We start from the raw sequence: 72,089 nt of genomic DNA, 5'->3' as shown, positions 1-72,089 counted from the left end.
CAATCTCTATTCTTCTGTTATGGGTTGTAAACTTAAGTGTCTTTAAATAGTACATAAGCCACAAAGCAAGAGGAAATAATTCACAAAGGAAAGAAGTAATTTGTAAAAATTTGATTGTCAGAAAACAGAGTTTTACAAAGACGGAAATTTAACCTTGTATCTAATTCCTGGGATTGGATTTGTTCCTCTTTCTATACACCTTTGGGCCCTAGCCACATGTGGCCATTGAAACGTGAACGATAGTTGACCAAATGAAGATGCGCTAAGTATAAAATACACTCTGGAGTGTAAAGACTTAGTTCACCAAAAAAAAAAAGGATACCAACTATCTCAATAATTTCACACTATTATTTTATATTATGATTATGATTACACATTAAAATACTATTTTGGACTTATTGGATGAAATAAAATTCTTATTTTTTAAAAATTTTATTATACTTTAAGTTCTAGGGTACATGTGCATAACATGTAGGTTTGTTACATATGTATACTTGTGCCATGTTGGTGTGCTGCACCCATCAACTCGTCAGCACCCATCAATTCATCATTTATATCAGGTATAACTCCCAATGCAATCCCTCCTTTTTCCCCCCTCCCCATGATAGGCCCCAGTGTGTGATGTTCCCCTTCCCGAGTCCAAGTTTTAAAAAGAAAATTATGCCATTGAAAATTACAAGGATTGAAATGAGAATTGTATTATATGGACAGCCTCAAGAATTGATGTATAAGCTTTGTGCAGTGACAGTATCAAAGCCAGTGAGGTTTATCCCAGGCATGATTATTGCTAACTAAAACTTTTTCGTATACCCTGCTGTGATGACTTGAAATCGTATTGGCAATTTTTGACAATCTCTAAAATGACTGAATTTAAAAGGAGATGATGTGAACTGACAGAAGTAAGGATATATGAATGATCATAAAATAAATTAATAGAGATTATATAATCTGAATAACAGAGGTTAAAAAAATAAACAGAGCCTTAAAAACAGTGTAGGAAACCATTAAGTGTGCCAATGTACCCATAACGACAGTACTAGAAGAAAGATAAGAGAATAAGGAGCAGGAATATTTGAAAACGTAATGGCTATAAGCTCCCTAAATTTTATAAAACATTAATAACATAGAGCTCAATGAACTTCCACAAAATTAATTTCAAAGAGATCTACACTAAAAACACATAATAATAAATAGGTCAAAATACAATGACATAAAGAAAATTTTGGAAGCACCAAGAGAAAAATTATTTGTCACAAAAAAGAAACTCCTAATGAGATTAACAACTAATGTCAAATCAGAAATAATGGACGTCAGAGGGCAGTAGGATGACATATTTATATTGCTAAAAGGAAAAAAAAAGTCAACTGGGAAAAAACTTGTGTCCAACAAAATTACATTTCAAAATGAGGAAAAGGCCATTTGATAAATATCTGTATATGTAACATACGATATATTCTCATTGTTGGGCGATTTATTCTATATAGACCCTATTGACTATGTTATTCAGATAATCTGGATCTTTGCTTATTTTCTGTATACTAGTTTTATTAGTTTTTGAGGAGCTTTGAAATATCCATGTATAATTGTGGATTTGTCTATTCCTGTTTTTAGTTCTATCAACTTTTCTTCATGTATTTTGAGGCTCTGTTACTTTTGCATGAAAATTAGATTTTTTGCGTTTTCCTGGTTGAGTAATCCATACATTGTGTTATATTTTTTTTTTTTTTTGATTCCTGTAGTTTTCTTTAGTTTGAAGCCTATTGTATCAGGTATTAATATGGCCACTTCTGTCTTATTTTATTAATGATTGCATGGCATACTATTTTTATTATTCTACTTTCAGCCTACTCATGTCAATGAACATTAAATGAGTTTTGTAAACACAATATAAATAGGGTGATGCTGTGTTTTTTTTTAAATCCATTCTGCCAACTCTGTCTTTTGATTGGTGTATTTAAAACATGAGCATTTAATGTTAAGTATTGTTATGTTTGTGTCTAAGTATGTTACTTGTTTTTCTATTTGTTTGCTGTAAGTCTTGTTGCACTGTTTACTTCTCTTGACTTTCTATGCTTTTTTTTGAACATATAGCATCCTAAACGACTTATAATATCATCGAGTGTATACATTTGCACAGTTTTTCTAATGCTTCCTCTGGGTGGTATAATATACACATGCAACTTCTAAGAGTTTACTGGTATCAACACTTACTACTCTCAGTGAAATGTGAAAACTTTATTTCCAATTAGGTCATTTTACAATGTCTACTTTTATGTTACTTTTCTATAAAATAGTGTTATAATTTTCACTCACCATATATTATTTCTCAAACTTATGAGGAGGAGGATAGCCTATTGTATGTAATCATAATCTTATTCTTTAAATTATACCTTCTTGATGTTTCAGGATTTCTTCCTTTAGCATTTTCTTTCTGTTTCAAGAGCTTTTTCTAGACAATCTTTTAGTATATGCCTGCTAATAAAAAATTATTTTAGTTTTTCTGCATCTGATGTTGTTTTAATTGTCCCTTTATTTCTGAAGGATAATTTTGCCAGTGTGAAATATCTCATGGCAATTTTTTTATTTCAGCACTCGAAAAATATTGTGCTATTTCCTTCATCACTGCATAGTTTCAGAGGAGAAATCAGTGGTCATTCAAATTGGTGTTACCCTATAGGTAATGGTAATGTGTTATGTCTCTCTGTCTCTCTTGTTGCTTTGGGTTGTTTTTGTTTTTTGTTTGTTTGTTTTTTGAGACGGGCTCTCGCTCTGTCACCCTGGCTGGAATGCAGTGGCATGATCTCTTCTCACTGCACCTCCACCTCCCAGGTTCAAGAAATTCTCCTGCCCCAACCTCCCAAGTAGCTGAGGCTAGAGGCCTGCACCACCATGCCTGGCTAAATTTTTGTAATTTTACTGGAGATGGGGTCTATCTTACACAGGCTGGTCTCAAACTCGAGGCCTCAAGAGATCCTCCCACCTCCACTTCCCAAAGTGCTGGGATTACAGGTGTGAGCCACCGCACCTGGCCTTTCTTGCTGCTTTCAAGATCTTTTCCATTGTCTTTACTTTTCATGGTTTAGCTATGATATTTTGGGTGTTAATTTTGTTTTGTTTTGTTTTCTTCTTTGACCTGAATTACTTATTGACATGTCCTAAATAGGGGCAGTGAATATTAATCTAGAATTACCAATTATAATATAAATGCCATTAAAATATTAGATTTCAATGATAAACAAACTTATTCAAAGCCCCCAGGAAAACAATTATGCAATTTACAATAGGAAAAGAATTAGACTATTTATCGGAATTTTCAAAAGTGACATTCAAAGAAAGACAAAAAGAAAAGCATTTTAAAGAACCTAATAAAAGAATGCGTTATCCAAGGTCTTTATATCTAACAAAGCTGCCCTCCATGTGTCAATGGATTAGAACAACAGTTTCCTACATTCAAAACAGTAGACATATTTGCATCCACAAGCCCATGTAGAGTAACACCCTAGAGGGTGAGCCTCATCCAATCAAGGGATGAATGAGAAATGTTAAGCAAAGTATTGAATATATATATGAGTACGTATGTGTCTGTGAGTGTGTGGGGTACAAACATACGTGTTTTGGTATGAATATATATGTGTATGTATGTATGTGATGATATGAATTTGGTGTGCTACCAAATATAGGGATTAGATGGGAGGATTAATAATATATAAATAATGTATTTTGTGATGGAAAAGTAGTTATAATCCAACTAAATGACAAAGAGATAATAGAAGAAGAATGGAAGAGGAAAAGAGAACAAGCTAATTGTTGTTTTATAGACAAGAGAGGAAGTTATTTAATATTAATATAAGCTATTATGTCAGATAATAATATGTTAAATTTAAAAGGAGGTAACTAAGAACATTAAAATTGATGTATATACAAAGGTAACCAGACAACCACTAAAATAACTATAAACCATCAAAATACCATTAAATTTTTTTTTATTTTTGTGGGTATTCATTAAAACATAAAGAATAGGACCAAACACACCAGTCATAGCAATACATGTGAATTTAATTAATTAAACATTTTAAATTTGACTGTTGAACTAAGCCTATTTGTTTTATATAAACACCTGAAACAAAATGATTTCGAAATGCAAAATTAAAGCCATGCACAAAGGTGTCTGGGAAAAATGTTCCAGTAAAGAAAATAACAACTCCACTATCAGATAGACAGAAATGAGGGAAAAGGCATTAAAAGTGATAAAGAAGAAAACTTACCAAGCAAGAGACACGCAAATCACAAGGTATCTATTATATTTACGTATATTTATGCACCAAATAACCCTAAGACCCCCTTTATGAAGACACAGATACCAGATACATGCCACTGAGGGACATAAGTAGAATCACACTAATAAGGAACACTCTTGGAACAAGACAGATCAAGTGGAAAAAATAAGCAGAGATAAGATCTAAACAATATATTCAAACAGTAGCTCTCATTTATCCAGATTGACCTTTATATCCTGATGATAATGACCTTTATACCCTGATAATAAATAATATACCTTTTTTCTCTGGTTTTCATAGAACATCCACAAAAAGGTCATACATAATGTCCGGCAGAAAAAAATTCATTTTATAAAACAGAAATGATGGGAAAGGTACTCTCTGATGTCACACAACAATATTAATAACTACTAACAAGAACAAAGAACAGAAAAATTCTTTAACCTGGAAAGTAACAAGCCTCATACTTAAAAAAAAATTCTTGGGTGAAAGAAGGTACACAAATATAATTACAGATTTTCAATAATTAATGTTAGTTTAATCTGTCACAGAGCCTATGAGAAATATTTTTTAAATTGGTTAGGAAAATTCATAGCACTGACACGTTATCAGTAAAATAGAAGAAAATAAATTAATATTATGAAATATTAATTATATTTCATTAATTATATAATATGAATTGTGTTTTAGCTCAAATATTTTCACAAGGGACAATTAAGCAAATGAAAAATCCACAAAGATTAACATAATAAACAGAGAAGGCGATATTAATGAGGTACAAAAAGAAAAAAATACATGTAATGACATGAAAAGCTATTATTTGAAAGATTAACAAAACTTATAAACTACCTGTTAACTTGATCAAGGAAAAAATCGAGCAACCGTATGCAAAATTAAGAGTAAGGGGGAAGTAAACATTTAAACAGAAGACATGTGAAAAACCATGAGACTGGTTTGCAGAGCTCTACGTACATAAATTGCTAATGTCCTGGAGAAGTGAAGATGACCAAAATTAATATCTTTATCTTAGAAATCATAAACAGACTCATTTCCTTAAAATTAATGAGAAAAATTAACAGACCCTCCTCAAAAAAGACATATATGTAGCCAACAATCATATGAAAAAAAGTTCAACGTTACTGTTCATTAGAGAAATGCAAATCAAAACCACAATGAGATACCATCTCACACCAGTCAGAATGGCTATTATTAATATTAAGAAGTCAAAAAATAAAAGATGCTGGCGAGGTTGTGGAGAAAAGGGAATGCTTTTATACTGTTGGTGGGAGTGTAAATTAGTTCAACCATTGTGGAAGACTTCAGTGATTCCCAGAAGACCTAAAGATAGAACTACTATTTGACCCAGCAATCCCATTACTGGGTATATACCCAAATGACTATAAACCATTATATTATGAAGACACATGCATGGATATGTTCATTACAACACTATGCACAATAGCAAAGACATGGAATCAACATGAATGCCCATCAATGACAGACTAGATAAAGAAAATGTGGTACACATACACCATGGAATACTATGCAGCCATAAAAACGAAGGGGATCATGCCCTTTGCAGGGACATGAATAGAGGTGGAGGCCATTATCCTCAGCAAACTAACTCAGGAACAGAAAACCAAACACCACATGTTCTCACTTACAAGTGGGAGCTAAATGATGAGAACACATGGACACATAGAGGGCACACAATGGGACTACCAGAAGGTAGAAGGAGAGACAGCAGCAGGAAAAATAACTAATGGGTACTACACTTATTATATGGGTGATGAAATAATCTGTACAACAAACCCCTGTGACACAAATTTACCTAAGCAGCAAAACTGCATGTGTACCCCGAATCTAAAAAAAAAGTGTTTGTTTTGTTTTGCTTTGTTTTTGTTTTGTTTTGTTTTGTTTTGAGACGGAGTCTCGCTCTTTCCCAAGGCTGGAGTGCAGTGGCGCAATCTCGGTTCACTGCAAGCTCTGACTCCCAGGTTGAAGCGATTCTCCTGCCTCAGCCTCCCGAGTAGCTGGGATTACAGGCACGCACCACCACACCCAGCTAATTTTTGTATTTTTAGTAGAGAAGGGGTTTCACCATCTTGGCCAGGATTATCTCAATCTCCTGACCTCATGATCTGCCTGCCTCGGCCTCCCAAAGCGCTGGGATTACAGGTGTGAGCCACTGCGCCCGGCCAAAGTTTTTTTTAAAAATGACTTTAAGGGACAGAGTTTTAAATGAAAATAAAATTAAAATTAACAACAAAAAAAGCCCAAACCCAGATGATTTCTGAGGAGACTTCTACCAAATATTTAAAGACAAAGCAATCCCAATATTGTATAAATTGTCAAAGAGCACTTAAAATGTAGGACAACTTGCTAATTCCTTTTATGAAGGGTGTATAGTAGTCCCCCCTTATCCGAAAGGATAAGTTCCAAAATGCCCAGTGAAGGCTTGAAACCATGATAGTAACAAAGCCTATATATAGTATGTTTTTTCCATATACATACATACCTGTGATAAAGTTTAACTTACAAAATAGTCACAGTATGAGATTAACAACAACATCTAATAATAAACGGAACACATAACAATTACTGTTAAAAACAAGTTATGTAAATACGGTCTTTCTCTCTCCCCTCCCATCTCTCTCTCTCTCAGAACATTTTAATATTTTCTCACAGTGGTTGATCTTGGGTAACTGAAACTGCAGAAACTGAAATTATGGTTAAGGAAAAACTACTGTATGCATTGAATTTGCAGTGAGAAGAATCAACATACCCCGTGATTCCTGCCTCCAGATGTCAATACTCTTGTGTAAGCCCCTCCCTGTGAGTGAGGGCGAGACCTGTTGCTTTCAGCCAATAGAATATGGTGAATGTTTATGATTATGTGTGCTTATGTGATTATGTTCCATAACACTGTAGTACTCATCCTGCTGGAGTCCCTTGCTGGTTTTGAAAAAACAAGCAATTATGTTTCGAAACCTCTTTGACGAGGAACTGTGAGCATCCTTTTGGAGCTGAGGGTAGCCTCCAAAAGACAGCTTCAAGGCACTGCAACAAATGGCCAGCAAGAAAATGAGCCCTTTAATCCCACAACCGCAAGGAACTGAATTCTGCTAACAAAGGCATGACCTTGGAAATGGGTCCTTCCCCAGCTAAGCCCTGGGTACAACCACAGCCCCATCTAACATCCTGAATTGCAGCCTTGTGAGACTTTGAAGCTTCTCGGTTTATACCTGAAATAGTGTTTTTATTTAATTATTATGGCCCACCATGCAGGCCAAATAGCTTTATAACCTATTACTAGCTTAGAGTATACTAGATTGTAAAACTATTCCTTCAGTTATGTCTCATTAAAAAATAGTTTCTTTAAAATGGAAGATTCAACGTGAAGGATATAGTAATAAGCATTTATTTATTTCAAGAGATATTTACAAGAAGGCTTGGGAAAATTAATTTTTTTCTTTGTTATGTGACAGACAGCAGGCAATGCATAACCCAACATATAAATGATATGTACTTAATTTAGTGTTGAGATTTACCCAGCACAACATATATTCTTCCCCTAGAAGCACAGGAGGAAACTGAAGTTTATTAAAAGGGTTACTTTTCTAAAACAATTGAACTTTGAATTGGTAAAGAAATCTCTCTAGAAATTGTAACAAAAAATATCTCCCAAAAAAACTTAGTTGTTAGCTTTCATGCAAACCAAAACAAAAACTATTGGTAAGAAATTTTAAATATTAAATGATTGACATAAACACCAGGTTTCCCTTCTGGATTAAAAGTGTTTATTAGGTGAATAGAGAAAAAAGTTCCAGCATAAAAGTCATCAAGGCAGGTGCTGTGACACCATCATTCTGATGAAAGGAGAACTGACCGGTAAATTTTACCTTATCCCATTTCATGATGGAAATGCAAGATATTTGTAGGTTAGATGGTAGTTCAACAACAGACCATATTAGACTTCCCTTGCAGGATATCATCACTCAAGGGAAAATCTCAGAACATATGGGCTTCAGAATTAGTGAATCTCAATATCACAGGATACAGGGTGAGAGTTTCCCATGGCATCCTCAATAATAGTAGCCAGAGCCAGAGCCGCATCCATAGCCACAGCCACAGAGGGAACGGGAGCCATAGCCATAGCCCAGTCTGCGGAAGCCACAGCCACAGCAGGAGCCATAGCCACAGCCCAGGCCTCCATAGCCACAGCAGGAGCCATAGCCACAGCCCAGGCCTCCACAGCCACAGCAGGAGCCATAGCCACGGCCCAAGCCTCCATAGCCACAGCACCCATAGCCACTGGTGCCATAGTAGTTTCCGTAGTAGCTGCCACACATGGTGTTGGTTGTGGAAGTTGTCCTTGGGTAGGAGGAAGTGTAGGTGACTTCAGTATGAACACTTTCCCTGCAGAGGGCCTTTTATATGCCTCATTGTGGGTGGGAACCACACACAAGTCATGCCATTGGCTAATTTGAAGGACCAGCGTGAGTAATTTGTTGACTCTTGGTTTTCAGTTGTCGCCTTGTGGCATTTAGGACATTTTCTATTGTTTAGCCACATCTGAAACATTTGTGCATCTTTAATGAGCATCAACTGTCTGATCTTTAAAACTCTACTCACACCAGACATTCAAATTACCATTTTCCAACTAGCCTTTATGGCAAGAAACAGCATTTTAGTAAACAAACTGACCTGTTCTAAACAACCAATAATTTTGCCTTATTTTTGTTGACATTCAATAGGTCATGGTAATCTCCCTTGAGCTTGAGTTTCTCCATCTCTTTCCTGCTGCTCCAAACCCATTGTTTTCCTTTAGGAATTCTTCTCATTTTCACATGAGAGATGGTTTTCTATTAAAAGCCAAAAAGCATCACTCAGCTTCCAGAGACTGTTGACACAAAGCCAATAGTTTGAAATTCTGAAATACCAGGCATGAGAAAACTATACTTTTCTTTCTCACATCAATATTTTCTTTTGTGACTCTGTTTTAAAAGAACAGTTCTTTCCCATAGTTTCAAATTTGTAATCAATGAGATTTCATTTTATTTATAAAATTGTATTTTTGTAAAATTTTCCTGAAATTTGAAGACATTTGTCGTATTTGTGTTCTGGCTCAAACATGAGTATAGGTATTTTCATATTTAAGACAATAACACTGGCAGAAGTATCTTTTCATGCAAACTAGTATATTTCCACCATCGAACAAGAAGTCTTTGGCAAAATATGAGGCTATGAGGAACATGTTACTATAGCCTAATCTTTTTTTCAAAGCAGTGAAAATCTGAGCTAAATTGAATGATTAGGTCAAGCAGCCCTCCAGACTTACATTCTTAGTAAGATGACTTTATAAGAGTGAGTTGAATATAGTAAATAAGAGTAAGATATCTGCAATAAGCTTTCCAGGCTCAAATTTTGCCTCTACTATCCATAGCTGTCTGACCACTGTTAACTACATGCTTCAGCTGTCCCATCTGCAAATGGGATTGTAATAATGATACCAACCCCACAAGGAAATTTTGAGAATCAAATCTTTTGATACGTATCAGACACTTAGAATAGTGTTTGGTTCATAGTAGGAACCAGAATACTAGAATAAATTTTGCTGTCTTTACTTATTTCATCCCATCCCTGTTTTTCTGGATAGAAGCTTCAGTAGAGAGTTGATCAACTGAATAAGAGAACTCAGGCATGCTTAAGTTCTCATTTAAGGGCATTATGTCCTTGAAGCTGAAGGGAAGAGAAGCTCTGCATTGAGGATGTACATCTAAAAATAGAGGAAGTCACATCCTGGTTTTACTGAGAAGGGGCAAGTCCTACCAAGTTCCCCAAAAAACAGCACAAGCAGGCAGAGCTACAATGATTGGTTCTCACCCAGGTGGATCTGAGTGGAGACTCATTGATTTCCTTACTGCAACCAAAGACTGTTCTGGCTGTAGAGCCCCCAAGGATGTAACACTTCATGCCAGGTAATGGATTGAACAGAGTTTTATTTTTATGGCAATGGAAAATGGCAATATGTGTTATCCCATCCACAGGTGTCAGTGCAGAACAGATATGGTACTCCTGAAAACAAGTAGCATACCTCTGCACATCGATGTGCATCTTGGACAGAGAATGAGGAGTGGTAATGTCTTTATTGCAGCTGTATTTTAATACTGACAACCAGAAAGTGATTGAATTTTGTTGAGTTTACCTGGAAGAGACAAGAATAAATGTTTTGCCATTTAGTGGAAATAATGAATCAAGACAGAATTTGGTATAACAGTAAAATAAAGTGTATTTGTACATGTGTAAAGTTGTATCTTGTAAAAATGTTACCCGAATTGTGCATTTAAAGTGAGATAAACTGTTCCATCTCTGAAAAAATATTGGGCAATATAACAGATCTCATACTAGAAAGACTTGCCCCTTAGGCACATCTATCCCCTCAAAGCCATGCAGACAGACATCTTCAACTGCAACTGGTAGATGAATATGAGGGAATTAACAAACCAAAACTAATTTGAATCAGATGAGATTTGCATAGTTTCTACTATTTCATAGAATCTCATCATGAAATTTTAGTATGTGCTCTCAGGATAAAAGGATTTTAAAACCAGGTTAAAAAAAATGTATCATTCAAATCACATTCTTTGATAGTGAAAATCTTGACACAATAGAGGAATCCTAGCTATTAAGGCTTCACTATGCCTAATGAAATAAGAGATTTATGAGTGTTGCCTCGGCAGTGTTAGTGGTCAACCCAAAATAATTCATAATAAGAGCATCATTGCCTGTGATTTGCCACACCTACTACTGAGGAAGTATAAAAGACCTGTGAAGATGGAGATGTTCAAATTCAAGAACATCCTCTTCTACACCTGAACCGTCCATTTCTGACACCATGGTTGACTATACGAACTACTATGGTGGCTATGGGTATGGTGGGCTTGGCTGTGGCTATGGCTGTGGCTATCATGGCTATGGAGGCTACGGAAATGGCTGCTGCCACCCATCTTGTTATGGAAGATACTGGTCATATGGTTTCTACTGAACAATTCTAAAGCTCACCAGATTTGTCTGCTTGTGAAATTTGGATTCTCAGGCTGCTCTTGTTCATCTGATTCCGTGTCTTCAAATTAGCAGAAACTTAAATCTAAGCTATTATCAAAGAACTACAGATGTTATCTTTCTCTGGTTCTGTTGTGCAGGATGATAAAGAACATGTTTTAAAATGCAATTAAATTTTCCCTTTGATTAAGTCCTTTAAATAAATTTAGTCTGTTTGCAAATATAGTGTGTTTTTCACATTTATTATGTGCATTGTCAACTTTGCATGTGGATGATGGTAAGATGGAAACCTATGCATAATTACTATCCCAAGGGGTTGACACTTCATCTCATTTCATTTTCCTATTTTTTGTCCCTCTCTATATATCTCATACTGTTTAAAACTGACCTTCCATAGGGACATAGTTGATTGCTTTCCCTTCAAATTCTACTTCTAGCTTGACAAGCTACATACCTAAGTCTGGTGGCTGCATGCCGCTGACTGTCTGTCCTTGTTTCTCCAGAGCACATAGAAACACACATGCATTTTAAGTTGTGGCTTCCATTAGTTTTCCAAGTTGTCTGCCTTCTGGTGGTAGCTTCATTACTATGAAGTCTCTCAGTTGCCTGATGTTGTTGATATGGATCTTATATCCAGCGTGGAACGGTATACAGGAAGTGCTGTGCCATGTCTGGGAACCTGGATGTCTTTATAGGAAATCCGTTTATGATAGGAGATTTTGATAATGAAGTTCATTTCATATTTCATTGCATTCATGCAACAGCTCCTAAAGTATTCAAGGCATGCTGCTATATCGGGAGAGAGCATTTTTTCATGAATATTCAAGATTGTTTCTGTTGTAACATTACTAAATTTTATCTAGTCGTATACTTTATAAAACTCTGGTATTTGTGTACTATTTGTACCTGGTAACAGAATATTCTAATTGGGTTTTACATTTTTCCAAATGAAAGAGTTTCAGTGAGTTTTGACCACATTGTATGAAAATCAAACTTCTCAGTTAATCTGTAAAAATAAACTATTGACATTAAGGAAACTATATTTATTAGGGAAATTTAAAAAACAAATTACACAACTAGATAATGGGATTAAAAGTTTGTATCATGATTTAATGAATACAGCAAACAATATATCTTTTCCAGTAATTAGAATAAAATGAATTTGAAACCAGAACTCCAAATCTATGCATTGCCAGGTCTTAAACTAAAATTTTCTAAAATATCAAAACATATCAAAAATAATATATTTACCATTATAAATATTGTATATGTGTTATTGTTAATGATTGTGAGTAATTAACACAGGCATAAAATGTATAAATAAATGGTTGAATTGAAATTGGAAATGCAGGTTTAAAATATTTACAGTATGGTTTTCTCATCTCACAGTTTGAAGATCACTGCTCTCGACCAAAGTTTCTCAAGGTGTGGTCTAGGGACACGTGTGGGAACCAAAGACCCTTTTGAGGTCTCAATAAGGGCAAAATTATTTTCATAACACATTTTTCATTTTTACTGCCATACATTCATGAACAGTGGAATTTTCCAGCTATATGCATGTTATCACAACAGACTAAATGCAAAATCAGATATAAGACGCTGTCTTCCATTAAGCCAGATGTTAAAGAGATTGACAAAACATGGAAAACATTCTACCACTCCTAAGTTCTGGTTTAAAAAATGTTTCTAAAAATATGAAATTATTACTTATTTTGAAATGAATTAACTCATATTTTAAAATCATCAATTTTAATTTTAAAAGAAGGTGAATATCAGTAAACATAACATATATGATCGAAGAGTTCGAAAATCATTACTCCAAAGAAACTAATCCTATCCACCATTATTTCTTGGAGGTAGGTTACTTGAGGCAGTAGCATGCCTGAAATATTTTGGTTTAAATCCTCAAATATGGGAGTTATTTAATTAGGAAATAACACTATGCTCTGACTCTCTGTGTATTGGTTTTAAAAAGTATGATCAAGTAATAGATACATATTCTAACCAGGATTTTAAAAGAAAGGTGACGAAGTCATCAATACCTCAAATATAAGAACTCAAGTGACTAATCCCACTTGAAATTCACTTTCTAGAGGCAATTAATATGTGTAGAATAAATGAGGTTCTTTTCAAAGAGAATAATATAGCCCATGGCTTTCTTTTCTTATATTTGCTGCCATCGTTCCCAGGGATATATTTAATTTTTAAGGGGAAACACTGTCTAAAGTTTGGTTCCTAGTAGAATTTTCCCATTCCTTTTTCTATATTGTTGTATTGGTTAGGAGTAGAATTTATTGCAAGTGATAGATATAGTATACATTTTAAGAATGTGTTTCTCTCTCACATGATCAGAGTCTGGATCTAAGTCATCTCTAGCTGGTTTCTAGTCCTCAGTGACCCAGACTCATTCTAAATCATTGCTTCATCATACGTAAGATGTGACCTTCATCTTCATAGTCAAAGATGGTGGCATTTATGTCCTAAGGAAGAAGACCAAGAAGTACACAAAGAAGATGGTAGACTCCATGCAACTTGAATCTTAAGGAAGGATCCATAAAGCCATCATATAATATCTCAAATTTTATGCATTGTTCAGAACTTCATCACATGACTAGAGTGGGTTTCAAAGAAGCTTGGGAAATTTAGAGGATTTTTTTCCTAAGTTGATCATTCCCAGCATAAAAAAAAAATCTATTATATTCAAAGAAGGGGAGAATAGTGATAACAAAGCAACTATTCATCTTTATTACCGCTAGAGTCCATCAAGTTTGGCAAACAATATTGGTAACCAGCATAGTACTATAATGAGCATCTCAGGTCAGTTATATCAAAACATCATAATAAATTTTTTTTTTTATTTTTTTTTTATTTTTTTTGAGACAGAGTCTTGCTCTGTCGCCCAGGCTGGAGTGCAGTGGCCAGATCTCAGCTCACTGCAAGCTCCGCCTCCCAGGTTTACGCCATTCTCCTGCCTCAGCCTCCCGAGTAGCTGGGACTACAGGCGCCCGCCACCTCGCCCGGCTAGTTTTTTGTATTTTTTAGTAGAGACGGGGTTTCACCATGTTAGCCAGGATGGTCTCGATCTCCCGACCTCGTGATCCACCCGTCTCGGCCTCCCAAAGTGCTGGGATTACAGGCTTGAGCCACAGCGCCCGGCCAAAATTCTTTTTAATATGTAAGCATCTTTTAAAATGTGCATATATATTTATGCATGTCCACTTGCTTGTTACTGTGTTTTAGTGCGTGATCTTGTTTAGGCAATAAGAGATGCACTCCATGTTTTATTTTTTTTAAATAACAACATCTATTGGTTTTAAGTTTGTCAGAAAAAGCACCAAACTATTAAATTTAAATGTTTAAGCTAAAAGTTGGAGCAGGAAGTCCTCTAGGTCAAGCTTAGTACTTAGATGTGTGTTTACTTAGATGTGTGTACTTAGCACTCATCTTAGTCCTTAGATGTGTGTCCTTATTTGTTTACAACAAATATTCTTTATTCCCCCAGGTGGCTGCTGTGTGAATCCACTACCCTATTTCACATATTTATTTTCCACTGTCTCAGAAACACTTTCCTGGAGAAGTTCAAAGACAACATCAAAACAAATGTGAAAATATGGGAACCCGAGAGGTGAGATGTGGGAGATCTCATACCATTACTTCGATTCCTAAATAAATGTTTACAACGATCTCACATAGAAACAAAGTCATGCTAACAAATAAATAAAACTCTCCAGATAAAAAACAAATACATATGTGACTTTTTATTAGCATTTTATTGTAAATGTGGTCAGTTCACTGTTAATAATCAATAGAAAATATTATTTGGGATGAAAAGTTGTTTACCTGAAGGAAATAAATTGTGTAATTTACAAGTTATTTTACTTCAGATAACTTTCCACTTGTATCACTTCCTCACTCAAATAAATATGCTTCCAGTTTCTGATTGCATATTTGACTAGCCAGTAGAAATCATTACAAGTAAATAAAAAAAAATTGGATCAAAGGGCTTGCATATTGTTAACATTTTAAGGAACGTGAGTTTAGACTTTAATGACAAAAAAAGAGTGAGAAGATCACCAAGACACAGGAAGCATCTTCTAATTAAGGGCATGTAATACTATTATTGAGTTCAGACAAAATAGTTACATTTTTTATAAATATATCTGTACTTATTGAAAGAAATTTTGTCAAGTTTTATTATGCAGCTTTCTCTGAAATATGAAACCAAACTGCCTCATACACTATTGAAGGTGTATAAAATTTCATTTGCAGATGGTGACATTCATATTGAGAAAAATAATTCCCTGATCCACAGCTGAAACATCCACTTCTGAACACCATGTCCTATTACAGCCATCTTTCTGGTGACCTGGGCTGCGGCTGTGGCTGTGGCTATGGGAAGCACCGTGTCTGTGGCTGAGTAAGGCAGGTGCAGACATGGCTGCCACCCATCTTACTCTGCCAGGTAATGACACCATGGATTCCACTGAGGAACACCCAGAGTAGTTCAGTCTACTGCACTCCTCCACCTTGATTTCCTGATTCTGTTTCTATAATTTTTCACGTGAGTAATTATATTTGCTATACAAACTCTGAGAGCTCATCTCGGTGAACCTGAACAACACAAGGTTTAAATCTGTCATGCTTCTGAATTCATGAAAAAAGCCAACAATGTGTCAAAAATTATAGATAAGTTTTATCTTTAATATTGTGCTACAGATAAATTTCTTTTATATTTTCAATCAGTATCTTTCATATGAAAAAAGTTTAAATTCTATTTTAATGGATTGTTTTCTCATGTTCAGGATGGTTCTACTTTATTCACATTAATTTGTGTAGAACTGTGAGAAACTGCTTTTGGGCACTGCCTTTCATGCTATTCTGAGATGACACTGTTTCAAAAGAGATAAGAATATAACCACCAGTCCATTATAATAACGTGGGTATAAAAGCTACTTTCAAATGTACCTACAGGCAGCATTATTACTATACATAAGCAAGCTAAATGTCATTTCACACAATAATAGTCCCATTTCCTGTTAACATATACTAGGGTTATCTTTCTAAAATCCCACAGCTAGGTTATATCATTCAGATCTGTGCCTTCAGGTGGATAGAAATTGTCCATTCTACTTTCCACGCTTCTTGCTGCTCCTCTCAGTTCTATAGCAAAAGAGGACAACACATATCTCAGGTCTGCCTTTCACTTACATTGGGATATATTAACCTTGTTCATCCAATTTCTAATTTAAAGAAAACAAAACTGCTTTTCTGAATTATTCTAGCTTTTTTTTTTTCCCCCGAGACAGAGTTTCGCTCTTGTTGTCCAGGCTGGAGTGCAGTGGTGAGATATCGGCTCACTGCAATCTTCACCTCCTAGGTTCAAGCGATCTTCCTGCCTCAGCCTCCCAAGTAGCCGGCTAATTTTTTGTATTTTTAGTAGAGACTGGGTTTCACCATGTTGGCCAGGCTAGTCTTGAACTCCTGATCTCAGGTGATCCTCCTACCTTGGCCTCCCAAAGTGCTGGGATTACAGGCATGAGCCACAGCACCTGGCCTTAATTATTCTAGCTTTCTTCTCCAAGCCAACATAATAAGGAATAGGAATCTCCAATTCATAAAACATCAGTGACGAGCAATGTTTCTCAACATCCTATGTATGAGTCACACAATATTCTTAAATATCAACACACGTGATGCAAGCACTTCAGATAGTTCAAAGAAAAGTATTCATTATTTTTAAAACTTTTAATGGCATGATGTGGGAAATGTATTTTTTCCCACATTTTAAGAAGCCCTATTTTACCACATCAACAACTGATTAAAAATATCCTCCTCCAGTGTTTTATCTGATACAGTGGATTTTTCTCAAAGTCTCTTGCCTAACTGACACATTATCAAATGATGAATAATAAAAAACACATTATTCCACACACCCTCATTGACAAAGGATCATAGCCCTGCAGCTAGAATAGTTACCGCCTAATAAATATTTTGAATAAATAATGACAATGAATCGTGTTGAAAATTTCATGTCTTGCTAGAATTTCTTATTTTTTATAGCAGAATGTGGAAGTAGGAATGAACTATCATGAGTCTTGAGATACAAGTAACGTTAGTTTGCTCAGAGAATATTGGCAGTCTGTATGCTCTGTGTGGAGTACTCAGGATAGAGTATAGCTTTTGCATAAGAGAAAATATGGACATTCCCAGTGTCTCACTCATCTATAGTATGACTATGAATTAGATGCACAAATTATATGCATCCCTGTTTGACCATTCTGTTAAGCAGATCAAAACCATTTCTTCCAAATGGAATACAATAACTGCTTAATATATGATGTATATATGTATTACTTCAGCCATATTTAGCTATGCTATCCTTCAAGCAATTCCATGTGAATATCATTGTGTAGCTATGTTTCAGTCAACTAGATGCATCACTGTGTCCCCTTCTATTCGCTTTTTTCAAATCCACCTCTTTTGCTTCTTACGTCTGCTATCCAGCCTGTCAGTGAGAAGTACTTCAAATGCTGTTCATCATAAAGCCTAATCTGATTCATAGTTTCTTCTCAGACAGAATCTAAGCTCTTTCATTAGAGAGATGTTCTATGGGCTGGGAGTAGTGGCTGATGCCTGTAATCCCAGCACTTTGGGAGGCTGAGTCAGGCAGATCACCTGAGGTCAGGAGTTGGAGACCAGCCTGGCCAACACGGTGCAACCCCATCTCTACTAAAAATACAAAACTTAGCAGGGCGTGGTGGTCCACACCTGTAATCCCACGTACTCTGGGAGGCTAAGGCAGGAGAATTGCTTGAATCTGAGAGGCGGAGGTTGCAGTGAGCCGACATCGTGCCACTGCACTCCAACCTGGGCAACAGAGTGAGACTGTGTCTGGAAAAAAAAGGAAAAAAGAGAGAAGTGTTCACTCTCTGCATTAGGCACCTGCTTTATCCAGTTGCCTTCTGAACAGAATTCGAAACTCTGTAATTATGTGTTCCTTGTGTCCATTTTCAACTGCTTTATGCAAATACCTCACTCCATGGTATGTACAACACTGTGTCAGGTTCCCAATACCAGGGGAGGGCTCCCACTACCTCGAGGACAGCAAAGCTCATCACAATGCCAGTACTAGCAATAAAAGTCCAAACACTTCTACCCACCGCATCTTGGCATCAGAGTTGCCAAGGGAACCACAACAGCATCAAGCACAGGATGGAGCAACGCTTTTACTCACATCAGAAGAGACAAGGTGAGATCAGCTCCAACAGCATGTGCCCATCCCTCAGGGCTAGCGGGTCCCCAGGTTGCCACACAAGACAATGAGATTATGCACACCCTTCTGGAGCCATGGTAAAAGGACCCCTCCTCATCACCCATGGATCCCGGGATACTGAAAGCTAGAGCATGTCTTGCCTGAGAGCCATTGACTTACTATCTTAGGCACACACTGAGCTTGAAACAGGGAATATATCCCCACACAAGATTATAAACCTGGCACTAATTACATAGGTTTGTTTTTTTTTTTTTTTTTAGTTGGAGTCTCTCTCTGTTTCCCAGGCTGGAGTGCAGTGGTGCAATATCGGCTCAGACCCATTTTTACAGGGTTAAGTGGGAATCAAAAGACTGCATGCAAGTGACCAGCTTTCCCCACACACCAGATCACCAGGAAAACTGTAGACATTGGGAACTGTGTTAGGCCATTTTTGCATTGCTACAAAGAAATATCTAAGACTGCATAACTTGTAAGAAAAGGGGTTTCATCATCTCATGGTTCTGCAGGCTGTACAGGAAGCACAGTGGCATCTGTTTCTGGGGGGTGCCTCAGGAAGCTTCCAATCTTGGCAAAAGGTGAAGGGGGAGCAGGCACATCATGTGTCAAAAGCAGGAGCAAATGCAGAGCAGAGAGGTGCCAGATACTTTCAAATGACCAGCTCTCATGAGCACTCACTATCATACTATCACAAGGACAGCACCAAACCATAAGGAATCTGCCTCCGTGATCCAGACACCTCCTACCAGGCCCCACCTCCAGCAATGGGTATTATAATTCAATATGAGATTTGGGTGGGAACACATAGCCAAACCACATCATTCCATCCCTGGCCTCCCCCAAATCTCATATCCTTCTCACATTGCAAAATATAATTACGTCTTCCCAACAGACCCTCTAAGTCTTAACTACAAAGTCTCATCTGAGACAAGGCAAATCCCTTGCACTTACGAGCATGTAAAATTTTTAAAAAGTTATCTGCTTCTTGTATTTTTAGTAGAGACAGGGTTTCACCATGTTAGCCAGACTGGTCTTGAACTTCTGACCTCGTGATCTGCCTGCCTCGGCTTCCCAAAGTGCTGGCGTGAGCCACCGTGCCCGGCCAAGCTATGGATTCTACTAAGAAACTTCTAGAGAAACCCCAGGACTCCTTTCCCTGTGTTACCCAACTCCATATTCTGTGTCTTCTCTTTTTAGAATACTGATTATCTCATCTTAGGCTACTTTGGGAAGAGATAATAGTTTTAATTCTACATGCATCATCTAAATTGAACATAATAATCTGGAATAACTTACTTTATAAAAGAAATGTTTTCTCTTCATACTGTATTACAATTATTGCTCCACATACATTTTAGTTTAACATCCTTCATGTGAGAAAAATTTTTGTGTTAGTTTTCAATAAAATCTTCTGCATTTACAACATTGCTTTTTAAACACTACTTTGTTAGATCTGTTACATGCACATGTGTGTGTGAGAGAGTATTATTGTGACAAAAATATTGCTTACATGCTGAGAAACTAAAAATTCAAAGGCTTAAAATTAGTTATTTCTAAATGAAACTTGCTTTCAATGAACCTGCAATTACTGCAGCCTTGCCTATCTGATCATAAAATATCAGCCTATATGCTAAGTTTTTACCTAATGAATAGACCCCCACAACAGCACCCCTATTTCTAATCACTGTATTCTATGTACCTTGGTCTTTGGCTGCTTTCTTGTACACCACATTTGAATATTTAGGACTGTGACTGTATTTGGAATTTTCATTTCACATTATTCTAAATGATCCTCTTCTATTTCCTAGCATATATATTTAAGCCACATCCCATATCTAATCATCACACACAAAGTGGGTCTGAACATCATTTTTGTCTTTGAGAATCTCTGGAAAGTATCACCCTTTACCATATCAGCACATCAACCATACAAAATTAGATCACTGCTTTCTGGGAACAGTGGTTTTGAGTTTTATGTTTCCAATTTCTGTTTTGAAGATATACATACAAACTTACTTTTATATTGAATACAGCTTTCCCTCAGACTCTACTTAAAGAAAAAATATCAGAGTTATATTATTTCTACATCATTCCCTTTAGGATTCCTTTTGATTTAACATTATATGTTATTGTGACCTTTATTTGAAATTATAAGCTTTTGCCCAAATGATTGATAGAGGTACAGCAACTTTGAAATATCAATATATCTCATGTTGCAGACATTATTCTTTAAAAACAATATGTGTGTCCAAGCAACTCTTTCAAAGTTGCAAATTTATATGAATTTCTTAAACAAGGTTATGGTATTAAGGACATTTGTGATTTGCCCTAAAGTATTAGAAATCATGCGCCTTTTTCTCAGCTTATAAATTATTTTAATCTATCTTTCCTTCTGGGATAAAGCAATTTTCTCAAATGGCATTCTACACATATCCTAGGCTATCTTATAAGAGAGAAATTAAACAGTAGTCAGGGCACAATACCATTGACAGAATTCACACGGTTCAGTACTGAGGACAGCCCTCAGCCACAGTAAAGATTTCAGGCTTTTTTTTTTTTTTTTAAATAAATGAATGAAAATAAATTAATTAATTGAAAAGTTTATAAACTTGTGTTAAGGTTTTATATGATTTCCATACTTTTAAAGTTAAAAACACGTGCGAAAACATGACTATTAAGATGTTCACACATTTATCTCGTTCCAGAGCCCCAGTGCCCAAATTATTTCATTCTGTCCAAATGGTACTATTCAAATCTTTCCCAGGGTAAGCTCAGAGGGAAAGATAAATTCACTAGAAGTGGAAAGTGAGGAGGAGTTTGTACCCCATCGTCCTTCACCCTATATTACTAGGGCCATGAATACGTGGAAAACAAATACTCTATACCAAACCCTCTGATGTTTCTGATGAAAAAATTGGATTGTACACTTAAGATTGCCTAACAAAATAAAACAAATTACTTTTAATGTGTGGTTTTTCATCCAACTGCTCACATGTTTCTGTACAATTTGCCTTTAAAGAATTGCTTCAGTAGGTTTCATGAAAATGCAATTTTGTAAATAAAATGAAATCTCATCATTTCCATTTTCTGGTAATAGTTTCAGAAGATAAATTTGAAACCATGAAGAAAATATTTGGTGTTTTAAAAGTAGTCAGAAAAAGGAACATTAAAACTATTGGAATGATAGTTTTAATGGAAGGATAGTTTTAAAGGAAATTTTATTGGAAGGAAAAGTCCAGTGAATCTGATAATATCCAATTTTAAGTATTGGCTTTCTGTTGAGAGTCTCATGAAGCCACGTGATATCTTTTGCCTTTTAGTAGTAAATAATTAATCATGTAAAAATGAGGATAATCTCTCAAGGGAAAATAAAAGGTGGAAGGGGTTGATGTAGCAGGGAAGAGATGAAGAAGGTCAAGCTCAAAGAAGATTATCATGACTTGCTGAATATCAGCACAGACAATAAACTAATGTCAACTCTACTGCTTGTCATGAGTCTACTCGTCAGCTGGGAAGTTTTCTGTTCATGGACGACTCCACTCATATCTCTCCTGTTAGCCACAGGTTAAGTAGCCAGTGCTCTAAGATAGGAGAATCCCTCATATGTTTGAGGTTTTCCTGGCTGGAGGCTTAGGTGTCTGTTTCCTATCATGTGGTCTGTTATTCTCTAGGAGGTTTAGCAAGAGTTGTTCTCATGGAATCTGTGGAAGGATTCCAAAATAGTGAGGAGAAAAGCTTAAGATCTCCCGAGGTCTATTCTAGAAGCTGGCACTTCCAATGTATTTTATTGGCCAAAACAAATCTCAAGACCAGCAGGGATTTAAGCAGTGGAAACAGGCTGCAGTCCTTGTTAGGAGAAGCTGTTAAATCATATGGCAAGGTGCCTAGATACAAGGAAGAATGAAGAATTTACATTATTTTAGTAAGTAACCTACAACATGACAGAGTATCATTAATCTCTTTATATAATTTGTTAGATGGGCAGAGTAGATTAAGAGACATATGGTTCAGCAGCATGGTAAAATAATGTGCTCTGAGAAACCTCCTATGACTAAGAATAAGGAGAAAACAAAAAATAACAAATTTATTTTTATGTCTACTTTGATTAAAAAATCATTAGGTACAACAAACATATAACTAACACTGAATAAAAAAGCATTTGTTTATTTACACATTACTTATAAACATACCTACATTGAAAAATATGGTGTGTGTATATATATATACACAATATATATATTTTGTATATAGTATATGTTAAACAACAGTTTAACCAGAAAAACTAAATGAATTCGACATATTGCAAGCAGAAAATAATACTTCACAGTCATTGGAAGTGTAGGAGAAGCAAAGACGAGAGAAGACCCCTATTATATCGCGCATTCTTTGCTAGGCTTCAAATCAAGAAATTGCAGGAACCAGGGGAAAGCATAATTTTTTTTTTTTTTCCTTTTAAGATGGAGTCTCTTTCTGTCACCCAGGCTGGAGTTTAGTGGCATGATATTGGCTCACTGCAACCTCCGCTCCTGGGCTCAAGCGATTCTCCTCCCTCAGCCTCCCAAGTAGCTGAGATTACAGGCACACACCACCATGTCTGGCTAATTTTTTGTATTTTTAGTAGAGAAGGGGCTTCTCTGTGTTGGCTAGACTGCTCTCAAACTCCTGACTTCAGATGATCTGCCAGCCTTAGCCTCCCAAAGTATTGGAATTACAGGTGTGAGCCACTGCGCCCAGTCAGAAAGCATAATTTTCAGTAGGTGGACTTCTCTCTTTCCAAGGCTAGTGATTCATAAGGAAATGTTCAGAGGATGCTGCAAAACCTTACATCCATGAAAAGCCATGAATATCATTTGTATCCACCACAGCAATGATGTAGCTTTGGTTTCTCATATCTTTCAAATCTCTTAAAGCTACTCTCATTGACTGAGAGTAAACACAATTCTTGTTCTGAGTAATCAAGTTCCTGAGAGAGTATGGAAGGGTGCTAAGCTGCCTAAATATGATCCCACTAGGATTTATAAAATTTTTAATTTTTACAGATAGATAATAGTTGTACATATTTATGGGATACATGTGTTATTTTGATTCAAGCACACAATGTGTAATGATCACATCAGGGTAACTGAGATATCTCACCTTAAACATTTATAGTTTATGTTAGTAATATTTCAATTTCACTCTTCTCATTACTTTGAAGTATACAATAAGTTGCTGTTTCCTATGATTGCCCTATTGTGCTATCAAATACCATACATTATTCCTTCTATCTAACTGTATTTTTGTACCCATTAACCAACCCCTTGTTTATCCTCCCTGCTGTCTCCCATTCTCCTTCCAAGCCTATGGTAACTATCACTCTATTCTCTATCTCCATATACACCATTGTATTAATCACTTTCTCCATGAATATCCCTGCTTCCAACACCTGCGTTTGGATGGTGCTAGTAAGGAACATCTCAAATGTTAAATTTATTCATCTGAAATACACCACACATTATAGTTTTCTAAGACAGCCTAGAGTTTTCATGAGTGGGACACTGTTTTCTGTCTTCGTAAGGTACTTCTGACTCCCACAGGCAGGTGACTGCCGAGTAGGACTAGGACCCATCCCCTGGAACTTTTGGCTACTTTGCCTTGGATCAGGACCATGCGGGAAATACCTTTCTTCAGAACTGGTAGAACAACTGTGAGGCCAAAGGAGGGTCCTAGATTCCAGTCAAGGTAGGGTTAGAAAGTCCTTCCACACATATACCACCTCAAGTGGAGGACCCAAGGAGCAGATCTGAGAATACCAGCCAAAACAGGTCGTAGGCTAGTGCGACGAGATGAAGGGAGTTCAGAAGGAACTATGAGAGCCAAGCCTCTCTGGATCTTAAGAAGACACAATGAATGGGAGGTTGAGGCTGGAGAATTGCTTGAACCAGGGAGGCAGAGGATGCAGTGAGCCAAGATCACACCACTGCACTTCAGCCTGGGCGACAGAGCAAGACTCTGTCTCAAAAAAAACAAAAAACAAAACACACACACACACACACACATACACAATGAAAAGATGAAGACTCATAAGGAACAATTCTGAGTACAGAAAGCACACAAATTAATCATGGCAGGAGCAAGAAGCGAGAGGTTTCAGATCTTTTGGGAGGGAATTCAAACAGACAACAGTGAGTACTGGCAAAACAGTATCTGGGTTTTTTTTTTCCTGTAAGAGCGAGGGTTAATGCAAGGGTAATTTATCAAGCAAAAATTAGCTGGGTGTGGTGGCACACATCTGTAATCCCAGCCACTTGGGAGGCTGAGGCATGAGGACACTTGAACGTGGGAGGTGGAGGTTGCAGTGAGCCCACATCGCATCACTGCGGTGCATGCACTCCAGCCTGGGTGAGAGACAGACTCTGTCTAAAAAAAAAAAAAAAAAAGTCTATGAGTGCATAAGAATGCTTAAGCATATTATTTTCACAACTGCTAAATTATACACTCATTCTGGAAATTGATAAATGAAAAAAAATCAACTATTTTCCTCTCCTGAATAAACTTATTGATGAGAATGTTTTTCCTCTTTATAGGTTTCTATCTTCTATATGTAGAAGTAATGATAGAATTGTAAAATCAGCATTTTGAACTTCTGGCAATTAATGGGTCTAGATAACTGTTACTGAAAGTAAAAAACTGCAGCTAAAAAGTTTATGAGGGAGATTGTAAAATGAACCCAATTCATAATCCCAGCATTACTAAATGTGAAGCAATGGGCCACCCAGACACCATGTACATCCTAATATGATGTAATAAAATGTACATAGAGCAACTATAAAATATCACTCTTGTCAACAAATAGTAAAAATACCCAGAATCACATCAACCTTTGTCATCTACCTGCCGATGGTATGAGGGACAGAGGAAGATATGAAAAGGAAAAAACAAGAAAGAAATCGGCCACATCTAAAATGCAAGAATTCTATAGGACAATAATAAAGTTTCCTCAAAACAATAAAATGCATTAAAAAGGAATAAAAAAGAACCATCACATCTCTAAAAAGAGTTAAAGACATGCCTACATGTAATGAATGTGTGTCTTAATGTAAAAAAAAAAATGACTATGAAAATATGTTTGGGAAGCAATCAAGGAAAACTGATCACGAATTAACTATTAGAGGATGCCAAATAATTCTGTAATGTCATTGGTGTGATAATGGTATTGTGGCTGTCTCTGCATATTTTTTTAGACTTCTGTTGTGATAGAGATGTACACTGAAGTACCTATAAGAAAAATGTTGTCTTGCCTGGGATTTGTTTTAAAATATTCAGCAGAACTAACGGTAACTATGAAAAATGTACAGGGAGAGAAGGAACTGATGACAGAATAGTGATGGTTATTAAAATCCAGGGATGTGTTTATAAAGCTTCAAATTACAATTCTATATACTTCTACATCTGAATAAAATTTACTTATGAAAGTAAATAATGAACAAGAAAAAACTTAGCTGACTCTGCTAAATAAACTCTATTGTTAATGGAAGTTATTTTTCTTTGGAGAAGATTCCCACATAATATATGCACAAGTAATGAGAGAATTTTAAAAATCAACCTTTTACAACCCACTCAATGATTAAATTTGACACAAAGTTGTCAAACATTTTAAGCTAAACAAAGTGTGAGTAAGGGCTTTAAAATAAGAATAAGAAAAACACATTAAAGGCATATGATTTGATCAGGAGAAGGCTGACACAATAGCAAAGTCATCTTGTTTACAAAGGCCTCACATTGTTTAATAAAACAAATATTCAGGAAGTATACTAATACAAATTAATAGAAAATATGCAATCTACAGGTCCTGTGATGGGTCCCACCCACCACTGAGGGTATATATAAAAGGACTGACCTGGGCATATAGGGATATTCAAACTAAAGAAACTGATTCCTTGCTCCTCAACCAAATCCTCCACTCCGGAAACCATGTGCTACTACGTCAGCTACTATGGCGGTCTGGGCTATGGCTATGGAGGCCTGGGCTGTAGCTATGACTGTGGCTATGGTTATGGCCGTGGCTACAGAGGCCTGGGCTGTGGCTATGGCCATGGCTATGGTGGCTATGGATATGGCTGCAGCCGCCCATCTTGCTATGGAAGATACAGGTCCTGTGGCTTCTACTGAGAAATATCTGGCAACTCAACCTAGTGGTCTCTTCCACATGGACTTCCTAAATCTGCCTTTATAATTCTTCATATGAGTAATTCATTTTTCTATTGTAAAATGTCAACAGCATCCTTAAGTATCTGGAAGAAAAAATAGGTCAGATTCTGCAAGCCTCATCTAGAGTTATTGAAATCATTTGACATGTTTCACAGATTTTTTTAAACGCTTTGTTTTGCTATTGTACCATCATTAATGGTTGATTTTTGATCAACTTATGTGAGAATATATAAAATTTCTTTTAATAAACATCTCATTGAAAATATATTGATTTGTTGCATTTTAATTATGTTTACTGTGCATGTGAGTGTTTGCATCTTGGTGTGTTGGCAAATGGAATGGGAAAGAAGAAAATATGAGGAAAAGAAAGAACACCATCTTCGGAGCATCCCAAGATGACAACGATGTTTAGACTAGTCCAACATCATGCATATTTCTGTTTCTCTATAAAAATACCTTGTGTTTTATTCTCACTCTTTTTGGTTTTAGTGTCAGTGTTTGAATAGGTCTGAGTGAATTTACTATATTGTGTGCAATTTATCTTTTATTTGTGAACCTATTATCTTAGTATTTGTTGACTCAAATACCTTAGATGAAATGACTACTTTATTGGCAGATTCCAACCATGTGTTATACTTTCATTTGTTATGGGGATTTAGAGCCCTATTGTCCTGATGTAATTGTTTCAGAGGTATCTGTTCATCATTCCAACTTTGGATATATTCAATTAAAATAATTCAATTGAATATACCTCTTTTGGGATACTTCAATATTTTCAAGTGAAAATTTGCAACATTGCTACATCTTATAGCACATGATGCTATCAATGAGAAAACATCCTACTGGGACACGTTATCACAATAATAGAAGTAATATATTCCATTGTCTTAAAAGGGATTGGCACATAGTAGGCCCTCAATAAATATCACTTAAATGATGAAATGTCATTTGCTTAGATGATGGAACATAAAAAACTATGTTATTTTAATGAATTACATTAACTCAATTGGGAGCATAAGATAAATGGAAACTGTGTGCACATATACCGATATCCATGTCCAGAGTCTCATTGTCCAAATGATGACATTGTATATAAAGGCACTACCTTACCAAATCTGCTTGCAGGGGACATGGAGAATTCGGGCTTGGGCAGCTCTTTTCCATCAACCAACTCTTACAACTTTTCCATCAACAACTTCTATGTTATGTAGATAATGGTAACTTTTTTGGTGGAAAAAGATAATTTTTTTGGGCTAATACAATACCAATAAGATTGGGCTATACTAAAATACCCTTAAAAAGAATAAGTTGTAATTACTTGTTAACACAAGTGAAAAATACATTAATACATTACCTACAAGGATACTTAAGTTCAAATGTAAGTTAGCTGCTAGCATTTTATTTGAGTGATTAGTCTGAATTATAAGGTCAGCACCATTCATGGCTTGCGCAACCAACAACAGATGATTGAAAAGTCCCTGAACTGCGTGATTGGTGACATTCAGTCTGAAGAAACAGAGTCCCTTCTCTTTACTGAACTTTCCATTTCGGACACCATGAGCTGAAATGGCAACTCTCTGATGCCTTGTCCCTGGTTCGGGGCTGGTTCTAGCAGTATGATATTCTGGCCGTACAGACTCTGTCAGGGTTTCCCTTGAGCAACTCAACCTGCTGGACTCTTCCTTTTGTGCTTCCTGACTCCTCCTCCATACCCACATTGGAAATACTAATTTCATCTCTAACTACAAAAAAAAAAATGTAATTCAAATTCAGCATACTATATTTTGATGAACTGAAATCAATGGGATGTCTTATAATTTACAGAAAAGTTATACTCTTTATTTTGGATTGACATTATTCCTCTTCATATATATTCTTTTCTTTTTCTTTTTCTTTTTTCTTTTTTTTAGACAGAGTGTCTCTCTTGTCTTGTCACCCAGGCTGGAGTGCAGTGGCACGATCTAGGCTCACTGTAACCTCTGCCTCCTGGATTCAAACAATTCTCCTGCCTCATCCTCCTGAGTAGCTGAGATTACAGGCGCCTGCCACCACCACGCCTGGCTAATTTCTTTGTATTTTCAGTAGAAATGGGGTTTTACCATGTTGGTTTGGCTGGTCTTAAACTCCTGACCTCAGGTGATCTGCCGGCCTCAGCCTCCCAAAGTGCTGGGATTACAGGTATGAGCCACTGTGCCTGGCCTATATGTTCTTTTCATATATTTCATATGAGAAAATAAAGTTTATGTTAAAATGTATGCTAGATATGATTTGGCTCTTTGTCTCCACCCAGATCTCATCTTGAACTGTAATCCCATAATCCCCACGTATCAAGGGAGGGACCTGATGGGAGGTGATTGGATTATGGGAGCAGTTTTTTCCCCATGTTATTCTCATGTGAGTGAGTGAGTTCTCAGAAGATCTGATGGTTTTATAAGTGTTTGACAGTTCCTCCTTTACACTGTCTCAATCTCTCTTTCTTGTCACCTTGTTAAGAAGGAATTCCCTTCTCCTCTGCCTTCTGCCATGATTGTAAGTTTCCTGAGGCTTCCCCAGCCATGCGGAGCTATGAGTCAATTAAACTTCCTTTGTAAATTACACAGTCTCTGGTAGTATCTTCATAGCAGTATGAAAATAAATTTGCTATGCTCCTGTAAATTTTGTTTATTATACTTATATTAATTTCTCTCTATTATTTTTGCTTTTTCTGTTTGTGTGCATGTGTGTATGCATTTATCAGAGTGAAGCAGTGAGAGACAGAGAGAGAGAGGAATAGAGAGATTTTGATATCTCCTGCAGTTTTAATGGCTCTGAAAATTTAAGGATCTAAACATCAGTTCCTTTTACCTAAGGTCATGTGTAATCCAGTTTTTATGTGATTCAGCAGCCAGTGCTACATTTGGTCAGACTTCCAATTTACATCCATTTAAGAACATTTTTAATGATATTTTTGCCCAGCAAAATAGTCTTTTTCCTATCACTATATATAACAACCCCTGGGTTTGTCTATTTCTCAACACCCTAAGATTTGGCTGAATTACTTAGCACTGTGCCTCAAAAGAGAGGTAATTCACTCTTCACACCTCACGTCATCTGGTTGACCTGTAGAGTATAGCTAGAATTCCCTGTCAAGTGACTGCTGACTGCCTGATATTTGATGTTAAAATTCTCTGGAAAGGATCTGTTGCTCACCAGCTCACCAGGACAGTGTTGAATGCACTGAGTCACTGTCTCCCTCTTATTCCACTGTTCTTCACATCTGACAGCTCCTTTATTTTTATTTTGAAATCCCCAAACAGTAAATGTGTCCATTTATTACACTTGTTCTTAAGAATCCCCATACATTGGGAAATGGCAATGAGACAACAGAATCTTATGCAATAAGATATTACTTAGGCAAAAGATGCTTCAAAATTTTCTATTTGATTTTAATAAATTACAATGTTTTCCCAATAGTGGTTTAGCCATCATTGGATTTAAAAACTCAATACTATTAGTGAAATTCTGAGTGATCAACATAGGTGCTAAGCATCATTTGGCTACCTGAACATCTAGCTTAATTATTTGAAGAAATATGCAATACATATAACACTAGATATATATGTGACCTGATGAAGAAAAATGCTCATTTATTTCCAAATTTCAAAAGAAAAAGCATCTCATGCTATAGATGAGAAAGCAAGTGACAAGAGGAGACACAAGAACAATACTAGATGTCACATAACATATTGTCTTAAAATGATTGGCACATGGTTCGTAACAAATAAGTAACACCAGATGAGTGAAAGAGGCTGGCAAAGCTATGTGAATTTCTCTCTGAAGTCTCAAATGATCTTAATTGGAAGCATGGGGGAAAAGCAAGATTTTTCATCATACCTATGCACCCATCACTAGTTTCGATGTTCAGTGATAATTATGTCCAGTGTTCACTGCCTCAAAATGTTTAGTGTATAACTGGCAGTATTTGGGGGATCAGAGGAAACCTGAGTTCAGCAACTATAAAATCAGAGGAGAAGTTTCTTCCCTCTTATGAAAGCTCCCAATAGCTATATTTGGAGTGATGATACATAATTTATATTGATCTCTCTCTTCGACCGTCAAACTTATTGACCTGTACTCTGAAAATAGGTCTAATTTGTTGTATATGAATTACAATTTAGTGAATTTCATTAACTATTTTAAACCAAACAACAACAACACAAAAGTCTTTCCACGACCGTAGGATTTCCATTTCCACCAATACTTCAGGTAACAGCTAAAATCTGAGGAAACAAAAAAGGAATGTGTCACCTTTTGGTCCCTCTGATGCTACCCATATACTTTTAAGAGACATGTCACTGCTGTAGCCAGGGCATCTGTGAGCACAAACATGACCCCCGGAAAGAAGACACAAGAGTTGAGGATGGAGCACCCACTTAACCATGGTGTGTTTTACAGTTACATCTCGGGCACATTCATAAGGGATGACAAAAGGAAGCATGGAGTGTACACAGTTTCTGTCCGTAAAATGCTCATTTATTTTGAGAAAAGATTGAAGTAATACATATAAAAGGAAAAGGCACACACATAAGTGAAAAAAGCAAACAAAAACTTATTCCTATGGAGGAATGGAAATAAAACAGAACAAAACAAATGGGATACCGATTTTCATTATTTGCATCACACCATGTCATCAAATCACATGTACTCAACAGGCTACAGAGTGATTCAGAACCTTGAAAATAGAATAAAAATTTCATTTTAAAGGTCCATAAATTGATCATGGAATTCTGATGTAGGAACCAAATTATCTCAGTTATGAGGGCCTTGTTGTGCCAATAATTAAGGGAATCATGATGTCGTCTGAAGTGAATGAATAAGATCCGTGACACTGCACCGCATGTGATTTTCTCCACCCACCGAGGGCGTAGAAAAAGCAACTTGGCAGATGGGGACATCCACACAAAAGACACCTACTTCCTGATCCTCAACTGAACACTCCATTCCTAATATAATGTGCTACTGTGACAACTGCTACTGTGGCCTGGGCTATCGCTACAGTGGCCTGGGCTGTGGTTATGGCCGTGGCTACTGTTGTGGTTATGGTGGCCATGGTTACAGCTGCTGCCCCTCACTGTGCTGTAGAAGATGCTGGTCCTATAGCTTCTACTAAGGAATCCGGGGCTGCTTAGCTTATTGGCATAACCGTCTCTTTTACTGGCACTATCTCCAAGTGTCTTCACATGATAAATTTTTAAATGTTTTCAAAAATACCAACTATACATTAAACTGTCTGAGAAAAATAAATGAAATTCAACATGGCCAATTTTATTCAGCATTACCAATTGGATTGTGTGATAGTTTATAGAAAAGTTTTTCTTTTGTTATTGTATTATCTTTATAACACCATGTAAAATTTGATTAAATTTGCTACAGTTCTACTAAATTATCACCATTAGTTTGGCACACAGGTTTGTATTTGTGTGCAATTAGTCACGTGTGTGTGGCTGTTTGCAGGAGGGGGAGGGAGAGAGAGAGAGAGAAGCAGCTCTTTTCTAACACTGCTCATGTAACATATGAATATATATACACATGTCCTGTAATCTCTTGTATCATTTCTGTTGGCTTATGCTGTCAGTCTAAAAAATGGCTACTTTCTCCAACAATAGTTGTATTTCACATCAGAGAATTTAAAATTCTACATAATTGTACGGCTTGTGTCTTTTGCAACACCAGTGATTGGAATATATCAACTAGGGCTCTACCTCAGTGAAATGTTTCTCAATTTATATATTTATATATATGAACACATTTAATGATGAAAAAATGTGATAACATTTTAAGGATGGATTACAAATGTCAATGTAGAATCTTATAATATCAAAGCATGCTTTTAATATATGTGTGTGTAGAGACAAACATTCTAAATATTCATATTTTCATATATATGTGTATAAGAATATATATATAAAGAATGACGAGGCATTATGTTGAACATGTCAGCACTAATAATGACATTCTGGCTTATCAACATGGCAGCCAAATAGTGCTTTAAATTATACCAAATTTTGCCGGGAGCGGTGGCTTATGCCTGTAATCCCAGCACTTTGGGAGGCCAAGGTGAGTGGATCATGAGGTCAGGAGATCGAGACCATCCTGGATAACACAGTGAAACCCCATCTCTACTAAAAACACAAAAAAATTAGTGGGGCGTGGTGGCGGGCGCCTGTAGTCCCAGCTACTTAGGAGGCTGAGGCAGGAGAATGGCGTGAACCCGGGAGGCGGAGCTTGCAGTGAACCGAGATCGCACCATTGCACTCCAGCCTGGGCGACAGAGCGAGACTCCGTCTCAAAAAACAACGTACTGAGAGAATACTGAGCTTAACAGTGAGCCAAGTTTCTCCTTGAGATATTTTCCAGATTTTGAAGTTGCAAGGTTCAGTTTCCTAAGAGAATAAGAAACATTTGAAAAGAAGACACAAGTCCATATCAAAGTGATAAGGAGGAAATAGTCACGAGTTCAGGACCTGTCAAGAAGAAGTACCCTTAACTAAAAGACACAAAGGAATATCCTCTACAGGCGGAGGCAGGATTGCTTGAGGTCAGGAGTTCAAGACCAGCCTTGGCAACATAGTGAGACCCCATCTCTATAAGAAATTTAGAAAATTAGCCAGGCATGGTGGCATGTGGCTGTAGTCCTGGCTATTCAGGAGGTGAGGCAGAAGGATCTCTTGAACTCAGGAGCCTGTGTGACAGACAGAGTGAGACCCTGTCTTTAAATAAATAAATAACAAAATAGAAAAAAATCGCCAAGTAATCAAATTTAAATTCTAGTTAGTAATGTGATTAAAAACTCAATAGATTTAGTTACAGAAAATCTAAATTATTAAGCTTTAACTTAGGTTGATAAAAACTGCGTGACTGAAGCAAAGATAAAAAACAGAATGTAAAATATTGAAGACAGTTTAAAGATGTCAGGCCTCATGAATAGTAAACATACATGTAATTGGAGTTCAGCAGGAAAGTGTGACAGAAGCCATTTTTGGAAAAGAAAATAAAACATACTTTTTCAAAACTGTTTAAAGACATCACCCTATGTATTATAAAAGCTCTGCACTTCCAAGAATGAAAATAATTCAAGTCACATCTAGGAGTAACTCAATAGCTAAAAATTAAATGCAAAACCAAAATACTTACTTAGCCAGAGAAAGCAAACACATTGCCTACAAAGAGTAACAAAAAGGCCGACAGCAGACTCCTTAAAAGAAACAAAGGAAGTTTAAGAAAAATGTAATGACATTTTAAGGATGTATTACAAATAAGCACCAATCTAGAATTTCATGCAATCAAAAGCATACAGATAATAAAACAAAATAAATAATATATTAATAAATATACAAATAACATTTTAAAATAAATTAAAATGAAAATCTTCAGATAAAACCATAGTGAGAAAATCTATTTTACAAGTATAAATTATAAGAAACAAAGGAGTTGTTTAGGAAGAAGAAAAGTTACACAGAAAAAATGTAGACATTCACAAAAGAGTAAAATTAGTTGAAAATATAAATTAATATCAATTGTGTACAAATAATAATCATAATTTATTTTAAGGTTTATATATGGAAAATGAGATACAACAACAAGTATAGCATGAAAGACCGGAGTACAGAAATAGCCAGCTCTAAGGTTCTAGGCCTATTTAAGAAAATGAAAGTAATACATATGGCCATATTGCAACAGACTGTAACAAGTCACTGATGCTGAAAGAGACAGAAAACACAAAAGTATAGTGAATAGTGGAACAAGAGGTAAATAATTGAATTTTAGAAAACTGTTTAGTCATATCTTCTATAATCCAGCACTTCTGGTTCTGTCTGTATCTAACCAATATGTCTGGTTTGATAGATCAACCAGGGGAAGGCAAACTTGCTCTGAAAAGAGCTAGACAACAAATAGTTTAGATTTTTTGCAGGCCATGTGGTCTGTGTCTTAACTACTCAACTCTGCCATTGTAGTGGGAAAGTAGTTACAGATGATACATAAATGAATGCATGTGGATGTTTTCCAATATGAAATACAAATTAATCTGAAATATGAAGCCAAACTTTCTCTAGTTTAAGATCCCCACCTTCTACTGGTGATGCATAAAAACCTATTTGCAGATGGCAACTGTTGAACTCAGGAAATGGATTCTTAGTTTCTCAACCAAACCTTAACTCTTGCCACAATCCCCTATATGGAAAATACTACGGTGGCTGGTGCTGTGGCTGTGGCTCTGACCACGGCTGTGGGTATTACCACAAATAGGGATCCAACACGTTTCAATTTAATTATCCAAAAGCTCATAGAATGTCTCACAATTGATAGTAAGTGTATTTCTTCATATCACATTATCATTACATTTCTTAATTATTTTACTATGTCTTTATTTTTTAACAAATTGTTTCATTGCACAGAATGCTGTTTTGCATTTATCCTCATTTATTTTCATTATATGTGTGTATATCATGTATTTAATTGAAAGTATGAAGGAGAAAGAAGAAAAGAGAAAGATCAATTATTACACAGCTTTTCTCCTGCAGAAATGATGTGTGCATAAAAGTGGACCATATGCCCTTTCTTTCTGCACTCATATAAATCTGTGCACTTAGGTGGCCTGCAGCCATTAATAACATCCACATCCTAGCCGGTGGAAGTCTAAGACTCATTTTTTGTGTTATTTTTTCCCCATTGCAATTAACAACTTGATTCCCATAGACATATTCTGTGAGCCTATCTTTTGGCTGTCTCTGACCTGTACCACATGGGCTGCATCTCTGGGCTGATGTCACTGGTCTCTAAATATACTTTTTCATTTCTCTTCTCTGGGTCATCAACAGAAGTAGCTAGATCACATCTCATTTGGCTTCTCTCTGTCCAGATGCAATGTACTAACCAGGAGCCACTTTTATCATAAGCAATGGTTCTTATAATGTCCTTGATACATATCAGTTTATCAGGTTACCAGGAGAACAAAACTAGACATTTTAACATAAGGTCGAATTCTGATGTAGAAGAGTAAAGAGTTTTGTTATCTTATACTAGTATTAGTTATCTTATACAACTCAATAATAAAACAAAGAGTTGAACCATTACTTCACCAAGAGACAATACCTTCAAATGACCTCTGATATATAAAAAGGTGTTCAACTACATTGGACATCAGAAAAATGCAAACTGAAATTACTACACATCTACCACCATGGCTAAAGGGAAAAAAAATGGGTAGCATAACTTTTGTTGTTGAGATTGAAGAGCATTAATTAGTAAAACCAATTCGGGAAACTGTTTTGTAGAGTATCTGCAAAACCTGAAAATTTTATACTCTGTAAATCTGCAATATTCTAGTTACACCTCCATAAAATTGTATCTGTGGCAGAATAAATTGCTCTTCCTCAAATATTCACTCTTTCCTCCCTGACTTCCATGAAAGGCTATTTCCTTTCTCAATTATCATTGGCTTAGCTGTGGAACTTGCATGACCTCATAAGTGATGGAGTGTACATGGACAAAATGTATTTCCCTATCCCCTGACTTGCTTCCCACAGGGAGACTAATCGGCATATCTCCCACTACTGGCTGGACCACTTGCACTTCTGTTTTCCATATTGAAAGAAAATGAATTGAGCAGATACTGATCCAAGTCAGAGGAGGGTAATATAGATCAAACCCACCACTTTTGCCAAACTCAGCCTTGTTCACCCAAATTACAGACAGCCCATAAACATGTGAGAGTGAAGAAAATGTTTACTGTTACATAAACTTTGATAAAGTCACTTATTAATTTAAACAGCTTATTTATAGATTATTTTACATTTTTATCTTCAAATAATAATAATTTTATTTCTTCATGTGCACAAATGATACCTTATACTTCTTTTTCTTGCCTGGTTGACTAGACTCTCTCTTCAGAACAATACTGGTGAGAGACTGTTTTATTGGTTATTTTCATTTTATTTGTCATCTCAAGAAGAACAATTCAAAATATTTCATCATTATGAATATTTGCTGCCAGTAGTTTATAAGTATACTTTACTGGAACAAGAATTTAATATATTTATAGCTTACTAAGAGTTGTTAAATTGTTCTTAGGGTTTTAATAAACACTTTTTTTTTATTGAGACAGAGTCTCGCTCTGTTGCCCAGGCTGGAGTGCAGTGGCGCAGTCTTGGCTCACTGCAAGCTCTGCCTCCCGGGTTCATGCCATCCTCCACGTGTAGCTTGGACTACAGGTGCCCGCCACCGCACCCGGCTATTTTTTTGTATTTTTAGTAGAGACGGGGTTTCACCATGTTAGCCAGGATGGTCTCGATCTCCTGACCTCGTGATCCGCCCGCCTCGGCCTCCCAAAGTGCTGGGATTACAGGCGTGAGCCACCACGCCTGGCCAATAAACACTTTTTCTCCATCTGTTGATACAGACTTTTACACATTCTTTTCTATCCTGTCATTTTGTTCAATAATACTGACTTTTTTTGCACTTTCCTATTTGTTTTAAAATAAAATAAAACTTATAGAAAAGTTGAAAAAAATTCAAAAAGATATTTTATTCCCCAATTTGATTAATTTGCAGCCATGATGCCCCATCACCCTGGAACACTTTTAAGTGTGTATCTCCTACAAAGGTGGACATCCTTCTCTATAACCACAAGACAACCATCACAACAGGAACAGAAATAGGTTACTACCACCAACTCATCAGACCACATTCTAGTTTCTCAGACTGTCTTAATAATATTATTCACACTAAAAGTACATACTTTAGGATCACAGGCTACATTTAGTTAATTGTGTCTCATTCGTCTTCTTTAATCTAGAATAGTTCCTCAGTCTTTCTTTGATTTTCACCACCCTGATACCTTTGAGGATCACAGATCAGCTATTTTTAAGAGTATTTCTTGATTTGGGTTTGTCTTCTGCTTACTAATAACTAGCTTTAGGTTTTATATTTGGGGCAGGAATATCACAGCAATGATGGCTGTGTTCTGCCCATTACATATCATCAAATAGTATATGATTTTGATTTGTTTGATTTCTAAAAAATGTTAACTTTAGTTATTTGATTATAGTGCTGGCTTCTACCTTTATTCACTGTAAAGACACTCTGCTGCTTTATGATTAATAAATATTTTCCAAGGAATTATTTTGAAACTATATAAATATCTTACTTCTCATCAAGCTTTCACCAACAAGTTTTAACATCTATTAATGTTTCTTGACTGAACTGATTATTATTATGATGGTTGCCAAATGGTGATTTGTATAAATCTATTGTCCCCTCTACTTTCAGTAACTGGCTGTTCACTATAAGAAAAGGCTTCTTTCTCTTCCCGTGTGGTTATCCTAAATGCGTCTATGTCTGTAAATACTCATGGATTTATATTCATTAAATGAGTCATAAGATAATTCAATAAAATACTGTAAGTGTTTTATTTAATGCTCAAATGATGGAAGATTTGGCCAGTAGGAAATTTTTCATGCTTGCTCCTGTGTCATTTTTGACACATCCTGTATGTTCTCATAATTGCTTAGAACTTCTTTTGGAACAACGATATAGTCCAATATTATCATTTAGCTTTTCTGCTCACATAACTAGTATCAATCAACAATTCAAAGAGATTTAGTTACTTTTAATGAAGAGGAGTGTTTAAATATTAAGATCTGGGCTGTAGATGCATTGCTTTGGGGGGCTGCTATTCCTAGGATTTCTTAGTAGCTAAGCTAAGCAGCATATGCATGTATAATGCATATATATTCTTACAGACAGACATTCATAATTATATTTATTCCATGTCTATCTAAATACTCTTATTAAATGGTAAGTCAGTGCCATAGAGTTAGCACACCTGCCTACCTCCAGAACAGATGCCTCTTCAAGTCCATGGACCCATTATACACCCTATTAAGCCACAGCCATTATGCCCACCTACAGATAAAGGCTTTTTGTACAGAAGCTAACCCATACATTTTGAAACAAGTGACTTCTTCTTCAAATGTGTACTCGCCAATGCAAGAAACAGAACACAAATCAAGGAGACATGACATCATAAAAGGAAGACAAAAATGTCCAGTAACTGACTCCAAAGACACAGAGATCTACAAATTGCCTAATAAAACAAAATAATTGTTTTAAAGAAGCTTGGCAAGCTCTAAGAGAACACAAATAGACAACTCAAATAAATCAGGAAAACAATACATGAATAAACTGAGAAGTTCAACACATCAATATAAATAAAAAAAGAACCAAACAGAACTTCTAGAGCTGGAGAATATGATGAATTAAGTAAAAAACACAATAGAGAATTTCAGCAACAGACAGAACAAGTAGAATAAAGCATCAAGAAACTCAAAGACAAGTCATTCAATTATCCCAACAGAAGATAAATAAAGAACAAAAAAAGAGTAGAATGAGCCTATGGAGTTTATAGAAAACAATAAAATGAACCAATAGGCACAATATGGGAGTTTTAAAAAGGAAATGATAGACAGAAAAGAGCAGAAAGCTTATTTAGAGAAATAATGCCTGAAAAATTCCCAAATCTGGAGAAGTAAACTGACTTCCAGATTCAGGAAAAACAAAAAACCACAAGTAGTTTGAACTCCACGAGGTCTACACTAAGATGCAGTATAATTAAATTGTTAGAAGTTACAAACAGATTTTAGAAAACAACAAGAAAAAAGTGACGTCTCATGTAAGTGAACCTCTATGAGACTATAAACAAATTTCTCAGCAGAAACCTTGCAAGCCAGGAGATAGTGAGATGATATATTTAAAGTACTGAAAGAGAAAAGCCTGCTCAGCAAGATTACTAACTTGACAAAACTATTATTTAAAGATGAAGGAATATTATAGTTTTCCAGAGTAAACAAAAATTGAGGAAGTTCATCACCTCTAGACCTGCCTTACAAGAAATGTTTAAAGAATTTCAAATTCTTCAAACTGAAATGAAAACATATAAAACAGCCACATGAAAGTATATGAAATCATAAATCTCACTAGTAAAGGTAAATGTATGCACAATTACAGAATGATGTAACACTGTAATGTTGACGTGTATGTTACTTTTTTGACCATTTTCTTCTAAAGGTTGGAAGACAAAAATATTAAAAATAACTATACACACAACTGTTTGTTAATAGGAACACAATATAAAAAGAAGTAAATTCTGACAAGAACACAAAGAGTGTGGAGGAGATAGCGAAAGTGTAGGAATTTTACATGTGATTGAAGTTGTTATCTACTTAAAATAGATGGATATGGACAGGCGCAGTGGCTCACAAATGTAATCCCAGTACTTTGGGGACCGAGGCAGGTGGATCACAAGATCAGGAGATCGAAATCATCCTGGCCAACGTGGTGAAATCCCATCTCTACTAAAACTACAAAAATTAGCTGTTCGTGGTGGCACATGCCTGTAATCTCAACTACTGGGGAGGCTGAGGCAGGAGAATCACTTGAATCAGGGAGTCGAAGTTTGCAGTGAGTCGAGATTGTGCCACTGCACTCCAGCCTGGGAGACAGAGCGAGATTCTCCCTCAAAAAAAAAAAAAATGTATATAACTACAACCTACTTTATGCAAATTTCAAGGTAACTACAAAGATAAAAGCTTGTAATACACAGGTAAAACATAAAAAGAAAAGGATCCAAACAGATCACTAAAGAAAATCATTGAATAATAAAGGAAAACGTCAAGAGAAGATAACTAGCATAATACAACTGCAAAGAGAAAGAAAAGAATGAATAAAATGTTGAGTAAGCTTTCACCTATCAATAATTACATTAAATGTAAATGGTTGAATTCTTCAATCAAAAGGCATAAAATGACTGTACGAATAAACAAACAAAAATACACCAAGAGCCAGCAATATGCTGTCAACAATTGATTCACTTCGTGTTTAAGGACACACATAAGCTATAAGAAAAGGAAAGAAAAAAGATACTCCATGCAAATATAACCAAAAGAAAGCAGGAGTGACTCTACTTATACAGAATAGACTAAGTCAGAACTATCTCTATGGCAAAAGAAGGTCATTATATAATAATAAAAGGGTCAACTCAACAGGAAGATATTACGATTATAAATACATATGTACCCAACATAAGAGCACCTAAATATATAAGGTAAATAATAGATCTAAAGAGTGAATTGATAGCAATACAATAACTATAGGAGATTCCAATATCCCACTTCCAATAATATACGTAACCCAGACAGAGTATCAAAAAAGAAATAGTTCCCTTGAACAACACTATAAACCAAGTAGCCCTAACAGACATGGGTAGAACTTTTTACCTAACAGCAGAAGGCGGCAAATTTTTCTCAAGTGCACATAGAATGTTCTCTAGGATATTTACATTTTAGGTCATATACAAAGCCTTAACAAATTGAAGAAGATCAAATTGATTTCAAGTACTTTGGTTTGAAACTGATATCAGCAAATGGAAAAAGTCACAGATATATACAAACTAAACAACACACCCTTGAACAACCACTGGGTCAAAGAGAAAGTCAAAAGGAAATTTTAAAAGTATCTAGAAACAAATGAAAATAAAAACACGGCATACCCAAATTTATGCAATGCAACAAAAGGAATACTAAGAGAGAGGATTACAGCAATAAGTGCCTGTATTAAAAAAGAAGAAAGATCTCAGATAAACAATCTAAATTTACACCTAAAAGCCTATGAATAAAAAGACTAAGCTCAAAGCTAGCAGAAAAAAATAATAATGATTAGAGAAGAAACATATCATATAGAGAAGAGCAAAAAAGTTGGAAAAAAAACTGAGTTGGTGTTTTAAAAAGACAAACAAAAGTGACCAAATCTTTAACTAGACTAATTAAGAAAAAAGAGAGAAGATTCAAATAAAGAATATTATAAATAAAAGAGGAGACATTGCAATGGATGCCTCAAAAAGGCATAACGGATTATTATGAACACTTAGAACACAAGAAACTGAAAAATCTGGAAGAAATGAATAAATTTCTAGAAACATGCAACCTACTAACACTGAATCTAGAAAAAATAAAATGCCTGAACAGAACAATACCGAATAAAAAAATTGAAGCAGTACTTAAAACAATCCCAACAAAGAAAGGCTCAGGATCAGATGGAGAAAAATCTCTAAAATATTCAAAGAAGAATTAATACAAATACTTCTTAAGTTCTTCCAAAAATAGACAAAGCACCTCTTCCAATCTTATTTTATGAGATTATAACTACCATAATACCAAACCAGAAAAACACAACATAAGAAAATAAAACTATAGGTCAGTATAATCCAGGAACACAGTTGCCAAATTCCTGAATAAAATACTATCAAACCATATTCAACAGCACACTAAAAAGATCAATTGGAATTTATCCCTGGGATGCAAGGATTATTTGATTATTCAATATAAGCAAATCAATCACTGTGATATGCATTATCAATAGAATGAAATATAACCATCACATGATCATCTTAATAGATGCTAAAAAGCCATTTGATAATATTCAAGAGCCATTTATGATAAAGAACCAACAAAAAAGGTATAGAAGAAGCTTAACACAATAAGGGTCATGTATAAAGAGCTCACAGCTAACATCATATAACCACCGCAGAAAAACTGAAAGCTTTTCCTCTAAGATCTGGCACAATGCAAGAGTGCCCACTCTTAGTACTTCTATTCAACATCGTACTGGAAGTTCTGGTCAGAGCAGCTCACAAGAAAAAGGAAATAAAGCCTTTCAAATCAGAAATAAATAAGTGAAATTATCTGTTTGCAGGTAACATATGATTATAAATGTAGAAAACCCTGAAGAGAGAGAGGATAAAAAACTCTTAGAACTGATAAACTTAGTGAAGTTGCCAGGATACAAAATCAGCCTACAAAAATCAATGGCATTTCTATATACAGACAGCAAATTATCTGAAAAGGATTTTTTAAAAACTATTTTATTTACAATAGCAACAAAAAAAGAAAATACTTGGGAATAAACAAAACTAGGGAGGTGAAAAGTCCATATAGTAAAAGCTATAAAACATTGATAAAATAAATTCGAGAGGACACAAATGGAAAGATATTTTGTGTTCATGAATTGGGAGAACTAATATTATTAAAATGATCCTACTACCTAAAAAGATCTACACATTTAATGCAATCCCCAACTAAATATGCATTGCATTCTTCCCCCACCCCCAAAAAATCTTAAAATTCATATGGAACCAAAAAAGACTCTCAATAGCCAAAATAACCATTAGCAAAAAGAAAAATGCTAGAGGCACCACATTACTTAACTTTGAAACATATTACAAAGATACAATAACTAAAACAGCACAAAACTGGCATAAAAACAGACATGTAGACCAATGGAACAATCATTGCTCCACTGAATCAATTCTGTGTTCTGTTACGTAGTACAGTGTCTATGGTTAGCAGTAATGCATTGTGTATTACAAAATAGCTAGAAGAATGGCTTTTGTATGCTCTTGCCACAAAGAAATGATAATTGCAAGAGGTGATGAATATACTAAGTATTCTGATTCTATCATTATACAACATATACATGTGTTGAAATATCAAATTGTACTCTATAAATATGTCCAAGTATAATGTGTCAATTAGAAAAGAAAAAGAAGAAAATAAAAAGAATAGAGAGACTGGGTGCGGTGGCTCATGCCTGTAATCCTGACACTTTGGGAGGCCAAGGCAGGTGGATCACTTGAGGTCAAGAGTTCAAAAGCAGCCTGGCCAACAAGGTGAAGCCCCGTCTCTACTAAAAATAAAAAATAAATAAATAAATAAATAAAAATTTAAAAAAATTAGCCAGTCATGGTGGCAGGTGCCTGTAATCCCAGCTACTCGGGAGGCTGAGCCAGGAGAAACACTTGAACCTGGGAGGCGGAGGTTGCAGTGAGCCACAGTCGCACCACTGCTACAGCCTGGATGACAGAGCAAGATTCTGCCTCAAAAAAAAAAAAAAACAAAAAAAAAAAATAGATTGACTCAATCAACAGTGAAGAGACAATCTACAAAATGGGAGAAAATGTTTGCAAACCATATATATAAGAGGCTAATATACAAAATGTATATGGAACACCTACAACCCAATAGCAAAGAAACAACCTGACTGAAAAATAATCAAAGGTTCTACATACACATTTCTTAACAGACGGCATATAAATGGCCAAAAGGTATAAAGTGATGCTATGTTTCTGGAATATGAAAATCAACCTCAGTGAACTATCACTTCACACCTGTTAGAATGGCTACTACTAAAAAAAAAAAAAAAAAAAGAAGATAAGGAGTAAAAGGAATCCTTGTATACTTTTGGGGTATATAAAAATTAGTTAGGCCATTATGGAAAACAATGTAGCTGTTCCTCAAAAAATTAAAAACAGAGTTACCTTATTATCCAGTAATTTCACTCCTGGGCCTTTATTCAGGGAAATAATATCTGGATGTTAAAGAGATACCTGCATTCCCATATTTATTGCAGCATTATTCATAATAACCAAGATACGGAAATAACCTAAGTGTCCATCAATCAATGAGTGGATAAGAAATGGTTTACACACACACACACACACACAAATATTTTTCAGCTTTATGAAAGACAAAATTCTGCCATCCTGTCATTTTCAATAACATGGACAAGCCTGGAGGATAGTATGCTAAGTAAAATAAATCAAAAAAAGACAAATACTTCATGATTTAATTTACATGTGGAATCTAAAATAGTCAAACTCATAGAAACAGAGAGTATTAATAGAAAGATGGTTGTCAGGGGCTGAAGGGAGAGGGAGATGGGAAGGAGTTGGTGAAAGTGTACAGTTTCCGTTATAAAAAAAATAAATTCTGCAGATTAAATGGGCAGCATAGTGACTACAGTTAATGATACTCTATTGCATACTTGAAATATGCTAAGATTTTAGATCTTAGCTGTACTCATCACAAAAAGAAGAAAAAGGAATTGTGCTATGTGAAGTGATAACTCTGTTAATTAGCTTGACTGTGATGATCATTCACAATGTATACATATAACAAAACATCAAGTTGTACACCTTAAGTACATACAGTTTTTGTTTATAAATAAATAAATTGAAAATCATGTGTTCACACTGTGATTCTAACCTAAAATCACAAAATCATTCTAGTTTTCTCCCTGTATGCCATAAGGTTGATCAAGGCAGCTACTCCCATGATCCTTGATAGAATTACTTATTTAATCATTCTTCCAATACATAGCCAATTCCCATTGTCCATGCAGTCCCAACCACTATGCCTGTGAAGACTACCCTGCTCGTCCTGTATGCCCTCCAACAACCCACATCAAATGATTACCACGGGCTCCAGTCCTCATGGTTATCCAGTTTGTCCTGCTCAGTCTCCGACACCTATGCGAGCAGTGGTGAACTCAGTCTCTTAATACGCTACATCCCAAATTTGGCCTCCCCACTGTACTTCTGTAATATAAGGATGCCCTCCTAACCCAACTAATGCTCCAATGCCCTGCTATGTACGGCTACCACTTTCATTGTTCCGTACCTGTGCTCACCCTCCTCAAGTACTGTCATTCTACAATGGGCTGCCCCACCCCGCTTATCTCCATAGACAGCCTCTGTGGTACCCTTAGGTTCTGTTCTGCCACATCAGAACATATGAGTGACCTCCATCCTCCTCAGCTCTTCAACCCATTCCAGGGCACTGTTACATCCATCCCAGCTTGTAGACATCCTCCTCATATCACTCAATTTCCCCAGCCATTTACATTGAGCTATGTATTTCACCTTTTCTTGGCCTTTTCATTCCTTCCTAAGTCTTTCTGTTTAATTTGGGATCATTTTGCTACTACATAGAGAAAGCTCTTCAATATTTATAGTGCAATCTGCTGGGCCACTTTTCTCTGGTGAAAAAAAATGGTTTACCTTAAATTTGGAAGGATATTGTTACTGGGTATAGAATTATAAGCTGGCAAATTTTTCCCCCATGATTGTCATGAAAGAAGTTTGTTTAGAAAAAAAAAGAAAAGGACTTTTTGACCCAATAAAACTGCACGTTACATTAATTCACATTTATATTGTATGTTACTCTCCTGAGTGATGTCTTTCAATGTTTTGTTGAAGAAATAGAAAGTATTCTGTATACTTAAGCAGAAAATGATTTAACCCTGAGAAATAAATGGATATAAAACCACAGGAAAGAGCATAGGAGAAAAAGTCAAGAAAGGCTTCTACCATCACTCAAATTCACTGCCACCATTTAGTTTAGTTAGGAAGTTACAGGAACCATAATAAATTCACACTGAAGGTCACAGCTGCCTATAATATTAAGGTCAGTGTTTCTAAGGGAAACAGACTTAAAAAACCCCACATTTCCCAAACATCGTGCATCTTCTTGCTAATGCAGGTGAAATAATACAGCTTCTGCCTCCCTTCCACGTCACATCTTGCTCAAGAGCCTGCCACTGGCAGAATTTATGGCATATCTCTAAGGAACTAACTCAGGAGATGTAGGTGCTGTCAACGAGATACACAAAGGAAAATAATAAGAGGCAAGAATGGTGCATAGTTGTCCACAGGAAATTCAGTACTCTAGATTTCACTCAAACACATTGTGTTCCTATATTCTTTCACAACATAATCTTTTTTCTAATACCTGGATTAATAAAGTGTTGGCAGAAAACCTATTAACTATTAAATTCAGAATATTCATTTTAAAAAAGAATAGAGTATAATTTTGCTCAGAAAAGAGTCTAGACCTTACATAAATGCAAAGTTACGTCTCTACTAAGCATCACTGAAAAAGGAACGCTTTTACATTGTTAGTGGGAGTGTAAATTAGTTCAGCCATTGTGGAAGACAGTGTGGCAATTCCTGATAACCTAACCACAGACAAAATATTTAAAATAATTATGACTGAGAACTTTTGAAAATTAGTAGCAGGTACCAAACCATAAATTCAGAAAACCCTAAGCAGAATGAATATTTTAAAAACTACACCTAGGTATCTCTTATGTATTTATTCATTTTCTGTTTTCTGGTTTTTGTTTTGTTTCGTTTTGTTTGACAACATCTTTCTCTGTCGCCCAGGCTGGAGTGCAGTGGCACCATCATGGCTCACTTCAGCCTCAGCCTTCCCCGGCTCAGGTGATACTCCCACCTTAGCCTCATGAGTAGCTGGGACTATAGGTGCACACCATCACACCCAGTTAATTTTTGTATTTTTAGTACAGACAGGGTTTCACCATGTTGCCCAGGCTAGGTATATTATATTTAAGCCTCAAAACCAAAGACAAAAGAAGCAGGAGGAAAATGTTTTACCTAGAATAGAACAGTAAGAATTCCAGTGGAATTCTCATCTGCAATCATGCACACAAGAATATAACTTTAGGTCATTATCCTAAATGAATTAACACAGGAACATAAAACCAAATACCACATTTTCATTTATAAGTAGGAGCTCAACATTGAGTACACATGGACATAAACATGAAAACAATTGACCTTGGGGACTACTAGAGGGCAGAGGAAGGAGAGGGGGGGGAATGGACTGAAAAAATACCCATTGGGTACTGTGCTCACTACTTGGGTGACCATATCATCATTTCTAATCTTATCATCACACAATATACCTATGTAACAAACGTGTACTCCCTGAATCTAAAACAAAAGTTAAAATTATTTAAAAACAAAGAATAAAGTAGAGTGAAATACTGAAACTCTTCAAAGAAAAAAAAACACTAATCTAGAATTTTATGTCCAGCAGAATTATCCTTCAAAAGTGAACAAGTAATAAATATTTCTTCAGACAAAACTAAGGAAATTCATTATTGGCCCTGCAAGAAATGTTAAAAGCAGTTCTTCAGGGAAAAGAAAATATAAAGGTCAGATACTCACATCTACATAAGGAAAAGAAAAGCATTAAAATAAATACTTAAAGGTAAAATAAACATTTTCTTTTTCTTATATTTATCTTAAAATATGAGCATCTACTTAAAACAATAATAGCAACAATGTGTTCGGTGGTTATAGCATATGGATAAGGGAAATGAATAACTGCAGATGAGAGAGAACAATTAAGAATACTCTGTTATGTTACCCTCACTACACACGAAGTGGCATAGTGGCATTTGAAGGTGAATTTAGAATAATAAAAAATACATAGTTGACTCTCTAGAACAACCATAATTTTTTTAAAAAATTGTCTGATATGCTAAGGGAGAAAATAACATTGAATTATATAAAATGCTCATTTAAAACAAGAGAAGGTAAAAAAGGAGAAAAAACAGAAACGAAAGCAAATGGAACACACAGAAAATAGTTATACTAACATTCATCCAATTATATCAATAGGCACTTTAAATATGAATGGTTTAAATTCACAAAGTGTCAGAGATTATCAAGACATATAAATATACAAGATCTAACTACATGTTGTCTATAAGAAATTCATCTTATAAAAAATTATCCATAATAAATGGATGGAAAAATATACTCTGCTAACAATAATCACAAAAAAGCTGTAGTAGCTATATTAATTCTAGACAGAGAAAATTTCAGAGCAAGTAAGATTATTGAGAATAAAGAGACATTACATAAAATAAAGAAAATGTTCAAGAAGACCTAACATTTTTAATCATGTATACATCTAACAATAAGCATCAAAATATGTGAAGCAAAATCTGATAGAACTAAAAGAAGAAATAGACAAATCCACTATTCCAGGTAAAGATATCAATACCCCACTTTACTACTTGGCAGAGGAAGCAAAAAGCAAAACAATAAGGTGTATGTAGTTTACCTGAAATGTATAGTGAACTGGAAATATAATCAACATCATCTACTTAACTTTTATAGAATATTCTACCCAAAAACAGCATAATACACATTTTTCTCAAGGTCACATAGAACATTAACCGTGATAGATAACATTCTGAACCATAAAAAACCTTAATACATTTAAACAAAGGATAATATTTGGCAATCAATACACTGCTAAATAATACACGAATAAAAGAAGTCCAAAAAATTTAAAAATACATTGATCTAAATAAAAATGAGAATACAACTTAGTAAAATAGGTAGATTCACCAAAAACAGTACATGAACTTATTTCTTAGAGGAAAATTCATAGCGCTGTGTGTATAAATTTGAAGAAAAGAAAGATCTAAAAACTCCCACCTTAGGAAACCAGGAAAAGAAGAACATGCAAGCCTAAAGCAAGCATAAGAAATATATAATAAAATTAGAAAAAAAATAAATAAATTGAAAATAGAAAACAGTGAATAAAATAAAATTAAAACTAGTATTTTAAAATATTCACTAATGATCAGTGATGTTTATCATTTTCTCATGTTTATTGGCTGCATGTATTAGTCCATTTTCACACTTTTGATAAAGACATACCTGAGACTGAGCAATTTATGAAAGAAAGAGGTTTATTGGACTTACAGTTCCATGTGGCTGGGGAAACATTACAATCATGATGGAAGGTGAAAGGCATGTCTCACATGGCAGTGGCAAGAGAGAGAATGAGAGCCAAGAGAAATATGTTTCCCATATCAAGCCATTAGATCTCATTAGACTTATTCACTACCCTGGAAACAGTGCAGGAAAGAACCGCCCCGATAATACAATCACCTCCCACTGAACCCCCCTACAATATGTGAAAATTCAAGATGAGATTTGGGTGGGGACACAGCCAAACCATATTGCTGCATGAATGCCTTCTTTTGAGAAGTGTCTGTTCATGTTCTTTGCCTACTTTTTAATGGGGTTGTTTGTTTCTTTCTTGTAAATTTGTTTAAGTTCCTTGTAGATTTTGGATATGAAGTCTTTGTTGGACAGATAGATTGAAAACATTTTCTCCCACTCTGTAGGTTGCCTGCTTACTCTGATGATAGTTACTTTTGCCATGTAGAAGCTCTTTAGTTAGATCCCATTTGTCAATTTTTACTTTTTTTGCAATTGCTTCTGGCGATTTCATCATGAACTCTTTTCCCATGCCTGTATCTTGAATGGTATTGACTAGATTTTCTAGGGTTTTTATAATTTTGGGTTTTACATTTAAGTCTTTAATCCATCTTGAGTTAATTTCTATAAGGTGTAAGAAAGGGGTCCAGTTTCAATTCTCTGCATATGGATAGCCAGTTCTCCCAGCACCATTTATTAAACAGGGAATCCTTTCTCCTTTGCTTGTTTTTGTCAGGTTTGTCAAAGGTTCTAAATGTGTGATCTTATTTCTGAGTTCTCCATTCTGTTCCATTGGTCTTTGTGTCTGTTCTTGTGCCAGTACCATGTTGTTTTGGTTACTGTAGTTTCATAGTATAGTTTGAAGTTAGGTAGCATGATGTCTTCAGCTTTGTTCTTTTTGCTTAGGGTTGTCTTGGTTATGTGGATTTTGGTTCCATATGAATTTTAAAATGTTTTCTTTCTAATTCTGTGAAGAATGTCAATGGTAGTTTAATGGGAATAGCATTGAATCTATAAATTACTTTGGGCAATATGGCCATTTTCACAATATTGAGTCTTCCTGTCCATTAGCATAGAATATTTTCCCATTTGTTTGTGTCTTCTCTGGTTTCCTTGAGTCACAATTTGTAGTTCTCCTTAAAGATGTCCTTTACTTCCCTTGTTAACTTTATTCCTAGGTATTTTATTCTCTTTATAAAAATTGGGATTAAAACACCAAATTAGTGAAATGGCCATGTACTGTATGATTACAATTATAGTATATTCTGGAAAAGGCAATAGAGATAGTAAAAAGATGAGTCGTTTCTAAAGGTTGAGGAAAGGAAGATTAAATGGGCAAATCACAGGGGATTTTTTTAGGGCAGTAAAACCATTTTGTGTGATATTTTATTGGTGGAAATGTGACACTATCCATTTCTCAAAACTCATAGAACTTTACAGCACAAAGAGTGAACCTTATGCTGATTTTTTCTCATCTTTGTAGTGGACACATAGAGGGAAACCACATACAATGGGGCCTATCAGTGGGTGGAGGGAGAGGATCAGGAAAAATAACTAATGGGTACTAGGCTTAAAACCTGGGTGATAAAATAATCTGTACAACAAATCCCTATAACACAAGTTTACTTATGTAACAAACCTGCATATGCCCCCTGAACTTAAAATAAAAGTTAAAAATAAATAAAAAAGAGTGAACTTTAATTTACACAAATTATGAAAAATTACTTAGAAGAACAAAGGATCCCAGAATGAAATAGAGAATATTACGAAATCACCTAGTTGTATTACAAATATATACAACAAACTCACTGAAAGGGATAAAAAAATGCTGCTGATCTAAATAAATTTGGAAATGAATGGAATCTGTAAGATTAAAGACAAGAGAAACTATACATTCACCAATTAACCAACTCCATCTAAGCCAATTTACAGGCCCACAAATTTTTGAATGAATGCGAGGCAGGTCTGTTGAGGAAGATCCATGTATCATTGCCAAAAAGACGATACTGTAAATCATCCTTTCAGTCATCTTCAAAATAATCTGCACCAATTTACTAGTATGACAGTGCTTTGGACAAGGGTAAAACATCAGAATTTTTAGAGATTATCAGACATCGGCTCTAAACAGAGACTAAATTTTTAAAGACTCCATACCCTGTTGTGGTCAAGTAAAATAATAAATGAAGTTTGAACTTTCATCTGTTTCATAATGGACACAGTGAATCCACCACTCCCCCCATGAAATAGATTAGATATGTTACAACTGGCAGAATCTGCACACTGGGTCTCTGGAGTGAGGTCTATTGAGGTAGGAAAGAATAAACAGAAATTAGTAGAGATACCTCTTTCTACCAAATAGTAAATTAAAAACAATCTTTTATTTCCAGAAAGATTATAGAGATTAATGCTATCTACAGTAATTTCCTAGGACTAGTATAGCAACATATCATACATTTGGTGGCTTAAAACAATAGAAACTTATTCTCTCATAGTTCTGAAGGCTAGAAATTAAAAATCAAGGTGTGAATGGTCCATGCTCTCTCTGAAGAGTCTGGAGAAAAATCCTTCCTTGCCTTTTCCTACCTCCTGATGGCTGCAGGCAATCTTCGGTTTTTCTTGGCATATACACATACGACTTTAACTTCTGTTTTCTTGGTCACATGGCATTCTCTCTGTGTGTGTCTTCAACTCTGTTTTGTCACAAAGCCCTCTTATAAAAAAATCAGTGACTGGATTTGTAATCTACCATAATTCAGTATGACCTCAACTTGATTACAACTGCAAAGATTCTATTTCCAAATAAGGTAACATTCACGGGCACCAGGGGTTAGGACTTCAACATATGCTTTTTGAAGACACAATTTAAACCACAACACTACCATTAAAGTCTTGAAAGTTTCAAGAGAGATGACTGTACCACATCTGTATTCAATTTGCTTATTTGTCCCCTACAAAATATAAATAGGTTTAGAAGAGTAAGAGGGAATTATCATAAACTTAATCTAGTAATGACTCCAGATATAGCTGTTTTTTCAGATGTGCTATTTCTCTACCAGAGCAAATAAACACATCCCTTTGAACCTAATATTCACTTTTTATCTGGCAGTCTTTTTACCTTACAAATAAAGAACACCAGAGTCAGCTGGCAAGACCAATCAGCTGGCAAGACCAATCATATTCCTTCACTGCCCTATCTCAAAAGCATGCTAACTCTTCAGTGTCCAGGCATAAATTCATCTGCAGAGACCTTGACTGCCTCTCTATTCCAGAGGATACCGCGTTAATGGAATATATTGATGGTATTATGGTGATCAGACCCAGAGAGCAATAATTAACAACTACCATGGACCTCTTTAAATGACCCATAAGAGACCAAAGATAGAAAATAAATTATATAAAAATTCAGGGATCTGCCACTCAGTGAAAGTTTTATGGGTCTAGTGATCTGAACGAAGGATAAGTTGCTCCCTTTGGCCCCTCTTACCACTCAGCAAGAGGCATAATACTTAGTCACTTTGTTACATTTTCATGGCAACATAATCTTTATTTGTGTATGGTATGGGTTACCATTTAGAAAGGAATATAATGGCTTTCAGTCTTGAGTTACTTAAGAGCAAGAGAAGGCTCTGGAATGGTCATAGCTGTGAATATTGCTCTGTTGTTCAAACTGTATAGAGGGGCAGATTCAATGGTGCATGAAGCATCTATGACCGATAAGAATGCTGTCTGGAGGCATTTACAGGCCTGTATTAGGTGAATCAGGCACATACTTTTAAGATTTTGGAGCAAATTTATACTCTGTTCTGCAGATATATATTTTCCTTTGGAAAAATGGCTTTTAGTTCATCATATGATTTGAACTGCCCATTATGAACGATGTATTTTCTAGCCCTCTTACTCAGAAAGTTGAGCATACACATCAGCTGTCCGTCATCAGGTGAAGGTGGAGAACATAAGGTTGGGCTTAAGGGAGTTCTGAAAGCACAAACAACTTACAGAAGCAATTGGCTTGGATTCTCATGATTTCCACTCTGCTGAGTTTTCTCTTCTTTCTCAACATACACCTACAAATTTATGCTGATTTTCCAGTTGAAGAAGGAAAAATTAGTCCCGGATTATAGATGGTTCAGCCAACATGCTAGCACTGCCTAAAAGTGGATGACCGAAGTATAACAGATCAAAGCAGGGATTACCCTAAAGGTCAGTGGTGAAGGAAATTTTCAATTATTTTAATCATCTTAAGAAATGATAGTATCTAGATTCACTAGATACTAGATACTAGATAGTCTGCGTTTTAGAACTTAAGTCTACCTATGAGTACTTGATATAGACAGAGTCAACATCCCTAAAGAAAAATTAATAGTCATACCTTCTGTTAAATTTGGGTCTACTCTACATTCCTATGACATTGAAATCCGATAAGATTCTCAATGCTTTTCTTTTCTCTGAAGAAACATGTCTACATTACAGTGCACGTACAAGATAATCAACTAAACAACTTTTTAAAGAATGCTTAAGGTGTGGAGAGGAAGGAACTAAACAAGCAAGAAAATGGCACTACTTTTGAGAGAGTGTAGCAATAGGAAAACTACAGAGTAATATGTGATTGGTGGGAGTTTGTACAGAATAAATCACAGTTGACACTCGAACAATGCAGGGGTTGGGGGTGCCAACCTCCACGCAGTTGGAAATCAGAGTATAACTTTTGACTCCCCAAAAAGTTAACTACTAATAGCCTACTGTTGACCAGAAGCCTTACCAATAACATAAACAGTTGATTAATAGATGCTTATGTTACCTGTATGATAGATTACATTCTTATAATAAAGTAGGCTAAAGAAAAGAAAATGTTATTAAGAAAATAAGGAAAAAAGAGGAAATGTATTTACTATTCACTAAGTGGAAGTGCATCGTCATAAAGGTCCTCATCCTTATTGTCTTCATGTTGAGTAGGTTGAGGACGAGGAGGAGGAGGAGGGGTTGGTCTTGCTGCCGGAGTGACAGAGGTGAAGAAAATCTGTTTAATACAAGCGTATCTGTGCAGTTCAAACCCGTGGTATTCGAGAGTCCACTGTATTTGCTACTAAGATGTATATAGATAACATCACAGCTGTGTTGATTAGGATTTAAATATGCATATAAGAAGAAGGGTATTATTAGCAAAATGATGGGAAGAGGATGGCATTTGCCTCCTCCACGTGATGTCATCCAACATAGTTACAAAGGTTAAATTCGGCATCAGTGTGAGCAAGGTCATTGAACTCAGCATTTATTTTTTTTTCCCTTTAAAGCCTATCAACTGTTTGGCAGGATCATAACATACTGAGAAGAAAATCTCAATTTTATCAGGATATGGAGTCTTTTCTTTAATCCAAAGATATAAGATTAATGAGATTTTTAAATACAGGTTGATCTATATAAGAATGTCAGGAGTGCCTGTGGTTTGTCACACCTACACTGAGACTGATAAAAGACTCTTAGTGTTTTATGCACTAAAACTTACTCTTGCCTTTTAGGCTAAAGACTTAAATCCTGACACAATAAGCTACTATGGCAACTACTACGGAGGACTAGGCTATGGCTATGGCTGCAAATATGGTTATACCTCTGGCTTTGGTGCCTTTAGAATCCTGGACTGTGGCTACAGATGTGGCTGTGGTGGGTTATGAATTTGACTGCTGCCACCAGTATGATTATAGTACATTGTTATTACCAGGCATTGACTGAATAATATCTACAATTGGGTCCATTTTGCTGTTCTACTATACCTCTTTTATTTGTTTAACCCAATTAGAATTGTTAATGATTCCCTGTAATCCCAGCACTTTGGGAGGCTGAGGCAGGTGGATCACCTAGGTTTAGGAGTTCGAGACCATCCTGGCCAACATGGCAAAACCCCATCTTTACTACAACTACAAAACTTAGCCAGGTGTGGTGGTGGGTGCCTGTAGCCCCAGCTACTGGGGAGGCTGAGACAGGAGGATCACTTGAACCCAAGAGGCTGAGGTTGCAGTGAGCTGAGATTGCACCACTGCACTCCAGCCTGGGTGACTGAGCAAGATNAAAGATATAAGATTAATGAGATTTTTAAATACAGGTTGATCTATATAAGAATGTCAGGAGTGCCTGTGGTTTGTCACACCTACACTGAGACTGATAAAAGACTCTTAGTGTTTTTATGCACTAAAACTTACTCTTGCCTTTTAGGCTAAAGACTTAAATCCTGACACAATAAGCTACTATGGCAACTACTACGGAGGACTAGGCTATGGCTATGGCTGCAAATATGGTTATACCTCTGGCTTTGGTGCCTTTAGAATCCTGGACTGTGGCTACAGATGTGGCTGTGGTGGGTTATGAATTTGACTGCTGCCACCAGTATGATTATAGTACATTGTTATTACCAGGCATTGACTGAATAATATCTACAATTGGGTCCATTTTTGCTGTTCTACTATACCTCTTTTATTTGTTTAACCCAATTAGAATTGTTAATGATTCCCTGTAATCCCAGCACTTTGGGAGGCTGAGGCAGGTGGATCACCTAGGTTTAGGAGTTCGAGACCATCCTGGCCAACATGGCAAAACCCCATCTTTACTACAACTACAAAACTTAGCCAGGTGTGGTGGTGGGTGCCTGTAGCCCCAGCTACTGGGGAGGCTGAGACAGGAGGATCACTTGAACCCAAGAGGCTGAGGTTGCAGTGAGCTGAGATTGCACCACTGCACTCCAGCCTGGGTGACTGAGCAAGATTTCATCTCAAAAAAAAAAAAAAAAAAAAAAGAATGCTTAATTATTCAATCTAATTCTAGGCAAGTAAGACACATTATTAAATTCACACTAAATCCACATCAGTGCCCTAGATTAACTACATTTTCCTTTTCCAAACTGATGTGTTTTCATAATTTACCAGGCAAAGTACCTTTTGGTATGTTTCAGGAGTAGGGAGCTCTAGGTTTATTTTGAATTAAACTACTTTGGCCAGGCCATGTTATTTATTCTTTAAATTTATTAATATTCACCTGTTTAATAAATATTTATTAAGTAATTTCTAGATAGGACTTCCAGTTAAGTCTTAGTGTTACTTATGGGAAGAGAGTTTTTAAGCAGAAAAACAAATCTGTAAATAAACATGTATGCTACAACATGATAGGTGATGTAATGGCCAAGTAGGAATACAGAGGAGAAGCTCATGTTTGGATGCAAAAGAGGGAGATTGTAGAGCAAAGAGTTCAAAAATATTCTCATTGAAGGTTACATTTGGATAAATTTTAACCAAGGAAAAATACATTAGGGGTAAAGTATATGCCAGGCAGGGGGAACAAAAATGCAAAGCATGAAAAAAGTATTGGACTGCAAAGTCATAAATTGATGTTACTTATTGAGAGAAAAGTGAGCAAAGTCGCTGGCAAGAAATGAAGCCCTGGGCAGTGAAGAGAAACTAGGATACCAAGTCCATATATATTTTGTAATGGGTGCACTGGCTAATGTTTTAGAAAGTTGTAATATTTTCCTTTACCTGGATGAGATTGGAGACTATTATTCTAAGTGAAGTAACTCAGGAATGGAAAACCAATCATCGTATGTTCTCACTGATACGTGGGAGCTGAGCTATGAGGATGCAAAAGCATAAGAATGGACTTTGGGAATTTAGGGGGAAGAATTGGGGGGTGAGGGATAAAAGACTACAAATATGGTGCAGTGTATACTGCTTGGGTGACGGGTACACCAAAATTTCACAAATCACCACTAAAGAACTTACTCATGTAACCAAATACCACCTGTACTCCAATAACTCATGGAAAAATAAAATAAAAATAAGAAGTGCATATTTTATACAAATAATTATGGCATCCAATTGAAGGAAAGGTGGCCAGAGAGTATGACCACAGACCAAAACACCATTCCCTAGGCTGTGTAACCAGTCAATGCAAGGTCTTAATGTAAAAAGCAGCAACTAAGATCCCTATGAAGGCCTAGATCAAATAGATAATTAAGGGATAGAAGTTAAAGAACATGCCCACGTGGTGTGAGAATGAAGGGGGCTAAGGAATAAAACAGAGCATAAAATAAACAATGAATTGGACAGTCAATGACTAATTGTGAAAATAATGGCACATGTGATGTGGGAATCGGAACATTTGGGGGACTATCAAAGTGGAGCTGCAAAAGTTTACTTAATTACACATACATGTCATCTGTGGGAGGGCCAAATAAAGATTTTTACTGGCAGGTTCTTGCAAAAATCTGCAACTCAGGAGAAAACTGAGCTTCAAATATAGAAAATAATTGGATAAAGTTTGTCGTAACTTCAGAAATACAGTGTATTAGTCCGTTCTCACTCTGCTATGAAGAAATATCCAAGACTGGGTAATTTATAAAGGAAAAAGGTTTAATTAACTCACAGTTCTACATACCTCGGGAGGCCTCAGGAAACTTACAATCATGGCAGAAGGGGAAGCAAGCACATCCTTCTTCACATGGTGGCAAGAAGGAGAAGAATGAGCACAAGTGGAAATATCCACTTATAAAACAATCAGAACTCATGAGAACATACTTGCTCTCAGGAGAACAGCAGCATGAGGGTAAGGGCCCCATGATTCAATTACCTCTCTCTGGGTCCTTCCCATGCCACCTGAGGATTATGGGAACTACAATTCAAGACGAGATTTGGGGAGGGGGAGCAAGGCCAAACCACATCATACAGTATTCCAATAATTGTAAGTTAATTTTTTAAAAAGGTGTTTGCAAATCAGGGAAGGAGCAGATAAAAGTTAAAAAGGAAATGAAAAGGGAGTCATGGCAGGAAAATCAAGGGCCCACCAACTTTCTGGAAAGAGAAACTTCTTAACAATCTTCCTCTCTTCAAATATGGATTCTTTCAGAAAGGATTTCTAGAGTAATAACATAAATTCTGACGCTGAGCTGGATGCCGACAGTTATACAGTCAATAATATTGGCATGTTCCCTGCCATCACAGAGGTTAACGTCAAGAGGGGTTGACAAAATATCATAAATGCAATCACAAGAAAGCAACAGAGGCCCAGCGGTTAGGTATAGGAAGTCTCTCCAGTTCCCCATGTGTTGGGATGGACCCTAAACCCCATCCACGTGATTACCATGGGAGCAGCCATTTGGAGTATGATCTTCATGCCCTGACAGGAGGTGATGGCTCCAGATAAAGCCATTTGAACAAAATGAAGCAGAAAATTCCCAGAATTTGCAAAAAAAAAAAAAAAAAATCCAATATGTTTTCTACCTATTGAAGCTCTAAGGTCTAACCCCTGTGATCTATTAGAATAGTAACTATGTGCTTCTCCTTGTAGAATGACCATTTGCAGTTTATTACAAGGTACCTGTTTATGTTTTCTGCTGAAGAATTCTGTGTATGTTCTACTCAGAGACGGATCACAGAAAATCTTTTTTACCTTTTGTAGACTGGCCATGTCAGAGATTTTCCATCAAGTCTAATATGTTCAGCATCCTAAAAAATAAACAGAAGAGTGAGCTTGAAAACCATCACTGCACTGTAGACCTACACATTGATCACAAATGCTATGCTCTGTTCATTTGTTATGTACTTGTTTACCTCAGAGTTACCAACTTTCACGCTGGTTTGCTTTGTATGGAAGTGGATAGAACATCTTTATAATTGACTTATTATGCAATATCCAGAAACCATACTTAGTAAATTGTGGCAGGAAGCTTAAAATTTTCTGATAGTTTAGAAATATAGCACCATGAGATATCAGAGGGGTCACTTTTGCTAAAGTTGTGATAGTGATAACAGGTTGAGAAAAGTCTGTGAAGGAAATTACTGTAATATATGACAGTCTGGAGCAAAATTTCTGGTTTGGTAGCAAAAGGCAATTGCAAAAGTTACACCATAACAAGGTTGAAAGGAAAAATATTGATAGGGAAAACCCAGAACACTGAGTTCTTCCAGTCCCTTTTAAGAGCCTTAAAACCCTAAACACCTGTGGGATTGAATCATGTTTGGCTTCTAAACAGAGAGATTTTACTCCAATTCCCTGTATGGACCAAAGAGGTCAGTAGATCTATAACTCTAAAAAGAACAACAGCTCAAAACTTAAAACATTAAATAAAATATTTATTTATATCTGTCTATATCTGTTTATGAAATAATATACATACATATGTATATATTGGGAGAGAGAAATATACTAGATAAGTATCCAGTCATCTGGATGGGATAGGGGTAGGAAGATGACGTGTAGTGTTGGGTGGGTGGATGGAGATGAGAGAGGGTAAATTGGTAAGAGAAAAGGAAATAAATTTAAAAAGACAGAAACTTCACTGAAAAAATTTCCAGAACAATGAATATATCATGTATATGTTTAGATTTATGTATGTGATATATGATATGCATAGAGACTGCATCTATTTACTTACAGCATATCCAAAATACACACCAGGATAAAAAAGGCAAGGGCCTCATATGTGTTATGCAATTCTTTTTCATCTGAAACAACAAACTGCAAACCCCCATATGTGTATATGCATGGGTGGAGATAAACTTGCATCTGTATGTACGAGGAAGTAGAAAGTAACGGAAGGTCACTTGAAGGGAACGCCTGTGGGCAGCAGCATGAGACATAACTAACACCATCTTTATGCATATTTGTATTGCTTTACTTATTATTACAGATATGTATTCTTTTCTGAACAAAGAAAACATCAAATGAATGAAAAATCTGAAAACTAAAGGGATGCTTTAGATAATGGAAAACTGAATCAGGAACCTATGGAATTGGAGAAAGCTCTAGAGGACATAACTTTATTTAAGTTTTACTTGATCTACAAAGTATTTGTTCATTTTACTGTAAAATGTTGAATATTTGTTTAGAAACAGTTGACACTTTATCTTTAATATTTATTTACATTTGGTATACCTTTTTGACATAGCCTGAGAAGAACTACTTGCTCACAGCACTCCAAACAACAGCAGATGATAGTCATAAAATCCAAACAAATGAGGTAATGTAAAATGTAATGACAATATAAGCATAATTTTTCCACAAGCATACCAGATCTTATTCCCAAGAGAGATTTCCTGCCTTTGTTAGCACCTACTTCCACCATGCCACATTGGTATATAATGAGGACCAAGAGTATTTTAGGAAACATAACACAGTAATTTGCATTTATATACAGCTACCCAGAAACAAAGTGTAACGCTGTTTAAAGCCCTCAAGAGTTGCCCAATGTTATTAGTCAGGCAGAATGTCAGTTTTATTTACTTGCTAAACCAATTCCATATTATGAAGAACTAATGACTAGAGTTGATACATACTTTATTAGTTTGTTTCTGAAAACTCTTGCTAGAGCCAAAAGAAGGAATATAGGAAGAGCTCTGGGCAGTAAATAGGAGAAATAAACCTCCAGAGATCATCAGCTCACTTAATTCAGTTAAGACTACCTTAACAGTTGTAGAAAACTGCACATGCACTTAAGTGTATGCTAGGTGCTTTGTTGCGGAGGTCTTTACAGATTATCCTTGGTAGAATGTCTTTACTATAGAAAATTGTTAGGGAGAACTACTTAAATAGGTTTCTGGTTGCCATAATAATCAGTAGTCAGTTTACTCCTTTTAAAAAATAGTCTTGATGTAAGACAGCACAATAGTTTCCACAGTATAAACAAATCAAGCAAGCATCATTCATTTGTTCAGACAAATATTTATTGAGTGTGGTCTCTGTGTGCATGGTCTCAGTAATTACGTGGTTTATGCATAATGGTCTTAGCACCTACAGTTATTCTCATTATTGTGTGTTATGTTTGCTCTTGCCAAGTTTGATTACTCTATAAAATATAAGTAACATGAACAAAGAATATATCTATATTTAATTTTTTATTTTAAAAATAGGCCAGGCACAGTGTCTCAAGCCTGTAATCCCAGCACTTTGGGAGGCCGAGACAGGCGGATCACGAGGTCAGGAGATGGAGACCATCCTGGCTAACACGGTGAAACCCCGTCTGTACTAAAAAATACAAAAAACTAGGCGGGCGAGGTGGCCGGCGCCTGCAGTCCCAGCTACTCGCGAGGCTGAGGCAGGAGAATGGCGTAAACCCGGGAGGCGGAGCTTGCAGTGAGCTGAGATCCCGCCACTGCACTCCAGCCTGGGCGACAGAGCGAGACTCTCTCAAAAAAGAAAAAAAATTAAAATAAAAAATAAAAAAGTAAAAATGACATGAATAGGCTTCTGTAGAATTAACCATGATATCAAAAAAAAAGATACATAGTGAAAACATACAACATTCTTATTGCTATAGGAAGAATATATATTTGGAGACCGAATTCTAGCGACCTACAACCCATTTGGACAATTTCAGCACACAATAGAATATAGACTTCAAAATGGCATATAGTGTAACATAGAGATAAGTGTGAAATGCTGTAATATATTACAGAACATAACTATCATAGAAGTTCAGAGGAAGGAAGAAATCAATGAAAGCTAGAAAGGACTATGATGCTTCATAGACGGGATGGAGAAACCTGAAGCATAATTGGAGAAATGAGAATGGTTTAGATTAAAAGAGGGCTGAAACAGCCAGTGTGTGCAGTTAAATACACTGCATCATCTCTGCATATTCACCAAAGTATCAAGCCTGCATTAAACCAAGACTTACGATCTAACCTACAATTTATAGAAAATAAAGGAGTTACAAGAGGAACAAGTTAAACATCATGAGTAAACAACTAAACAAATAATGAATGTGCCTTATTCTAGAAGGAAACTGGTCTAATTTTTTTCAGCAAGCCAATGGCATATAAAGGCAGAGCTGTTCTGAATTTGAAGAGACGTAAAATGTATAAAACCTAAATGCAATGTGTGGAACTTATTTGAATCCTGAGTTTAAAAAAAGAGGGGAACTTCCTCAAGTCGATAAAGAAAAAATAGCTACAAGAAACCTACAGCTAACATCATACTTAATGGTGAGAAACTCAAAGAGTTCACACTAAAATCAGGAATAAGTCAAAGCTGTTCCATCTTATCACAACTTTTCAACTGTACGTCCTAGCTAATGCCATTAAACAAGAAAAAGAAATAAAGGCATACTGATTGGAAAGGAAGAAATAAAACTGCCTTTCTTCACATGGTCATTTATGTAGAAAATCCAAAAGAATCAACAAGAAAACCTCTGGAATTAATAAGCAATTATACCAAGATTGTAAAATACAACACTAATATACAAAAGTAAATTGCTTTCCTATATGCCAGCAACAAAACAAGTAGAATTTGAAATTTTAAAAAGAAGCCTACTATTTACATTAGCACCACCAAGAATGAAATGCTTAAGTGTAACTCTAACAAAATATATACCAATCTAAGTGAGTAAAAGTCCAAAACGCTGCTGAAAAAAAAATCAAACAGAAACTAAATAAATGGAGAGAAATTCCATGTTCATATATAAGAAGACTCAGTGTTGTCAAGTTGTCAGTTCTTCCCAACTTTATTTATAGATTCAATGTAATCACAATCAAATTCCAACAATTATTTTGTGGGTATCAACGAATTGATGATTAAGTTATATGGAGAAGCAAAAGACCCTTAGTAGCCAAGTCAATATTGAAAGTAAAGAACAAAGTCAGAGAACTGACGCTACATAACTTTAAGATTTACTACAAAGCTGCAGTAATCAAGACAGTGAAGAAACAAACAGGTCAATGAAACAGAATGGAGAGCCCAGAAGTAGATGAACGTAAATATAGTCTACTTTTCTTTAACAAAGAAGCAAAGGTAATACAATGGTGCCATGATAATCTTTTTTTTTTTTTTTTTTTTCTTTTGAGATGGAGTCTCACTCTGTTGCCCAGGCTAGAGTGTCTGTTGCCCAGGCTGGAGTGCAGTGGCACAATATCGGCTCACTGCAAGCTCCACCTCCCAGGTTCACACCATTCTCCTGCCTCAGCCTCCCAAGTAGCTGGAACTGCAGGTGCCTGCCACCACGCCCAGCTAATTTTTTGTATTTTTAGTAGAGACAGGGTTTCACCGTGTTAGCCAGGATGGTCTTGATCTCCTGACCTTGTTTTCTGCCCTCCTCGGCCTCCCAAAGTGCTGGGATTACAGGCATGAGACACCGCACCCAGCCAATGAAGGATAATCTTTTTAACAAATGGTGCTGGAACAACCAGACATTTGTATGCCATAACATAAGTCTAGACACAGACCTTATACACTTCACAAAAATTAACTCAAAATGGGTCATGGGATAAAATAACATGCAAAACTAAAACTGTTAGAATATACCATAGGAGAAAATCTAGATGGCTTGGAGTATAACGATGCCTTTTTAGTTACGAAACCAAAGGCATAATCTAAGAAAGTAAAATTTGATAAGCCAGACTTACTTAAAATTTTTTTTAAAAGTTTGTTCTGCAAAAGACACTATAAAGAGAATGAAAAGACAAGCCACGGACTGGGAAAGAAGTCTTTGCAAAAGACTTATGTAATAACATACTATTATCCAAAATATACAAGAAATTATTATGACTCAACAATAAGAGACTAAACAACCTGATTTTAAAAGTGAGCCAAGACTTTAACAAACACCTCACTAAAGAAGATGTACAAATGGCAACGAAGCAGATGAAAAAAGTGCTCCATATCATGTCATAAGGGAAATGCAAATTAAAGCAGCAGATACTGCTACACACCTATTGGAAAGGTTGAAACACAGAACACCAACAAAACTAAACCCTGACAGGGATGAGGAGCAACAGGAAGGTTCATTCACTGCTGGCGAGAATTCAAACTGGTATAACAACTTCATAAGGCACACTGGCAGTTTCTTATATAACTAAATATACCCTTATTTTATGATCCAGCAATTACACTCCTTGTTATTTACCCAAATGAGTTGAAAACATGTCCACACCAAAACCTACACACAGATGTTTATAGTAGCTTTATTCATAATTGTCAAAACTTGGAAGCGACCAAAATGTCTTTTAGTGGGTGAATTGATAAATAAGACAGTGGAACATTCAGACAATGCAGTCTTATTCAACACACAAATGAAATGAGAGCCATGCATAGACATGGAGGAAACTTAAATGCATATTACTAAGTAAAAGAAGTCAATATAAAAAAGTTATAAACTGTATGTTTCCAACTATATGGCATTCTCATAAAGGAAGAACTATGGAGATACTAAAAAGATCATTGGTTACAGAGGACAGAGAAGAGAGAGGGACAGAGGAATAAACAGGCTGAGGACAAAGGATTTTTAGAGCAGTGAAAATACTCAGTATAGTAATATAATGGTTGATACACTTGTCAAAATTATAGAATGTGCAATAGCACAGGTGAACCCTTATGTTAACTATGGACATTGGATGATAGTGATGTGTCCATGTAGGTTCATGGAATGCAACAAATATACCTCTGGTTGAGGGCATGAGGGAGGCTCTCCATGTATCAGGGCAAGGGATATTTAGGAAATTCTGTATTTCCTTCTCAATTTTATTGTGAATTAAATCTGCTTTTAAAAATAGACTTTGAAAATACAACTAAAACAACTTTTAAAATAATCTTTTTAACTACTCCATTAGAGATGTAAAGAAAATACTAATATTACTATTATAATAAAATAAGAAAATGCCCTTAGTTTTAGAGATGCATAATGAACTATCTTGAAATACGAAATGTCACAATATTTGTGATTTATTTTAATATTTCAGAAAATGATGGTCAAGCATTTCAAAATGCTCGTGAGTGTTAAAACAAGGTAGTAAATAAAAGGAGCATGGTATTCTATTTTCTGCTGATTAAAAGTTTTATAATGAAAAGTTTATAAAACATAGCAGAAGGAGAGGGCATTCATGAATGAGATAAACAGAGCACAAGTCATGAGTGGGACTACTCATGTCCTAGCCACATATTCATAAAACTCTTACTGACGCTGAGGATTTGAGAAAAAGATTCATGAGAGCTAAACTGGAAAAGGTAGGCATGGGCCATCATTACTGAAACCTACATCAGTGAGGATTACATTTCCATAAAAGATGGGGGAAGGTGAATCATCATGGAATTTTTGAGCAGTGAGATTTTTCATTTGTTGGGTTGTCTTGGTTTAATTTTCTTAGAAAGATTAAATAGCTTATGGGTTTGTGAAATGAATCATGAAGAAAAAATACAAAGTAGGAGAAGAATTAAGAGATTGCTCAAAGAACCTAGTATGTATTTATTGAAGCAGAGGCTGGGGAAATATGAATCAAGAGAAGAATGGAAAGACATTGAAGATAAATTAACAGGACTCAGACATGAGAAGGCATAGGGATGACAAATAAAATGTGGCCATAAATTATTTTGAGATTTCAAGCCATTAACGATCGGAGAAAGAAGGGAGAAGGGTGAGGTCAATTGTCTGCAGCAAGGTCTGGTGCCCATAAATAATGAATTTGATTGTAGACAATGAAATGTGAATGTCCTACTAAACAGGGATTCACTATCAGCCATTTGGCTTTGAAAATTTTGAAAAAGCCTTCAAAAAAGCACTTTAAAGCTTCTCAAAAGCAGTTTACTCTACTTCCTCTTAATCAAATTTTATGTCGACAAATAGTATTCTATTCCCTTATTGTCTGCCATTGTCTCATAACCTAGATAGAACTGAGAAATACGTGATAAACCATAAAAAGTAATTTGAATATGATTGACCAAACATAAAACATCCCTTATTGAGCAATCATAACTTATTGTTTCTGGAATTTCAAGTGATTTGAATATCCTCTACAATTGTCCTCTTTGAATTTTTTAATATAGTACTTATTTGATTAATTTACTCACTCTTTTTTTATTATACTTCAAGTTCTAGGGTACATGTGCACAATGTACAAGTTTGTTACTTATGTATACATGTGCCATGTTGGTGTGCTGCACCCATTAACTCATCATTTACATTAGGTATATCTGCTAATGCTATCCCTCCCCTCTTCCCACACCCCATGACAGGCCCTGGTGTGTGATATTCCCCACCCTGTGTCCTAGTGTTCTCATTGTTCAATTCCCATCTATGAGTGAGAACATGTGGTGTTTGGTTTTCAGCCCTTGTGATAGTTTGCTCAGAATGATGGTTTCCAGCTTCATCCATGTCCCTACAAAGGACATGAACTCATCCTTTTTTATGGTTGCATAGTATTCCATGGTGTATATGTGCCACATTTTCTTAATCTAGTCTATCACTGATGGACATTTGGGTTGATTCCAATTCTTTGCTATTGTGAATAGTGCCGTAATAAACATACGTGTGNCAATAAACATACGTGTGCATATGTCTTTATAGCAGCATGATTTATAATCCTTTGGATACATACCCAGTAATGGGATGGCTGGGTCAAATGGCATTTCTAGTTCTAGATCCTTGAGGAATCGCCACACTGTCTTCCACAATGGTTGAACTAGTTTACAGTCCCACCAACAGCGTAAAAGCGTTCCTATTTCTCCACAATCTCTCAAGCACCTGTTGTTTCCTGACTTTTTAATATTTGCCATTCTAACTGGTGTGAGATGGTATCTCATTGTGGTTTTGATTTGCATTTCTCTGATGGCCAGTGATGATGAGCATTTTTTCATGTGTCTGTTGGCTGCATAAATGTCTTCTTTTGAGAAGTGTCTCTTCATATCCTTTGCCCACTTTTTGATGGGGTTGATTTTTTCTTGTAAATTTGTTTAAGTTCTTTGTAGATTCTGGGTATTAGCCCTTTGTCAGATGGGTAGATTGTAAAAATTTTCTCCCATTCTGTAGGTTGCCTGTTCACTCTGATGGTAGTTTCTTTCGCTGTGCAGAAGGTCTTTAGTTTAATTAGATCCCATTTGTCAGTTTTGGCTCTGTTGCCATTGCTTTTGGTGTTCTAGTCATGAGGTCCTTGCCCATGCCTATGTCCTGAATGGTACTGCCTACGTTTTCTTCTAGGGTTTTTATGGTTTTAGGTCTAACATTTAAGTCTTTAATCCATCTTGAATTAATTTATGTATAAGGTGTAAGGAAAGGATCCAGTTTCAGCTTTCTACATATGGCTAGCCAGTTTTCCCAGCACCATTTATTAAATAGGGAATCCATTCTTAATATATATTTGCTGGCTATACCATACCCTACCCACTGCTACAATCTGGACCAAAAAGATAAATAGGGAATAACCAAGTCTTCTGCATTTCAGAGCCAGACAGATAAAGAAATGACTGCAAATGTGTGTTACTTTTCAAAGAGTGGTGTACATAGTGGTGTACATAAAAATTGCTTTATGGGATGTTAGGGTAGGCGTTATAGTGGCCTGGCTTTTAAACTATTAGAGGATCGTCTGGCTTGTAAGGCCTTTAAGAACACTATTCTAATGGCATTCCCTTATTTTTGTGTTTTTAGCATACTTGTCAGCTCAGTAGTCCATCTAATAGACATGATGAGGATCAAGAGATAGCCTCCATTAAGATCATTGTAAGCATGTCATATAAATTAAAATTTAGCAACTTATATGTGAATGTTATGTGGTACACGGAGCTATGGTACATACTTATTGAGAACTCATCCTATCTAGAAAGGCAAATAAGTTATCAGAACATTAGGAGAGATAAATATTAAAACCTCATAGGAAAGAGAGTTATCCAATTAAACTATGAAGTTAGAAATGTCTTCCCAGAGGAAGTAACTAGTCAAATTATAGATGCATATGGCTCCTGGTATTTGGACAAAGATAGAGAAGGCACTTTGGCCAAAGAGAAAAGCCCATTGAAGGTAGGAAATAGCATGACGCTAGAAAACTTTAAAGTAACTCATCATGGTTGCAACAAATGTACGGAAGGGGAAAGGAGCAGCAGCAGTGGTAGCTGGCACAGATGTTTTTAAAAAGCAGCAATATAAGCATAAAAAATGGTGCACAGGACAAGCATCATGAAAGAACACTGAAATCAATGGAGATGCCCAGTCTGGTTTGTCAGAAGAGAAGAAAGAAAAATAGGGGTGGCCACCACACATACTCACCCACATCAGTATGTTTCTATTTCCACTCTTTCACAGCTTCTGAATTTTAGAATCCACATACAGACATTGGTTGACTTATTATTCAATAGTTTTCTGTGTTAACAAAATGATTTTGCGTTTTATACTAATATTTATAGTATTTCCTTGAAGAATTTCAATTATAAGAGTGGCGTATTCAGTTTTGCATTTTAAAAGAACACTATAACTGCTTGTATGTGTTTATGTGGTGTTATGGTAGACAATACCATAGCTCACAGTCTATTTCAATAATCTACCATAAGGTGACAATAAAAACTAAGCTAATGTCTTTGAGGACATATAATTTATTTGACTTGAATGACAGTGCATTCTCTCATTTAGGTAATATAGGTGAAGAAAGTGCTAATTTGAGAGTATTTGGGAGAAAGAAAAATGCTGAGATGGAAAGTTAACTTATGAATACATTGAGTTTAAAGTACTTATATATCTAAATAGATATATTTAATTTGAATATGTTGAGTTTGAAGTACTTATATATCTAAATAGATTTATTAAGAAAGCATTTCCAAGTGATGTCAGCAGGAATGGCAGAATAAGGAACTCTGAAAATCTATCTTCCAAAAAAATCAACAAAAGACTGTAAAAACTCTAAAACATAAGAAGAAGTTTGCAAAAATTTGAGTGTTTATTCAAGAAAATAACCGGAATTTCAGTAAAAGCTATAAGCATTGTAGCTCTCTAAGTTGCCTGATTCCCATACCCTCCCCACCTCTACTCCATGGTAATCTTAAAAACCAGCAACCTCACCATTATGGAATCCATGAAAATCAGCAGTTTAGCAGCAATTGGAAGGTATAGAATAAGACTGGAACCTCCAAAAGCTCCCACCCTATAGACTGTCATTATCTACCTCTCTGGTAGTTTCCTAAGAATCTCTACTCATGAGATTGTCTAGCCCAAATCAGAAATCATGGTCAACAGATTTTTCCCAAGGGTATTTGTCAAAAACAATCAGAGGTAATTGTTTAACACTTAACCTCCCTGAATCAGTGATAGAACTTGAGGCAAATAAGAAACTGACTGAAAAGCTTCAAAGAAAAACTGAAAAATAAGCTATTAATAGTGAATTTTGAAAACTCTGACACATCTTTAGAAATTTCAAAGGCTGTGCGCATATGCAGGACAGTTGTATGTCCAGAAAATACCCATGAAAATCCGAATTTTTTACCTATGCCTGATACTGAGGCTTTTTGTTGACAGGAAGTAAAAGGTAAAGAAGATTTGTAAGCTGCTGGGCCAAGAGTTTAAATCATGTCCCAGTATGCACACAGACACCCTTCGCAAAGCTGGTAAATTATTGATTCAAGTCATTTAAGGAAAAGCCCATCCAGTCACTAGTTGGCAATTAAGTATAAACAAGCAGAAAGTTCAGTGCTCATATACAGTAAATAACATAAACTTTACAAAGTGTCCAGAAATTACACTAAGTGAACAAAGAGTAACGACAAGAAGAACAACAAAAAAACAAAAAAATCCCTGGAAGGTGAAGAGAATCTGATTTCCAGAGTTTTCACCATATAATATTTGAAGTCCCCCTCTCCAACAAAAAATTATTTGAACAGAAATATAACCCGTAAGCAGAAAAGAGCAGTCAAAAAAATGTCCCCAGTGAAGCTCAGCTGTTGGACTTATGACTTAAAAGACTTTAAATCAGCTATTTTAAATATATTCAAAATACTAAAGAAGATGATGTCAAAAGTTCTAGAGAAAAGTACAAGAACAATGTTTCATCCAAGAATGTATATTCAAAAAAAAATGTGAAGGGGCATAAAAAAGAACCATATGAAAATCCTAACATTAAAAGTTATAATAACTGAAATAAAAATTTACTGAACATTTTAACAGTATATTTGACCAGACAGAAGAAAGAACCAGCAAACACGAACATAGGTTAGTTGATTATCTACTCTTAGAAACATAAAAAAACAAAATGAAGAAGAAGTGAATGGAAACTCTCTATGGCACAGCATCAAGCACACCAATGTATGTGTATAAGAATCTTAGAAGAACAAAAGATAAACAGCAGAAAAAAAATTGATCAGATGATGTCCAAAACTTACTAGATGTGATGAAAAAACTTAATCTACACATCTAAAAAAATTAATGAACTCAAAGTTTCACAACTAGACACATCACAATCAAGTTGTTTAAAGATTAAGAATCGCAAAAGTAGCAAGAAGGAATCAACTCATTATATACAAGAAACTTTAAAAAATCAACCTTATTTTTTAATCAGAAATCATGAAGAACAAAAGGTAGTAGGATGACATATTCAAAGTGATAAAAGAAAATGAATGTCAACCAACAATTCTATCATTCATTAAAGTGAAGGAGAAATTAAAACATTTTTATGTTATCATAAACTGAAAGAATCTGGTGCTAGCATACCTTCTCTACTAAAAACAAAAACAGAAAAAGACTAAAGAGTACTTTAGGCTGCAATAAGAGGACACTAGATAGTAACTCAAATTCATATGAAGATATAAAGAGCACCAGTAAAAGTGACTATACGGGCTAATTAAAAGACAGTAAAAATGTTAGAGAAATTAGAGATACTTTGATATGAATGAAAATTAAAACACAAAATACCAAAACTTTTGACATGCAGCTAAAAGAGTACATAGAGGAAAAGTTATGTGTATATAAATACCTATATTTTAAAAATAAAGATCTTAAATCAATAATATAACATTCTAACTTAAGAAACTAGAAAAGACCACAAGAACTAAATCCAAAACTAACATAAAAAAGGAAATTATGATTCAAGTGGAAATAAGTGGAGGACAGTAAATTAATAGAGAAAATCAGCAAAACCAAAGTTGATTCTTTCAAAAAATATCAACAAAATGGACAAACTTTCAGCTAGACAAACCAAGAAAAAAAAAGATTCAAATTACTAAAATAAAAAGTTATTAAGATTATACATGAAGGGAACTTCACTGCCTTACAGAAATAAAAAGGATTATAAGGGAATATCATAAACAAGTTTACATCAACAAATTATATAACTCATATAAAATAGCTAAATCCCTTGATTAATACAAACTACTGAGATTAAGTCAAGGAGAAATAGAAATTTGTTTAGATGTATAATAGGTAAATAGATTTAATTAGAAATTTTTAAATTTCCCCCCAAAAAAGCCGAGGCTCAGATGGCTTCACTGGTGAATTCTACCAAATGTTTACAGAAGCATTAGCATCAATCTACAAAAACTCTTCCGAAAGTTAGAAGACAGAACACTTCCCAGCTCATTCCATGAGTCTAATATGACTCTAATATCAAGACTGGGCAAAAACAGTAGAAAAAAAGAAACCTAAGATCAATAAGTCTCATGAATTTAGACGAAAAAGTGGTCAACTAAACTAGCAAACCAATTCCAGCAATAATATATAAATAACATTATACACTGTGAACATTAAACAAGTGGGATTTATCACATAAATCTGAGGTTGATTCAACAAGTAAAATCAAAGAATGTAATATAGCATGTAAATAGGACAAAGGGCAAAAAAAAACTATATGATCATCTCAATAGATGCATAAAAATCTCGATAAAAAAATTCAACACACTTTCATAATAAATTACATTCAACCAAAGAGAAATGGAAGAAAATTTTACAACTTGGACGAGTGTGGTGGTTCACACTTATAATCCCAGCACTTTGGGAGGCCAAGGCAGGTGGATCACCAAGTCAGGAGTTTGAGACCAGGCTGAACAACATGGTGAAACCCTGTCTCTACTAAAAATACAAAAAGTAGCTGGACATGGT

The 72,089-nt window shown here is 35.7% G+C and overlaps 3 protein-coding genes across 3 annotated transcripts; 2 read left to right on the top strand and 1 right to left on the bottom strand.

Annotated features, from left to right (window-relative positions):
• Positions 1–8,362: 8,362 nt before the first annotated feature.
• LOC108544998 (keratin-associated protein 6-1) lies at positions 8,363–11,177 on the bottom strand. The gene is made up of 2 exons (XM_017896410.1): positions 11,107–11,177; positions 8,363–8,651 (listed from the first exon to the last, which is right to left on the bottom strand). Exons 1-2 carry the CDS (start codon positions 11,175–11,177, stop codon positions 8,363–8,365), a joined length of 360 nt encoding a protein of 119 aa, XP_017751899.1.
• A 15,509-nt stretch (positions 11,178–26,686) lies between these two features.
• Positions 26,687–54,945, top strand: LOC108544997 (keratin-associated protein 20-3-like). Its single transcript, XM_017896409.1, has 2 exons — positions 26,687–26,773; positions 54,793–54,945. The coding sequence occupies exons 1-2, from the start codon at positions 26,687–26,689 to the stop codon at positions 54,943–54,945; spliced, it is 240 nt and encodes a 79-aa protein (XP_017751898.1).
• A 444-nt stretch (positions 54,946–55,389) lies between these two features.
• LOC108544996 (keratin-associated protein 20-3) lies at positions 55,390–55,636 on the top strand. The gene is made up of 2 exons (XM_017896408.1): positions 55,390–55,407; positions 55,484–55,636. The coding sequence occupies exons 1-2, from the start codon at positions 55,390–55,392 to the stop codon at positions 55,634–55,636; spliced, it is 171 nt and encodes a 56-aa protein (XP_017751897.1).
• Positions 55,637–72,089: the final 16,453 nt, after the last annotated feature.

The sequence above is a fragment of the Rhinopithecus bieti genome, unplaced genomic scaffold (genome assembly GCF_001698545.2).
Source record: "Rhinopithecus bieti isolate Rb0 unplaced genomic scaffold, ASM169854v2 scaffold_28524, whole genome shotgun sequence".
NCBI lineage: Eukaryota > Metazoa > Chordata > Mammalia > Primates > Cercopithecidae > Rhinopithecus > Rhinopithecus bieti.
This window is presented reverse-complemented; position numbering and strand designations above follow the sequence as displayed.

Excerpts from the sequence above, each read along its gene's own strand:
- LOC108544997 (XM_017896409.1), top strand. The coding sequence starts at position 26,687 with ATGGCTATGGTGGCTATGGATATGGCTGCAGCCGCCCATCTTGCTATG. Across the intron at positions 26,774-54,792 it reads CTTCTACTGAGAAATATCTG|GCTAAAGACTTAAATCCTGA; the intron begins GCAACTCAACCT and ends CTTGCCTTTTAG.
- LOC108544998 (XM_017896410.1), bottom strand. The coding sequence starts at position 11,177 with ATGGTGTCAGAAATGGACGGTTCAGGTGTAGAAGAGGATGTTCTTGAA. Across the intron at positions 8,652-11,106 it reads GAACATCTCCATCTTCACAG|GACAACTTCCACAACCAACA; the intron begins GTCTTTTATACT and ends CTCCTACCCAAG.